This window comes from Suncus etruscus, chromosome 17 (genome assembly GCF_024139225.1).
Source record: "Suncus etruscus isolate mSunEtr1 chromosome 17, mSunEtr1.pri.cur, whole genome shotgun sequence".
In the NCBI taxonomy this organism is placed as follows: domain Eukaryota; kingdom Metazoa; phylum Chordata; class Mammalia; order Eulipotyphla; family Soricidae; genus Suncus; species Suncus etruscus.
The window spans coordinates 64,503,108-64,575,196 of NC_064864.1; the positions used below are offsets into that span (position 1 = coordinate 64,503,108).

Genomic DNA, 72,089 nt, shown 5'->3' on the forward strand with positions numbered 1-72,089 from the left:
GGTGTTTCCTCAAGGGGATAAGGTGATTTTCTAGGAAAAGGTATATATATCCCTATCCAGCTGTGGTGTGTGCATGGAATTCTATAAAAATAAATTAACATGGGGCTGAAACAGTAGGAACAGCATTTGCTTTGCACGCAGCTGACCTAGGTTCGATCCCCAGCATCTCATATTATCTCTCGAGCCTGCCAGGAGTGATTTCTGAGTACAGAGCCAAGAGTTACCTCTAAGTGCCTCCATGTATGGCCAAAACAAACAAACAAACAAAAATAAATTAACATATGCTTTTAAGAATAATAAAATTAATATCAGGCTTACATAAATCAGGTTCTTGAAGGTTTTCAGTACAAGTAAATGTTGCTGCGTAGGAATACTTCTGAGACTTTGGCAAAGCCAGATTTAGTTCTCTGGAAACCTACCAAAGATTGACTTATAGGAAAACTTCAAGTGGCCAACTGACGTTCTCTGGATGCTTTCAGCTTGTGAAAGAGAGGTCACATTAATTCCTGCAATCAGAAGCAGCAACAAGTATGTGTCCCAAATTAGGTTGCCTCAACAGAGACATAGCACAGAGGCTGATCATCTGGAAAGCATTGGCCATTGCCCTCTCCATTGGCCACGCTTAAAAATTCCATAAATATTGATCTTCAATGTCAAATTCCCAAGCTTCAAGATATATTTCTTGCAGTTCAAAAATTTCAGCTATGATTCCTCTAAAAACTCTCCTTATCAAAGTTCTTAGTTTTCCTTAGAAAAAACTAATGAGACTATTATTTTGCAGTGTACCATTTCTAAAGTTTAACAAACAAATGAACAAAACTGAAGGCATTTTGTTTTCCACAGTAATGCCTTTTTAACCAAAAAAGTAAATTGAAGAAAAAACCAGCTCTAATGAGATGGTAGTTCAGAGTCCACACTCTGAGTGGTTGGCAACAATGGCCAAATTGATAGGCTTTATATTTGCCAACAAGTACTGCATTATCACAGAATAATTTTGCTTATGAATCTTTAATAAAACCAGGCTTCTAAAGTAAGTCCTCAGGAATTTTCTAGAATGTCCCATTTTAAAATTGTTTATAATAGAAACAATATGTAATATATTTTTGCAGTATTATAATATATTATAACTCTATATATTATAATGGGGGGTTATTTTTTGGTGTTCAGTTGGGTGGGTCACTGAGATTGACACATATTCTTTTGTGTTTTGTTGTTTGGGCCATACCCAGCTGTGTATGCTCATGCCTAGATTTGTGCTTAGTAATGACTCCTGGCAGTACTCAGGGGCCCATATGGGGAATCAAGGAGAGAACCTGAGCCAGCTGCATTCAAAGAAAGTGCCTTCAAAGAACAAGAACAACCAGTGCTGGATGCTGGCATGAATGTGGGGAGAAAGGGAATGCCATCTAGTCCAGACTTTATAAAAAGCAATAGGGATATTCCTCAAAAAACCTGAAATTTGAGCTCTGATATGATCCAGCAATACACTTCTAAAGATATACCTAGGAACACAAAACACATTACAAAAATGCACTCCTATGCTCATCACAGCACTATTTACAATAGCCAGAATCTGAAAACAGCCCAGGTACCTGACAACAAATGAATGGTTAAAGAAACTATAGTACACCTACACAATGGAATACTATGCAGTCATTAAGAAAAATTAAATTAGATATAGATAGACATGGAGATTAGTGTGCTAAGTGAAATGAGTCAGATAGAGAGAAATAAACATAGAATAATTTCACTACTTTGTGGGATACAAGAAAAATAAAAGACAATGGTAATAATATATACAGAGACATTAGGGATGAATATCAGGAAGACCAATCCATGGTAAGAAACTTGCCATAAAGAGTGGAGAGTTCAGTTAGAGTAGAGAAGGATCTACTATGAAAATGATAGTGAGGGGCCGGGTAGGTGGCGCTGGAGGTAAGGTGTCTGCCTTGCAAGCGCTAGCCAAGGAAGGACCGCGGTTCGATCCCCCGGCGTCCCATATGGTCCCCCCAAGCCAGGGGCGATTTCTGAGCACATAGCCAGGAGTAACCCCTGAGCGTCAAACGGGTGTGGCCCAAAAACCAAAAAAAAAAAAAAAAAAAAAAAAAAGAAAATGATAGTGAGAACTAATCACTCTGAACAAGAATTGGGTGCTTAAATGGGATAAAGTGATGTTCATGGCACCCCTTCATTAATAGTGTAAACTACAGTGTCAAAAAAAAGAAAGAGAAGGGCTGGAGTGGTGGCGCAAGTGGTAGGGCGCTTGCCTTCCATGCACTAACCTACGATGGAATGTGGTTCGATCCCTGGCGTCCCATATGGTCCTCCAAGCCAGGAGTGATTTCTGAGTGCATAGCCAGGAGTAACCCCTGAGCATCACCAACTGTGCCTCCCCCTCGCCCCCCTAAAAAAGAAAAAGAAAGAGAGAAAAAGAAGTAAAATGCCTGCCCCAGAGAAAGGCAGGGGAGTCTGGATGTGTGAACTGAGGACATTGGTGGTGGGAAATGTGAAGTGGTAAAGGTTGTTGCGTAATGTATGACTGTAACTCAATCATGAACAACTTTATCTATGGAAAAATAAAAAACTGTATTATGAACAACCTTGTAACCACAATGTTTAAATAAAAAAGGCAATTGCTTTAACCCTTGTATTATCTTTCTGGCCTAGGCTCACATTCTTCTACAGTATTGTGTATCCACATGCACCAATGAACCACAGGATGTGCAGAGGAAGAGCTCATGACAAACTCTGATTATTTTGAGACTGAACAGGTATCCTTTCTCTGATGGCCAGGAGCTAAGACAGTGCAAGATAAAAGCAGCTTTCCCTCTGGGGTGTAATCTCTAGAACCATGATCCTCCTTAAGGCCACAGGGACTAAGAGCATATCCTAAAGCTCCAAGTCAATGCTATTCCATCAGAAAAAAAAGGTCAAGAGTCAGTGATGCTAAGACCAGGTTACTGATGCACAGAAGGGCAGAAGGTCCCCAGCAATGGTGGTGGAGGCAGAGGGAGTGAGAGGAAGTGTGCAGATTTCCCAGCAATCTCTGAGCCTGGACACCAAGTGGGCTTGACAAAGGTGATTAAATGAGGACGCCTTAGGTTCTTATCACACTGTAATTGGCTTGACTTACTGTGCCCTTTACTGCCAGCATATGGCAGCCATGCCCACTTAGGGCTCTCAGCCATGCCCACCCTTTCTCAAACCTCATGTGGTTCATGCCTTTTGTTCTGTGGATCCCACACTCCTGTTTTGGTTCCCTTATCTCTTGTTTGAGGTGGGCTCCCAGTTCTCTTCTGAGAATTCTCTGTGCTTCTCCTCTATTGGGTCACAGACCTTCTCATCAAAGTCATTCATGGAATCAAAAACCTTTGTAGCACTCATCCAAGCATGCCTTCTATTCATGGAGCAATACATTCTCAGCTCCAAGATGGAAGTGCCCTAAGTCAGAGAAGGTTATGCTCTTCCATTTTTAATAGTTTGTTTTTTAAATCCCTTTTAGGCAAACAACAAAACTAAATGGGAAATACAGAGATTTCCTGTGCATTTTCTACTCCTACCAATGCAAAGCTTTCTTAATGAGCAATATTCCTTCCCAGAAGAATCCTTTATTTATTTATTTATTTGTTTATTTATTTATTTATTTATTTTTAAACAAGAGTGAACCTATATTGTCACATTACAATCCAAGTCTTTTTTTATAGTTTAAATTAAGGTTCACTCGGTCTATAGACAAATGTGTTGACCTAGATCTATTGTTAGTATGTTCTACAGAGTGGTGTCATGGTTCTAAAATTAATATGGGCCCCTTCTTATGCATAACTCCCAGGCCTTGCCAACATTGATCTTGTTACTTTTCATTGTTTAGCTTGACCAGAATATTATAAATTTGAACCACAATATAGGTAGCCTTTTCACTTAGTAATATGCATTTTTCCCACTTAATTATAGATCTTTAAAATCCCTCCATATCTTTTCAGGGCTCTGCAGCTCATTTCCCGTTAAGGTGAAGTCATATTCCCTGGCCTCAATGAACAAGTGTTGATTTATTCATTCACTTCCTGAAGGACATTGGTGGTTTCCAAGTTTCGCTGATTATAACTAAAGCTGTTACACACATCCATGCCTGGGTTTTTATCTGAGCACACATTTTCAGCTCCATTGGGTAAATACCCAGGAGTACAATTACTATAACATATGAAGAATATGCTTGACTTTGTAAGGAAGGACTCATCCAACTTTCTCCAAAATTGCTGACTTTGTGTGCATTCTGACTAGCAGTGAATGTTCGTTCCGTGGCTTCCCATTCTTGCAGCATTCACCATTGTCAGTGTTTGATATTTTGGTCGTCCTCATTGAAAGTATAGTGGTATCTCATTTTCATGCACATTTCCCTAATGCCATAAAATCTTTTTATGTATTTCTTTGTTATTTGTGTATCATTGTTGAGATGTCTGTTAAAGCCTTTAATCTATTTTTAATCTAACTGCTCTGCCTTCTTACCATTGATTTTTGAGGTTTCTTTACCCATTTTGACATCTTTTTCAGAAATACCTTTTGTAAGTATTTCCCCCAACTTGAGGGTTATCTTTTAATTCTCTTGAAAATATCTTGTTCCAAGAAAAAGTTATTAATTTAAAAAAATTAAGGACATTATTGTAATAATCCCCAGAGACAATAGAGATGAAAGCTAGAAGGTCTGGCTCACTATATGAAACTCACCATAAAGAGTAGTGGTGCAGTTAGGGAAATAACTACACTAACAACTATCATGACAATCTTAATGAGTTAGAGAAATAAAATGTTTGTCTCAGATACAGGCAAGGGTTGGGAAAGAGGGAGGGGGGTATTAGTGGTGGAAATGTTGCACTGGTGAAGGGGGTGTGTTCTGTTTATGACTGAAACCCAACTACAATTATGCTTGTAAACATGATGCTTAAATAAAGATTTTATATATATATATATATATATATATATATATATAAAGTTCTGAATTTTAAAGAAGTCCATCTCTTCCATTATTTCTTTTATTGAGTAGGTCTCATTTTGTAACTGAAAAAGACATCATTATATTCCAGGTCATCCAGGCTTGTTTCCATGTTATCTTCTAAGAGTATGATAGTGTTTATATCTGTGGTACATTATGAGTTAATATTTATAAAGAGTATAAGATCTGTATATATCTAGATTGACTTCTTGGCATCTACCTGTTTGGTTTCTCCACTACCATCTGTGGAAAAAACTATCTTGATTCCATTGCATTATCTTTGCTCCTCTGCCAAGGACCAGTCAACTATATTTATATAGATCTATTTCATGTGCTATATTAAATTCCATGTATTTGTCTTTCTTTCACCCATACTACACTCTTTGGGTTATTGTAGTTTGAAATCTAGTAACAATGGTGCTCAATTTCGTTCACTTTCAATGTTATATGGGATATTCTGGAATTGTCATATCTCTGTGTCAAACTTAAGAATCATTATATGAATATCTATAAGATAATTGGCTGGAATTATACAGTGTCTGACATAGACTACAAATAATACAGAACGTATATTAAATAAATAAATAACAAATTTATTGTCATTTTGCTAAATCTAGACACCAAATTCCTCTGGCTTCAATTTTATTGCTTCTCTCAATCAGTATTCATTCATTGACAAATTCAATAGCCCCAGATAAATAGTAAAAGGCTTACTTCATTTAAATATCTATTATCTTTTAGCTCTTAAACTAATAGTCTGGATTGGTGGCACCTGTGTATTAGATGGAAACATAGCATATGCTTCTGCTTCTACTGCCATTATTTGCACTAGGTGGAGGGCCTCTTACAGTGACATATCTCATAGGTCTCACAGAAAATAAGGTGCTTAAATTCTGTGTGGATATGAGACTTGCACTGGCCTTTTCTCATCACCAGCTGCCCCACTTCATCAACAGATACAACAACAGTTAGTTGAGCAACATCAACATCAACAGTTAGTTACCGGGACTCACAGAGTTTTGGACCTTGGACTTTGCCCATTGCCATTGTCCTAGATTCATCTAGGACAAGTTTCTTGACTGTTCCCCACTTGCACTCACTCCTGTGTAAAAGAAGGTTGATAATGAATGTCTACTTGACAGAGTTGGATAATAGGGAGAAGCAAGGACTTTGCCACATAGTCAGAAGATGCTGCTGTGTGTCAGACACTGAGGTAGTGCACTAGTGTAGAATTACCAGTTTTCCAGCAGGTTACTGTCGTAGTCTACAAGGTTGCCAGGCTTCTGCAATAACTGCAAGTCTGCCTACTGGTTGGCTGCTGCTTGGCTGCATGTGTCCAAGGCTGTCAGGGCCACAGGGGCCCAGATGTTGGGTGGAGCCTTGTGCCCAACCAGGGATGCCAACTTAGCGACTGCCCACCCAGGACTGAGAAGCAGGGTTGGGGTGGGGGACCAACTAACCTTTTTTATTCCCTCTTGGAGCCTGAGGCCCGCTGCCACTGCCTAGGGGTTTCAGAGAGAGAGGGAGATGGAAATTAACTGGCCAGAGGTGGCCAGGAGAAGCCCATAGTCCTGGGTTCAATAGAGATAGAGGGAGAGATACAAAGCTGGCAGCTTCTCGCTGATGCTTTATCTCCAGCTCCCTGAAAACCAGCAGGCACTGGTCTGGTCACTATCCTGGGCTCCCCTCCAACTGTTCAAGTTTTCCTTTTAGCATGATGGGGGTGTGTCCTAGGGGGACATGTCCAGGAGGCATGTCCATGTTCAACTGTTATTACAGTGGGGATAGCCAAGGAGTGTGTCAAAGTCCAACTGCCATTACATAAACAGACACTAGCAATCAGATCCACATTTGCCAAGGCTAGCGGGCATCATTGTAGGCCCATCTGTGTCTGAATGTGCCAGTCACTTAACAGCTAGGGCACCTGAAAATAGCTTTGCCCAGTGTTTCTTCTATTAGAAGCATATCTTTCTAATTCATTATGAAGCTATATTTAGAACACGGGATGGAGCCTGAAAGGAATGAAAAGTATCTGAAAGAAACTACCTGAAGTAGTTTTCTATAGTATTAGTAATGGCAGTGGTCACAGGAACAGCCATATAACAATGGTAGTAATGGGAACAGTAATGCAAACTGCTATTTTCTGTTCATCTCATTGTTTCTCATAATACATTCCTGGTAGAAGTTATTATTGCTCCAGTCACAGAGTTACCTTGTAACAAATAAAGAACACATCTAGTGAACTGTATAACTAGGGAACAGGAGAATCAAGATTAAAGCCTCATTAGAATTCTATTACCCAACCAGCTGCCCACTCTCATTTCCTTTATGTTGGGTGTATGTGGGCAGTGAGGGGTTAGTTTCATGTATTATGTAGTTCAAGTGTTTTATCCACAGTTTAAAGCTTCCACGTTCTCTGAGTTCTTCCTAGACAAGGAGTTTACTCTGAGCCCAATAGCAAACCCTCTGGAATTTAGCAAAATATTTGCTGTGCACAGTAGGCTCTGAGGAACTCAGATTTTATATTTTGGCTCGGTACCTCCTCAGTCTCTTGCAAAAGTCATCAATGCAGCTCTTAAACTTGAAATGTAGACAGGTTTCTGAATAAATTCATTTTCTCCTCCCAGGGACTTTTCATCTTTCTGTCCCAGATAAATAGGTGTACCTTCCATGACTGTCTGCTTTTTGCTGTCTGCCAAGCCCATCTGAGACAGGTCTTCATTTCACCACCTCTGACAACCACTCTTTGCTGATAGAGAAACCTGCTTTAGGACAAGATTCAGCTTGAGATAGATCATTGCAGATCACAGATTATCTCAACTAAATCCACGCAAAAAAAAAAATTCTGGTCTTGGGGGAGGGGTAGGAAGAAAAAAATTCTGGTCTTAAGTTGTGCAGTGTTCAGAGTATATTCTTGTGATACCAGTGTTATAACTATCGCTGTCTGGACACTGAGGCCAAGCAAAAAAATGCTTGTGGGTAGAGATTTCAATCAACTCCATCGGCAACATCCCACCCAAGAGTGATCCATCTAACCTTTGCAAAGCCTTCATTGATTTGGAAACTTCAAATGCCTTCTTATTGTTAGATCACACTGGCAATTCTCTGTGGCATTACCCTTCCTGTTTAAAAAATAAATTAAAGAAATCTAAGAAGGCAGATAATGTTTAATGGGAAAGGGCAGCCGTGGGCTAACGGTTGCATAGCAACCCTTAGACACTGTTTTGCAGCTTCGCTCTAGAGAAGCCAAAATGGTGGCTCTAATCTTTGTACAGCCCATAGACCAGGGGTCTCAAATTCAATTTACCTGGGGGCCGCAGGAGGCAAAGTCGGGGTGAGGCAGGGCCGCATAAGGGATTTCACCAAAAAAAAAAGTCCTCAAACGTCATTATTAACAGTTTTAATTATTTCTTCTGAACATGAATAGAACATTAAGTGAAGATCATGAACAGTTCTTCTGAACATGGCATCTTTTGCCTATTTCTTGCTGCCAGAGACTTGACAGCGCTTCTTCTCACAAATCTGAACCACATTTGGCTTTAGAGAGGAAGCAGTTGAGAGCCTCAGTATGGCTTGAAAATGATCATCATTAAGTCTAGACCTGTACTTTGACTTATTGAAGTTCAATGTGGAGAATAACTTTTCACACAAATATGTGCTCCCAAAAAGGTACATGGTGCACTTGAACATTCAGGAAAGCTCAGGGAAGCTGGGGGGCAATTTTCTCAAAAATTGCCCATGCTGTCTGCTTTTCTACTAATCTTCCTGAACTTGGCTTTGAGATCAGAGTTGCATTGCAGGTCAATGAGCTCCATTTGAAGCACAGGAGGGGCATCTTGCACATCAAAGGAAAAGGGGTCCACAAAAATTTGGAAAGTGGCTCTGTGCTTTTTGAAGTCTGCAAATCTGTGATCAAATTCCTTCTCAAGCTTAAAAATAGCATCAACATATTTCTCACCACTGAATGGTATGCCTGCATCCACAAGTTCCTTGCATGCTGGGAAATGGCAAAGGTTTGTCTGAGAGAGCTGGAATTTCCATCACACAAGTTTTGTGGAGAATGCTCTCATGTTGTCATAGGCAGCACTGATAAGCTGCCCTGGGTCTTGTAACATCTTGTTTAGTACATTCAGCTTATGTGTGATATCAACAATAAAAGCTAAGTCCATGAGCCATTTGTGATCACTCATCTCAGAAACAGCATTCCCATCCTTCTCCATGAAGGCTTTCACTTCTCTCAACTCAAAAAATCTTTTCAGGACATTTCCCCTGCTGAGCCAATGTACTTAGGTGAAATAGAGCACATCTCCATATTCTGACTCCATTTCCTCTAAAAAAGCACGGAACCTCCCGTGCTTTAAGCCCCCGGATCTGATTTGGTTGATGCATTTCACAACAACAGACATCACATTGTCACACGGCAGGCATTTACTGCAAAGGGCCTGCTGATGGATAATGCAGTGAAGAGCAATGGCCTTCTCTACACCCTCCTCCTCAAGTTTTTTTTTGAACAAATGCCACCAGTCCATTTTTCCTCTCTGTCATCAATGGGGCTCCATCGGTTATTATTCCAACAAACCTCTTCCATGGCAAACCTGCTTCTCAATGGCATCACACAGATGCTGAAATATCTCATTAGTGGTGGTCTGGTCATGCATTGGAATTATTGTGAGCAGCTCTTCTGTCAATTCAAAATTGCAGTCAACACCACGGACATAAATTGTGAGCTGCACAGTGTCTTTTATATCTGTGCCCTTGTCAAGAGCAACTGAGTATGCATCAAAACATTTGGCTTTCTCACACAGTTGGTGATAAATGTCACTTGACGTGTCAGAAATGCGCTCTGCCACAGTGTTGGCAGAAAGGCTGATTTTGCTAAACTGACTGTTCTTTTCTGGACAGATAATACTTGCAGCCTGTAGCATGCATTTTTTTTTAACAAACTCTCCTTCTGTGAATGGTTTCCCTGTCTTAGCAATCAGCTCACTAACCATGTAACTAGCTTCAACTGATGCAACATTCTCTTTGGTTGCTTTCTTGAAGAAATCTTGTTGCCTCATTAGACATGCTTAAGACTGGCAACCCACTTGGCTCTCTCATTTCCTTGATATTTTGCACATTCCTCAGCATGTTTAGTTGAATAATGGCATTTCAAGTTGTATTCCTTGTGCACTGCAACTTTCTCTGAGCAAATAAGACATGTGGGGATGCCCCTGTGCTCAACAAAGAAATACTGCATCTCCCACTTTTCCTGAAATTGTCTTTGCTCGTCATCAATCTTACTCTTCACTGCAGGCTTTGATGAAGTCATGATAAAGGTATGATAAAATCTAATTCTGTAATAAACTTCTCCCTTCTCTCCCTTAGGCCTCTGATAATGCAAGGAACAGCGGGCAGGAGCAGCTAGACGCAAAGTATTTGCGATTATTTGCTTACCGAATATTCGCAATAGAAATTGCATTAGTAAGAAAATAAATCACAAAATATCGCATTAAACATTTGCATACCCCGAATGGAACTGCTCGGGGTATGTAAATGTTTAATGCGATTTTTTTTCTTACTAATGCGATTTTTATTGTGATTATTCGGTAAGCGAATAATCGCAAATATTGCGATATTTGAAGGTCAGTCGCAGGCCACAAAATGTTGTATGGAGGGCCGCAAACAGCCCACAGGCCACGAGTTTAAGACCCTTGCTATAAACAGTGTGTGTGAGTGAAAGTTCCCTCTGGGCCCAACTCATTTCCTCCTTTGGCAGCAACTCATTCCTTTTTAGTTTTCCAATGGAGGAGGAAACTCATTGGCTAGTTCTTGAATAGACTACCTCTACTTTCATCTTCCCCAAAAATCTATGGCTGGAAATCTTAAGTTCATCCTTCAATCAATTTTACTGAAATGTTTTTCTATATCCTCCCACTTCCTGTAACCTATTTTAAGTCCTCAGGTCAATAAATACAAGTCCCTGTTAAGTATACATTGACATAAAAGAAGGTATGGAGCATGAATCTTAGAACGTCTTTTTTTGTCTTTTCCTTTTTGCTGTCCCCACAAGGGACTTCACTGCTCAGTTTCCAAGGGCCAAGAGAAGAGGCCAACTCTTTGATCACTCAGTATTCTACAAGTAGAGAAAGAATGGAAGGAGCAAAGAAATAACAGTACAGGAAGTATGTTTAGAATTTTCAGGGGCCACCGGTACCATGGAGAATGACTCAGGGGCTGGACAGCCTGGTATGCTGGAGTCCAGAGTTGGTCTTATGCCAGAAAACTTCAGGGGTGAGGCCTCCGTGTAATTAGGCCAAGGCTTTTTTTCCATTTTCCCCATATTTTGCTGGACCTATGCAAACAATGGCAATTGCCACTCTCACATTGTTACTACTGTATTTTTTTAAACACTTATCCTTTAAGAAAGAAACAAAAATAGCTTACTAAACTTTAAAAAATAATAACTGTAGTAAAATGCCTGTCACAAATACAGGCAGGGGATGGAAAGGAAGGAGGGGGGCACTGGTGGTGGGAATATTGCACTGGTGAAGGGGGGTGTTCTGTTTATGTCTGAATCTCAACTACAATCATGTATGTAATCAAGGTGCTTAAATAAAAAAATTATATTGAAAAAAGAAGTTTCACAAATATAACTGCTAATGAATTCTCAAAAAAAAAAAAAAGAAAAGAAATTTCAGGGGCATAAGCATGCATCATCAGTGACACTAAAGAAGCCCATTTTTACAATGTTATCCATTTGCTACCTAGAAGTCACAGGTTTATTAGAAGGGCATCACTGACCAGAGGAATGAGCTTGTCGTTCTGCTAGAATTGTTTGTGACTCTCTAAGGATGATTTCAGACAACTTGATAGCATGTGATTTCTTAGCCTTTGTAGGGGAGGGGGCTGGTCCAAATAAGCAGGGTTCCCTAGCTCAGGGCTTCTTACATACTTTCCATTCACAACCCCTTTTTTGCCTGAGAATTTTGTATGTGAACTCAGGTAAATAGTTTATAAATTAGGTGTATAAATCAAGCTTTGCTGAAATTAAAAAAGAAATAAAAACACTAATAATTAATTTAACTAAATAATTTTGAAAAGGCACCCACTTTTAGTGATACAACCACACACTATGAACCACACAATTTATGAAGGTAGGTTCTTAGGGGATGGGTTTAGAAGTTCCAATAACCACTGAGACTTTAAAAGCCAAAATATAACAAAAGGTAAGAAAATGAAAAACTTTGTCAAGAATCCTTTGGTTCTAGAAAATTACGCTAAGGACAATTCAGAGCAGAAATGTTTCCAAAGAAAAGGAAAAGGGGGAACGTTGTTAACTAACAGGTAATTTTATTCATTCACTCAGCCAAAGTGTTTTTATGGAATGTATACTTTTCAACCTTTATTCTAGGAACTTAGTCATGACAAATGATCCATGAGATCATAGTGTTGTAGCCTGCAGAACTTAAAAAAAAACCTGACTGAACATAAATCTGTGCCTGGCATATTATGCACATTAATAAAATTTTCACGTACTACCATATATGAAACTATGACATTATCCTATCAAACTTAAGCTTGTATATGAACTGAATGTTTTTTTTTGTTTCTAAAGCCAGCCCTTATTCACCTCTTCTTAAGGAGCTTAGTTTAGGAGAGATTCTGAAAGCAGGATCCATTTACTTGGGGTTTAGGTAGTTGCTAGGAAGGCAGCTTCTACTAGGAGTTGAGCAGAGAATTTATGTCTGACCTCCCTACAGATTCAGAAACAGGGTAAGAGGTGCTTTGGTCAAAAATAAGTACAGAATGAACACAGCAATACCAGCTCACATGTGCCAGGCCTTGTGTTCAATTTGGGAGAAAAACAAGTTCTGGGTTCACAACAATGGTACAAGGAAAGTATGGCCAACACCACTTCCTAAGAATAATTTGAGAGTCAGGAAATTCCCTTGAGTCCAGAGATCAAGCCTAAGTCTTCCAATATCCCATGTCATTGTGAAGCCTAGAGCAGAAGGAACTTCATTTTATCGAATCAATATTGTTTCCATTTAAGGCTAACAAGGCTACGTTTCCATTTAAGGGCTAAGTTTCTAGCCCAACAATAATGATGCAGATCCCAAGGCCCTATAAACCACAATATACTGCCCTAGACATCTAACCATAAAAAGACATGATAAAACATACTAGACAACAGCCAATCAACTTAAAGGGCAAGACTTCCTGCTTCTAGCCTTATATAACCTTGTGATCCCCTGGGCAGGGTATGGGAGGTGATTCTGACTGGTCAGTTTGTAGCTTGTTGATGAAATAAAGCTTTGCTTTGTTTCATTTCAATTGTGTGGTCTCGTCCTTCGTCTCTGGACCATAACAGTCATCTTCATGTAAATATTTAATTTTCTTGGGTCATGGGGAAACTGGAAGGCTGGAGCCAGCATGAAATTTCTATTTCTTCTAGAAAACTGTAACTTAATAGGGACAACAATGAGAGTTTTGAGTTTACACTTCTCTGAACCCAGACAAGAAACCTAATGAATTTGCAATTTCATCCTGTTTGTTAGCCTCTTGGCTTGTGCTGTTTGGTGGATACTGGTAGATGTACAAGTTGGGGCCATATACAAGGGACTTAGGACTCAGGAGAAGCAAGAAACACTATTTCAGAAATTTTGCATGATCCCTGCTTTGTGATCCCAAGTGCCAACCTACACACTAAGGGGCTTTCATGGAACGGGGAGTCTAAGCTTAAGGGTTCTTTTATAATTGTCCAAGTTGTCACTGCAGCAGACCTGTATTTACCACACAGGAGGTGCCATTGCTCTTTGTCCTGGAAGGACTCACTCCCTCAGTCTTCCAAAGCTGTTGACAGATGAAGACCCTTCCAAAGACAGCCTGCCACAAAAAGGCATCAGGGCCTTGCCTGCAAAATGTGCTGAAACACAAGAGACCCTAGAGAACAGTGTCATGACAAAGACATTCATTGCTATGTGTGGGCATCTAGACTCTCTTGTAGCCACTAATTCCTTTAATTTGTATAACTGTCAGATAGGAACCAGTACTATTTATTTCCTTCTTCCAAAAACATCTAAGCCAAGCAGAGCCAAGTCACTCACTGGAGGCAGAGCAGGGATCTGAAATCAAGGTGGCTGTGGGGGTCTACTGTTAAGTGCCCTCCTCACTTTTGAACCTTTGTTGGCTTCAGCAACATTCTTGGAGACTCTTTTAACTAGGAGCATTGGGGTCCTCACCCTAAGTATGTATCCACAGCTCCTGGAAGACAAGGGAGGTGATTCCCATGCCTGGAAGGCCCAAGACTGAGCAATTTCTTGTCCACATTCCAAGGTGCTGTCAGGGACCTACTGAGAACAGTAGTGATAGTGGGCAGCTGGCTGCCAGCCAAATAGGATACAAGCACTGTCCAGCCTCAGAGCTGCCTGCTTGGCCAGAGTCCTAACCTCAGTGCTCCTAAGAGTACTTAGAGCTTCAAAAGTCCCATCAACTTTATGAGGAGACTGAGGACAAGACACGAAGGGGAAGTTGGGGAGACAGCCAAGAAATGAAGTTCATCCTTTGCATGCTGGATCTCCAACATTGAATCCCCAACATTTCAAGCACCTGAGCCCTGTGCCTGGAGTAGTCCCCAAGCACTGCTGGGTATGACCCCTCCCCACCAAAAGGAAATTCTTTTTCCCAGACTATGACCTGCTTTTAATCTTGGAAAATGCTTTCATCTCATGCTATTTGGGGCAGGACTCCTAAACAGTGTTCAGGAGGTCCAAGGAGTTACTTCTTCCAGTGATAACTTGCTAACCTTTGTGGCTGATTCAATGCTTAGGCCTCTAGGGCCATGCTGGGTCACTAGGGCCATACTCACAGGTGCCTGGGGAGTAGCTGGTGCCAGCTGATGGGATTCAGGCTTCAGACTCACTGAGGATATGATCTCCAGCAATCTCAGTGACCTTCCAGCCATGGGAGAGCCACTCCGGGTCACAGATCCGGAGGGCAGATCACCCAATAATGAGGCACTTTTAGTCTCTTGGAGCCATTTCTGGTAAAATATGAAGTTACTAGCAATTCCCCTTACCCCCAAGGCACATGACTTCTCTGAGGAGATTGTTAAGGAAGCCTGAGCCAGAGAGTGGGGCTTTCACGCACATGGACTTTGAATCTTTTCTCTCTGAGCAAAGTTGGCGAGAAAACATAATAGTGGTTCCAATGGAGCTCTGTGACTCTGAATTTCTCTTTTCCTGATTTTGTGTGTGTGTGTGTTTATTTTTCTATTTTTTTTTTGTTTGTTTGTTTCTTGAACCACACTCAGCAGTGCTCAGGGCTTACTCCTGGCTCTTCACTCAGGGATCAATCCTGGCAGTGCTCAGTGCTCAGGGGACCATATGGGATGCTGGGATTGAATCCAGGTCAGCCATGTGCAAGGTAAGTGCCCTAACCACTTTTTGGTTAAAGGCAATGGTTGGCAGAGTAGCGCCAGCTCTTGGGGTATATGAATTTTGTATTCATGGAGTCATTCCCTTTGTATTATCCAGTTCCCTCCCTAGTATCTGTGATTAGGACTGTGCAAGTTTTCTTACTTGCTTTTAGAAACATTCTAGCCTTCTCATGTAAGAAGGTGGGGGTGAAGAAGGACCGGGAGGGGTGATTGGCATGTGGCCCTGACTTCAAAGACAACATCTGTCTACATTAAACACAAAATTTGTTAGTCGCAGGACTCCTGGCCCTCCCAGTCCCCCAGAGAGGGACCTAGTTTACATTCTTAGTAAATGAGTTGTCTTCTTGCAGATGGAGCAAGATTCACTGGACTAGAGAGAGTGAGGGCCTGACTGGGATTCTAATTCTGCCCCGTAAGCAGCTGGACAATGTGTTCTCAGCCTTCCTTCTAGCTTCTCAGGCACCTTTTCTACTAAACAAGTATCATCTTGACTTCTAGAGGAAAAGCCCCAGAGCACTGTATTAGTCATACAATGGGAGCACTTTAGATTCACCTTCTAGATAAATGTATTATTATAATATGAGGAATTCCGGTCTCTTTGAGATTAAGAGCATATTTAACACTTCATTCTGCATAAAAGAAAAAAATTTTATAACAGTATTAATGATTTCAATCATCATGAATATTTGTTGAGGGGAAGGGGAGAACAGTAGGTAGTGCTTCTCTTTATTGGTTTTGTGGTTCAGGAATAGAACAGGGACCTCAAATATTAAGACCTATTGTCTACCCCTGAGCACACCTTCCTTAATCTAGTGTTGATGATTCAAAAGGATATCAAATGTAATGGCAAGAACTGCCCTCGTAACTCTTACTTGCCTATTATCCTGTTTACACATATATTATCCACCCAACATCCATCCGACATTCATCCACCATCCATCCATCACCCAACCACCACCCACCCACCCACCATTCACCCATCATCATCATCCATCCTTCATACACCATCCAGCCTTCATGATCTATCCATCATCCAGAATCCATCCATTCGTCATCCATCTGTCCATCCATCACCCTTCATCTCACATTTACTAGCATGCAATCCTTTTCCAGAATGAATATATCAACACCTGAGAACTTGAAAACAAAAGTTAGAACCACAAGTCTTACATCAGTCATTCTGGGGTGGATCAAATCCATCTACTACAAAGAGTCAGAGGATGATTCTATGCCCTGGAGAAGCAGAGGGAGCTATCAGGGAAAACCTGGGACAATGAAGATTTATGATTAGCCTCAAAAAAAAAACGACAGCAGCTGAACATGGGGACTCAGCACAAACATAAAGGTGAGGGCAGAGGTTCTTTCCACATAAGTCTCTGTGCCGAATTGTTGGGCGATTGATTGCATAGACATTGTGGTTAGACTTGCTTGCCAGTGTTATGACTAAATAAGTGGAGTGTTAACAAACGTGGTCGGGGGATAAAAGCCCAAGTTGTTAAACAGATGAAGCATCTTTGAGATAAACAATGATGAGCAGGATTTACTGCCTGCCCAGTGTCCTTGATGTGCAGGTGACCTGCTGTCAAGGCCGCAGTGGTGAAAACAGGAAGATCTTCCCACGGTTGTCTGTGTCTCGTGATGGGAAAAAACACCATGGAGCTTATTTGGTAGGAATAGTCATACTGTCTTCTCTGCATGGCAGCATGGAGCCCACAGTCAACAGTCCTATTGACCCTTTGCCAGGGACCCAACACCATACAGTGCCCACTCTGGTGTATTCAGAATTGTTAACTTCAGATTCAAATTTGCAAGCTGCTCACTAGTGGCTTCATACGGTCTCCGGGACCATTACTGGGGAGGTATATTGTATATTGTCTGCAGCAAAGGGTTCACTCTTGCTCACTCTGTCCCCTCTTCCTGGGCTTCCTCCCTACATCTTTACCTTCCTTCCAGGCTTTTCCAGAAGTACTACCTTCCTAACTCACTTTGCCCAGGCATCAGGCCTTGCTCCTGAGAAAGCTGAACTTAGATTCCCATCTAGGGGGGCTCATGGGAGATTTCCTGCACCCAGACTCCCTCTCTGAGCCCTTCGAGAGCCTTCCTCTCATCCTGGTCACATGCCATTGTGGATATTCCATCTTCTCTCTTTTGGGGTGGGGGGTAGGTCACACTTGGCGGCGCTCAGGGGTTACACGTGGCTCTGCTCTCAGAAACTACTCCTGTTGGGCTCAGGGGACCATATGGGATGCCAGGAATCTAACTGGGGTCTGTCCTGTGTTGGTCACCTCCAAGGCAAACATCCTACTGCTGTGCTCTCTCTCCAGCCCCTCTATCCTCTCAAATGTCTTTTCTCCAGAGTTTGAAGAGATGCGGGGTGGCATTTTCCAACCTCTTCAGAAACCATCTTTCCTTCTGACTTCCAAGCCTCTATGAACACTGGTCCATGTGGTAGCTCCGGAAGAAAATCCACGAGGACCTTTATCACAGTGTGTCCTGATCCTACCTAGCCAGTTACCTGTGCCAGAAGAGCTGCCTGATAGAAGTGAGGAATACCACTGAGTCACTAAATAGGCCCAATGCTCTCCTCTTTCTCATGCCTTCATCACTCCACATCCACCAGGCTTCCTCTGGTCCAGTCAGCTGGGCAAGTGGATGTGAAGTAGCCCTGCAGACAGATGTTACCTCTCAGTGCTCAACTTGACAAATCTACGGAGGCTGCTGAGATCACCTCAACTCCAACCCCTCTTGGGACTCTACATGGTTTCTGCTTGCTTAGGAAGGTCGGGCCCACTCATTTCCCAGAGACAAATTCTCCAGTGTGTCCCAAAGTTGTAGCAGTAGGTTTCAACCACCCTCTCTTAGGGTCACCCACCATTCTGTTCTCACAACTGTCCCACTGGGACCCATGTGTCACCCTACTTACCACTCTGGACTTAAACTCCAAGTAGGTTCTTAACCAGAGGCACCCGAACTTGGGGTTCAACCCCATTCCTACGAGAGCCAGACTGAGTACATGGTTCTAAAATGGCCTCCTCAGATATTGCTCTGACCCTCACCACCCAGGGGCTATCACTGCCCAGATGCTGATGGGTGGCAGGGGTAGGTGAGACTTGGGCTATAGCCAGCAATGCTCCAGGAGTCTTGGCTCTGCTCTGGAATCTCTCTTAGTGATGCTTGGGGTACTCTCTGCAATGCCAGGACTCAGACCAAGACTGGTGATGTGTAAAGCAAGTGCCTTCGTCACATATTATCTCCAGCTGTGTTGATCAGCTCTGGGTCTGAGCAGACACACCCGCAGTCACTCCCAAAGAGCAGCTCAGGCACATCACTTAAGGCCTGGGACTCGGAGAACACTTCCAGAAAATATGGCTGAGGCCCAGAGGTGGATGTGGCTGGTGGTTCCCTCCCTGAAATGCCTCTTCCTCCGGGTAGGCTCCAGACTGTAGGCAGGGAGGACTGAGGCTACTGAAGACAGCGGGCAGAGCACTGGTCTTTGTCTAGCAGGGGTCTCAAACTCAATTTGCCTGGGGGCCGCAGGAGGCAAAGTCAGGGTGATCCTTGAGTACAAAGTCAGTAGTAAGCCTTGAACATTGGGGGGGTGTGACCCAAACAACTAAAACAAAACAAAACAAAAAGATTCCTCTAGGGCAGGGCCACAAAATGTTGTACGGAGGGCCGTTTGTGGCCTGCGGGCTGCGAGTTTGAGACCCCTGGTAGTGGACTGAGCAGGAACACAAGTTACACCGGAAATAGGTTGTTGCCTAGATCAGAGTCCCTAAGAAGGGGTACCCTCATGAGCAGGAAATGCACTTGGTTTTAAGTGATGGCATGCGTGTGTGTGTGTTTCTGTGAGCGTGCGTCAGCAGCTGGGGTTAACATAACCCTGACACAGACAGACACAGTACACCTCCATGCAGAGACCAGTGCTAAGTTTCAAATGACCCAATCAGCTGCACTCATTCCAGGGTCTCCTTTGACCATTTTCAACTCTGGGGGAGCCTTAGAACTGGGAGGAAAACTGGCGACCAGTCCCATCCCGGGTGGGAAGCAACAGGCACTCCCAGCGACTCTAATAGGGCACAGTCCAGAGAGAATTTTCCAGTCTGGGTTCTTGAATGATCACCAGAAGAGACTTTCTTTGTTCTGAATATTACAACTAACTAACTCTCAGTCACCCCTTGGTTTCCATCCTCTTCACTCAGATTAGCCCCCCTTCTACACATGGCATCCGGGGCAGATTTCTGACAGGAAGCAGGCGGGAATGCAGGGAAACTCTTCCCCCTTTCTCCGTTCCCAGACATGCCCAGAGCCTCCTGCTTTTCCCCTTTCCCCCGAGCTGCCCGCACTGTTCCTATCCATCAAGCAGTTGGGTTGACGGCCGAGGCACATTCAGCCTGAAGCTGCAATGATAGATTCATTTCTTGACCTGCTGCCAGAGCTTACAGATGAATATGAAACAGACATCAATAATTACAGCTTGTACTTTAGCTGTGGGTTTCCAAACCTTGAAGTTCAATGAACAAGTAATAACTGGACGAACACACCCTTCAGAAATTAGAGGTGGGAAAAGATTACCTCATTCCATGCCTGTCACCGAGCAGGCCCCCTGAAGCAATAGAGAAAGGAGGGGAGCGGGTAGGGGCTGTAGGGGAGTTGTGGACTGGGGCGCCAGGAGGTGCCAGCCAGTGGGCCCAGCTGTGTGGGGAGCCAAGACTGTTTGAGGCACTGCCCCCCCTTTCCCTTTGCTTATTCTGGGCATCCTACAGAAACAGGGCCTAGATGGGAGGGAGACATTTCCAAGTTCCTTTTCTTAACAAAGGTCCATCTCACTTGGAAAAACATGGGCTCTTCCTACTGGAAACCAAAGTGGGTTTACTAATAAAAAGAAAATTATCCTTTGGCATGGTCCTCTCTTCTAGCACAATTCAGACACAATGTACCTTAGGGTACGGCTGGTCACTATTCCCAGATCCAAATGGCAAAGGCCACAATGATGGTAGGAGGCCACACGGCCAGGGATGCTAGGTTTGACGAAATCCTAGCAGAGCGACACACGAGGCACCTGGGAGGAGGCGAGGCTGCCAGTCAACCCCAAAGGATGAGTTCTGTGTCCCAGGGTGCATCTGCCACACACCCCTGAGTGAAGAAGCCCTTTCCTGGCCAGTCTTGTGCAGTTTCTGCTCTAGAGGCCACAAACTTGAAGAGAGGCTGCGGGTCTGCTGTTTCATCCTAATCTAGAGAAGTCCCCAAACTGGAAAACGATCAACAAGGCTAGTCAGAGGCAAAGGTGATGATCAACGATGGAATCATCTTTTTGATCATTTACCAATATTTACCCCAGGGTAACTCCCTTTTCAGAAAGTCTCTGGCACAATCAAATGAGAAAGTTTTGGAAGGATAAATGATAAATGAATTTCTTCAAATGCCTGGAGTTGCCCTACCTTTATGGTGCCACAGACACTTCACAATACTTTCAGATCCATTACAATGTTAGAGGTGCCGATGACACAAATATCAACCTATAGTTGATTCTGAGGGAAAAATTTTTTTTCATTACATGTTTGTTTCATGGAAGTGAGGGCTAAGACTTTGGTAGAGTGTAAATTTTCAGCCAGTTGGCTGAAGGAAAATATTGGCTTGAAAAAAACATTAAATTGACAAGCAAAGATTTTTTATTTTGCTCCGCCAGATACTAAAAATAAAAGGAACCTCTGCCAATGTGGAAAAACTTGAATTGGTCCAGTTTGTCCTGCAGTTGCCTACTCATTTTCAATAAGTTAATTTTCCAAAATGGAGCCTGACATAACATTACCTTGTTTCCCCAAATTTTATCTCTTAAAAATAACAGGAGCCAGGGAGATAGTACAATGATTATATGCCAGATACAAACAATAAAAATAAAATAACTGAATAAAATGAAATAACATGTTTATTTAGCAGGACACCTATTTACCCAATGGTGCTCAGGGCCTTTCTGGCTCTCATACTCAGGGATCATTGGGGAAAGGTATTGCTCTGAGGACTGTAGTGGTACCAGGATTCAAATCCAGGTCAGTGAGACATGCAGGCAAGCATCTTCCCTGTCTATCTTTCCAACTCTGGGTATTTGAAAGTGGACATTCATATTAGGAATCAAATCTAGGCTTTTTGAGGTAGTACAGAAAATAAGCATTTGCCTTGCATACAGCTAACCTGGATTTGATCCCTGCCACCCCATATGGTCCCCTGAGCACCACTAGGAGTGACAAAACACAAGACAAGAAGTAACCCCTAAACATTACGTGCCACCTCCCAAAAACAATAAAAGAATTAAATCTATGGGGCTGGCATGATAGCGCAGCGATAGGTGTTTGCCTTGCACGCGTCAGATTCAGAACGGACCTGGTTCGATACCCAGCGTCCCATATGGTCCCCCTAGCCAGGAGTAATTTCTGAGCACATAGCCAGGAGTAACCCTGAGAGTCACTGGGTGTAGCCCAAAAACTAAAAAAAAAAAAAAAAAAAAAAAAAAAAATTAAATCTAAACTTGTGTTCTCAAAAGAAGACATAGTTATTAAAATATTTTAAAATTAATGTTTTAGACAAAAATATCAGAAAAACAAGTAGATTGAAAAAAAAAGTTTTGTTTTAGTATTTTTGGGCCACACTGATGGTGCTCAGGACTTACTTTTGATTCTGTACTCAGGGATCATTCCTGTTTGGGTTTGGGGGACCATTTGTGGTATTGGTGATAGAACCCGGGTCAGCTGCAAAACAGGCAAGCACCCTAAATGCTATCCAGCCCAAATCAGATTTAAAATGTGAGATCCTAAGCAACAGTAGTCAAAATACAGATCACATTTTATTCCCGCCACTGGCCTGCCCACCCCTTGTTCCCTCAAAAATAAGTACGTTTAAAACACAGAGCCTGAAATTTATGATCAGTTGCAGAAACCTGTTTAACTACTGATTTATGGTTCTGGCCCAGGTATTTAATTCTGTCATCAGAACTAATTATAGCAAACCTGAGATTATACATTCAAACTCTCCTTTTGGTGAAAGAAATAGAATGCTCTGCTGAAAACTAGAAACATCCTGAGGCTCCCCAACAAATAAGTTCCCCCCAACTCCCTTCTCCAAACCAATGCTCTGCCACTCCAAATTACCGTCTGAAGTGAGCTATTTCAGCCTCAAGTCCTTAAACAGTAAATCACTCTCATGTTAATGTCAATGCCTGTGTCTCAAACAGATTTGCTGCAGTTAGCAATGACCGATTGTTTACATTACAGGTCTAATACTCATGTGAAGCTTCAGGAACTGAAGCTATTACCACTCCACAAAGAATCTTTATTCTGCAGGTAGAGAAGACAATGACCACACATTTTGGGCAACACAGACATTCCAAGAATGACTGTTTCACTGCTGTGCTGAAGAAAGGGTCTAATTTGAATTAAAGCTGACAAAATATTCAAATAGTCACTGCAGGGTTCCTGCTCATCTTTCCAACTCTGCCTCCCACCTCCCATGTCTGTTGTACCATAATATTTACATACACAGCGAATCAGGTGATGTGCCCCATTGTCGTAGTCCCCACTATGGCTGCCTCTGCTATCACGTGGCGTGGCTGCACCCATCACTCAGTTAACACAGTCCTCGGGCAATGGAATGTTCAGGAGCAGGCTGGGCCTTGGCTGGCTCTGCTGGCAGGATTGGGCCCAAGGGGGTCCCCAGACATGCCAGACACAGAGATGACAACTCTGGCAAAGGTAGGGGCAGAGCAGGTGGTGAAACACACCTGTAGGGGTCACTCAAAGCTCCCAGGAAAAAGATGCTGGAAAAGAAGAGTAAGCAGAGGCAATAGATACGATGTTCAGATAAGGCCCACCATTGAGTCTCACAGAGAGCAGGGAGTCCTCCAACAATGATGGAAAGGAAGGTTCCTATATAGCAGGAGTTTGAAAGGAGATGATGGAGGCTACAATCTATACCAATATCTACATAACATACTAAAAGGCGGGAGCTCACTCCTCAAGAATGTTCCTGATAGTTAGTCCAGAAATCTTTCCATGATGCAGTCTGAAGATTAAAAACAAAAAAGCACTAATTATGTCCCCATCATTTAGTAAGATTTTGTTACTACCATATATTTGGAAATGACAACAAAGCTAGAATTAGGCCTCAGCTTCTATGTTCCTAATACTATTTAGCCAAAGAAGGTTTCTCTTGGACAGTCAAAAGCCAGGAAAGGAGGTGACAGGAAAACCATACTCAGCAGCAAGCACTGAGCAGAAAAGCACCCAAAGAGCAAAATCCCAGTTGGGCTCCCAGACACTTCCAATTTCCTCAGAGTCCTTCTAATGAGGCCGATGTAATGCACTTACTTAACAGGAACTACCTGCACGACACCCATCTTTGCTTTCTCCTTGCTAAGTAATTCAATTTCTCAAGCAAGAGTTTGGAAAAAGAGTAAAACAAATAAACTATGTTTCTAAGATATTCAGAGTTACACTATTTTAAATCATATCTGCGTAATACAACATCATGCTCCCGTAAAAATCATAATTTAAAAAATAATATGGCTGAAAAGAAGAATTAGGGACTGTACACGGATTACAGTGCCTGTCCTGAATGTGGCTATTCCAGGATCAAGCCCCAGTACCACACATGCTCTGGAGAAAGCCCTGGTGTAAGACCCAAGAGTAAGACCCAAGAGTAAGTCCTGAGTACTGTCAGGCATTGCTCCCACCAAGAAAAGAGAAGGCATTCCAAGAAGAATTAATTTAAGTCATTCTCCACATAGTCAATGGTACTTATAATATTTTATTTAAATAAAGGTCCACAAAAATAATTGCTTTACTTGATGACTAAAATACAACACTACTACCTCCAGTAAAGAATCAAAAATTACTTTTATAACATGAAGATAATAAAAATCATTTGCAAAAGCAATAATCAATTGAAAATTTCTTGCACTAATCCATTATAAACAAATGCCACTCAAAAAATCAAGATTTTCAGATTGAATGCAGTTACACTAAGTACAGATAAGAAAGCAAAAGAAGTTCATGGGCTATGCAATACCAGATGGATGAAAAGTAAAATTGATTTTATACTGGAGGACTATGTAAATAAATAAATACATTCTTATCTTCTGCCCATGTATATATGCTTCAATTTCTTGCATAAGAAACAGAATGTGCTGTTCATTCACTTCAATAGAATGAACTCTTTAGGAAAGGACTGAAGCAATTTGATAATAAACTCTCACATTTTATGCTTATTTTCACCTCTTTCTATCGATTTCCAGATATATTTAGCACAGCAGGAGCATCTTTGCAGTGAACTGAGCAACAGTCCAGTAAACTCAAGCCTCGCACGGCTGAATGCTGGCAAGTCACATGTACCCCATGTTGCTTTTGGTCTCCCATCTCTTCTTTGCCTCAAACCTACAAAGAGAACACAAAGAAACGCATTTCTAAAAGAAGCAAGTGATAAAAGTTACATATCGCTAAGTGCCAGTGTAACATGCCAAAATAAAACACTTAAGAATTTTTTCATGTATTTTACCAGTTATAAGATAAAAATCAAACAAAATAAAGAAACACCTCCAGACTTACAATCTTGTGCATATTATGTAAAGATAAAGGAATAAAGTGAATAACAACAATGAGACAAACTAGATCCACACCAAAGCCTACTATTCCTATAAAATTAGGGGGGGGGGATCACTGCTAAAATCCTTAAATAAACTTACCCCCATGCAAGTTTCTTCTTTTTTCGAGCAGCCTGTGAATTTTCGGCTTCTTTTTTGGCTTTCATAAACTTATGGCAGGCAACTGCTTTTGCAAATTTTACACCAAGCTAAGAATTATGAAGAAAAAGAAAATAAGAAACATAAGTATCTGGAAACCTATGAAAGAAAACCCACACATATACAACATGAAAACTCTGTGCTCAGACCCCTCTGAACAACGAAGGAAAACCACACCATGGCAGCGCCCTCCATGTCTCTAACCTCCTGGAAAGGAGAGGCACCAGGCTCTGGGGGACAAATGCTGTATGACCAAAGCCCCTCGAGGGCCCATGGGGCGGTGATGAGGATCTACAAGCTATTTCACATTTCAGTAGGCCAAACAGGAATTACCCCCGATAAGACTGCAGACTGACAAAGACATCAAGTCTCTTCGCTCTGGGCTAGAATTACAGCAACTCAGTATGGTCACACCAGTTATCATGTGCTGATCTGAAGCCCTGATTGGCAGCCACAGATGTGATTAATAAAACATGGAGAAACTAATTACTACTTCACAAATGCACTGTGTATGATGGGCCACAGCTCTGAACTCCAGAAAAAAGAATAAAAGGATGAGAAGGGGTGCAAGGCTGACCATGCCAAAGTGGCCCCTCTGATTTTGCTGGTCCTGTCCTGGTCCAAGAAAGGCCAGCCCAAAGGCAGGGTTTAGCCCAAAGGCGGGGCTTGGCCTGAAGTCTTCTCTAACTCAGCCCACAACAGTCTTGGCTACTATACCCTCAACACTTCAGCTCTGATTGCAGTTGTCTAAGGCCACCACCCCTAACACCCAGCATCCCAGCCAACAGCTGCCTCCCTGTCAGTAAACCCAGGGCCATTTTCTAGTTGTAGAGTAATCGGATGTAAAATGGCCATCTCTGTGGATGGTCTCAATGATAGGCTAAGAATCCACATTAAACAGCAGAGGCAATAGAGCTCTTTCTCCTGCATCTGTCCTTTTCTATACTGACGCTCCTGAAGCAAGTCAGTCCACAACAAATACTGGAAAAACCACAAAGAACAATTGTACTCTCAAGCCATGTATTCAAGCTGAAATTTGAAGGCTTAGGGGTTTTTTTGTTTGTTTGTTTTGTTTTTTTGGGGGGGTTGATAGAAGATAGTTTGAGGAGAAACAGTGGTTTAGGACAGGGACATCTGGCAGAGGTAGCATTTCTCTTTACTGACCCCCCCAAATAGCCATCAAGAACTGACTAGGACTTATAATTGAGAGTAAAAGCAGATCTGGCTTTTCAGCCTGGGCAGAATCTATATAAAGAATGGGGCAGAATCTATATAAAGAATGGAAACATAAGGAGTCAGCTGACAATGAAACCAAGGTCCACACCAACAGGAAAATTGCCAAAGGTAAAAGGGTTGGTGGATGAAACTGGGGCATCCATGAAGCAAGCCAAGAGTGACTTTCCCGACCTTTCAAAAACAGCACAGGCAGTAGCTGCCCGAATACTTGATTATAAGTGCCACATTCACTCCAAGTGACTTAGGAAAGCACAGTGCAGGCCTTTGCCAGGTACTGCTGGCTCAGGTGCTGGCTAGGAAGCACAAGACCATTCTAGACAGAGGCTCCAAGAAGGGGATACCAGGTCCACTTGTTTCAAAACTCCTCTTCAGCCTCTGCCTTTTAGTTCCTTATCACAGATTAAGTGGAAAAGAAAAAGGCCTGAGGAGGAGTAGCAGCATCTACTGAGAAAGCAGCACTTCGAAGATTCTCTGGCATAACTGGAATTGTGTTGTAGTGGTTTGATTTTTGGGGGTGAGGGGGTATGGAATTAATAGGCCATACCTAGAGCTCAGGACTTACTTTTGCTCTGTGCTCAAGGATCCCTCCTGGCAGTGCTCAGGGATAGAACCAGGATCAGCTGCATGCAAGGTAAGTGCCTTATCCCTAAGCAAAAGCTCACAACTGGGAGGTGAACTTGGTCAAAATTACAACAAAACCCATGATCTCACTGGGCTGAGCTCTGATTTACTGCATCAATGGATGGGAAGGCCCCAGCATCTCAACCTGTGACCTGCAAGCTAACTGTGGCAAAGGAAGGGACTGACTACTTAGGTTCCAAGTCTGATCAGTACTATTCATATGGTGCCACCCATAGAAAAGATGTGGAAACAGGATATGCATGATCTATATGATCTGAGGGGAGCAGTAGAAGCAACCAAATAACTACAGCTCAGTTGTGGGGGAGTTGGGGGGAGGTGTAGACCACATCTCTCCACACTCAGTCCTGCTCTGTGCCCTGCTTCCAAACCCACATTAGCCTGTATTCTCTATGCAAAGGCAAGCTAGAGCTACCACAGTTTTACCAGGTTGTGCCTTCCTACTCAGTAGGTTGACCTATTTAACTTGGGTCTACACTCCAAGGATGAACTCTCTTTGCCTTGTATTCTTAATCAGGGGACAAAGTTATTTTCAAAAACTACTATAAGTAAAAACAAGGCTTATAATGTTAACAATGAAGTTTCTCCCACATATTTTCTGAATTTGGAGAGAGAAGCTCAGAGAACATCTCTGTGATCTGAATATGCAAAGATTCTACTGAAATGGGATACAACAGGGTCACACACTCTCTTTTGAAAGTGTACATTGTTTTCTATCACCAAGACCAACATCACATGAAGAGACCAACATCATGGTGAAGATTCACAGCTTATATTCCTTAAGACATAATACAAACTTGTTTAAAACAACATACTATGAGAGAGAGAGAGAGAGAGAGAGAGAGAGAGAGAGAGAGAGAGATCAATGGGATGAAGTACCTGCAGGAGTCAAGGCAGATATCTCATACTGCATAGTCTCCAGAGCTCTGCCAAGAGTAACCTCTAAGCACTAAACCAGGAGGAGCCTCAGAGCATGCCAGGTGTGCAGCCCCCAACCAGTATTAATAATAATAAAATAATAATTAGTCACTATAATGCACTCATAGGAATTTATAAGAAGACCATTATTTCATGTGCTAAGCTAAGCATAATTAAACGCTAGGCATAGAGGCAAATTTTCAAGCACACCAGTTTATGTAAAAAAAAAAAAAGGTGTGTTTTATCACTGTATTTTTACCTTGGGGGAGGAAAAAGAGAATGTTGTTCAAACGAGAATTCAGTAACTCAGCCTGGTCTACATATTTTTCAGACAATTTTTTTTACTTGTAATAATGGTAAAAAGTCATAATCAGTTTTGTGTTTCACGTGCTTATAATGAATGTGTTTCACTAATTCCTGTGGAGAAAAAGAAAAGAACAGAAATGGTTGGACATAAAGAAAAGTAAGACCCACTTTGGAAGAGATAGTTAGGAAGCAACACAGCAATATTTTCCCAGATAAGATGACTACCTCGAGTTCCAGAAGATAAAAAAATGTCATACAATGTTTCGGCCTTACAAACAAATAATACAGGCCAACAAGAATCCCTCTCCCGCTTCCATAAAAGGAAAAATGCATCTTCATGCCCAATGTAAACACCACAAAAGCTTGTTCAATGGTTTTTCTATTTAAAAAACTGTTTCAGGGTCATCAGATAACTCGAGCCACACAATGCAGGAGGAATTTTTCTTAAAACGAATAAAAAATATACATACAGAATTTTTTCGTCTGTGTAGGCCAAGTATCAGCATTTTCCATATAGAACATCCAATATTTTGCTGCATTTTAATTAAGGTGTCTAAACATTATCACAAAGAACTGCAAATTGGTCAGAGCAAGCGGTAAGGAAAATTAAGCTCTAAAGGCTTTTTATCACCATATTTCAGGAACCAAGGGTGTAAAATGTTCTAATTTGGGATATATTAAAAGCCATAAAAGGTCTTTCAAAAAGATTAATGGTACTTTGCTTGGATTTAAGATAAGGGCTTTAGCTGGTTGGAAAAGCAGGGTCCTGGCTGTACCCTTGAGGCATTCATCTTTACAGCCACTTGGAAGATTTGTAAAAGCGTCTGCATAACCTCAAGCAAATGCTCGGCGACATTTTTTTAATTCCTTTCAATTTTACAGGTTTAGCATGTGTAAATCATATTGGGTTGTAAAAGAGATATAATGGCACACCTTGTAACCGAGGAACCATCAGAAAAGACAAACTGTCAAATAAAGTTCGCATTTCTTGCAAAATCCTGGCCACTCCAAAGTTTGCTGGGAATCACTGGAAGCATCTGATTCCAACAACGGCTTCATCTAGCACAGCTGTGAATTTTAGATCCATTTCATAAAAGACTGTACTCATCTCAAAATTACTAGCTTGCCACCGATTTATGAAGTCTTCCTCCCTTTCGAGTACTTTCGAGGCCCTTCACTTAAAAATACCAATTATCATACTTTAACTTTTTTAATGGAATAATAGGCCTCTATGAAAAATATTTATGCCATTCGCTTTTGTTCTTTAATTAAATGAAAACAGATGTTTTCTGAAGTAAAGCGGAACCATTACTGGAGTACTTAAAGTGTTAAGGTCTTTAATTTTTCTATCAGTTCGGTCGACAATTCCTGATTGTCTTTACTCGAGCTCAACATTAATGTCAAGCAAGTTACCTAGGAGACGAAAGAGATCAAAGAGACAACCCCCCTTCCACTGTCTGATTAATCAAGCCTGCAAACAGCTTATTTCTTTTCGCCTGCATGCAAGTATGAAAATGAGATTCTGGGAGCCGAACACGGGGCAGATTTGTCCATTCTTATCAGAACAAAGCCAGCGGCAGCTTATTTCATGGATCATTGGCACTGTCATCAGTGCGACACACAACGCTGACAGCTCCTCATTTTGAGGCTTGAACAAAATTAGCAAAAAGTCGGCACAAATTAGCCTCTCATCTTTTTGGTAATATGACATTATTCATTTACTTTTTTATCCCATTTTTCATTTTTCCCTTGTCAGCTATCCCTTTCTAGTGTCGGCTGCCCAGCATCACAAAATGCCTTTAAAAAAAAAAATAAAGAAAGAAAAGAAAAAAAAGAAACAAGAAACAGCCCAAGTTGAAAGAACATGAGAAGTTCAAAAAGCCAATAAGAAAAAGCATTTCCAAAGATGGAGCTGCTCCATTTTTTTAAAAAATAATTCCCCAAGCTTTGCACAAATATTGATGAGCAGGTCAACCAAAGAGTTTTAAGAAATTGGTAAAACATTCCAAGAAAGACTGTGCTACACTCAACCACAACTGAATGTGCCTTGTACTATGGAAGATGTAGGCTGTGGGTCCTTCTCTCCCAGGTCAGACCTGAGAAGGAGAAGTTTGACCCACAGCCAATAATACTGTAGCTGGTCATTTAAACTCTGACACTCAATAACTTGAAGTCTTTTCTGTCATTGGCACTAACCTACTGTAATCTCAAAACACTCAGGTGTGGGGCTGCATGTTTATATGCCACAAATATCGACACATATACAATGGTACAAATACTTACCAATTATGTCTTCTCATACCCACCGCTTCCTAACAGTTAAGGTCAACAGTTAAGGATTTATGACCCATAAATCCTATTTTTAAAACATAATCACATAAGTGAGTCACCTTGCAACTCATTTAAAGATATGTATTTGGATCTTGAGATATGAGAAAATATACAAAGATTCAGATTATCATAAAAAAACAGTAATTAACATTAACCACTTTGGTGTCATAGTGAAATAGTTTGGGTTATATAACAACTATTTTAAGAATAACTTAAGACTTCCAATTATATGTAGATTATAGTGTTCCAAAGAAGGGAGAAAAGATATTATACTGTTGAAATTATGCTTGGAAATAGATATTTATATTCCAGCAACTTATTCCATTCATATGGGGGGAAAAAGCATTAAAAATTTAACCATAAGCTGTTAGATGCTTTACACAATCCTCCTAAGAAAGACAGTTTTTTTAAAAAAAAGAACTGTAGTACTGTTTTCAGCAATTTCTTTATCTCTGTTCTTCTAAGTAAGAAAGCTTATTAACAAGCTTTGAACTTAAAATCACATTTACAATAATGTGCCATCAACAGTTTTATAAGCTAATTAGAAAAAGATTAATTAATGACTGGCTGCTAATAAAATGGCAATCATGAAGAAAGAAACCGAGGGTGCTAAGCTTCAACTACCACCAATTAAGAGCTAATTACAAACAAATTATATATGTGTTTTGCTGTGGGCTTTAATTTACTAAAATGGTTTTAATTAAAAGAGAAAACATGCTGATTAATTGAACTGCAGAAAAAAAATCTACAGTATAAACTGTGCTTTGTCTGTCTCTTTAATTAGACTTGTAACATCTGAAATCGTTTTTTAAGGTTTGTTAAAAGCACAGATAAACATAATTAAAAGAGAGCAGAGGAGCCCTCTTCTAGGTGACTGGCCAGGCCAACGTGAAAGATGCCAGGAAACGCCCGACCTCCTGCTAGCATCTGAGCTGGCCCACCTGGTACCAGATAAGCCACTTTTACCTCAGCATCAGCTTCAGATGCTCCTGAATCCAGGCTATCCAGAGTTTCATGGGAGCAAACACCTCTCACAACTGGATATAAAGGAACATGGCAAGATCGTCCCTTCCCTGGCTAGTCGGAGCTATTTTTCATACAAATCCGTTCTCTATATGAAATAACTGAATTATTTCTGAGAACGAGGCCTCCAAGAACTGAAGTGGTTATTTAAAAGTGCCCCATAATATGGGCACACTCCTAAAGAACACCCAAAAAGCATTGAAGTAAATAAACCACTGAGAAATCAGCAGGTTAATGAATAAGTTCATTCTAGATGATTTTAACAGATACTCTGCACTCTCCCCCCACAGGTATGTCTCCCTAAGCTGCCAACCAGCAAATGCTGCTTCAGGGAAGGTCGTTCTCTGCTTGCCCTTTCTAAGAAGGCTCATCAGTAGTTCATCAGTGAAAAATATCATAAAAGAAATGGCCCAAAATTCTTCTGTCTGACTGGAAAGAGAATACATTAGAGAAGTGAAAGAGTAAGAGGGTGAGGGCAGAATAGTAAATTTTCAAACATATCAAACTATGCCAAAGAATTTATTGACATCAGATGACTTTGCATGAGACAGTATATTCTGCATATATCCCTCCTGGTATGAATGAAAACAACAACAGCAAAAATCAGTCTCTTTTTAATAAAAATGAAACCATGTGGGGCCAGAGAGATAGTGGCACTGGTAAGGCAATTTCTTTCCATGTGGCTGATCCAAGTTGGATCACTGACACATGTGCCCCCAATATGGTCCCGCCAACTAGGACTGATCTCTGAGCAGAGCCAGAAGTAAGCCCTAAGCACACTGCTATGTGTGGCCCAAAGCTCAATAAGAAGTCAAAGCTTATACTATAGCTATTTAAAAAAAAAATTGGGGTGCAGGGGTTGGGTCACATCTGGCAGCGCTCAGGGGTTACTTCTAACACTACGCTCAGAAATCACTCCTGGCAAGCTCGGGGAACCATAACGGATGCTGGGATTTGAACCACACTGTCCTTCTGCATGCAAGGCAAACTCCTTACCTCCATGCTATCTCTCCGGGCCCAGCTATTTAAATTCTTAATATAAACAAATCAATTTTAATGCATTTCTAACACTGATTACCTAATCTCCTGTGGCTAGAGATTAGTAATTAATACAAAATATTTGCCATCATTTGTAGAGTAAGATCATAGGGGCCAATGATAATTCTTAAAATAACTGACTGGAATATGCATTTACCTTCATAACTGAACCATCTTCTTACCTTGGGAACAGGGTTGTTAAGATAACTCCACCCCAAGAGAGTATTTACAAAAACAGGAAGAAAATGCTGTGTTATTTGGGATAGTGAATAAAGCACAGGATCATCTTTGCTGCTCTAAATCTTTCAATAAAGCTGCTTGCAGGTATGATTCCATCATGTACCTAAAATACCAGAGCTCTGACTTTGGCACTGATGGAAAATGACTCATCAAGTTTGGCAGAATCTCTAATTTCCAAAAGTTAAGATAATATTTTCATTATGAACTACATGTATGATAATTCTTGATGGGTAATACTTTCAAGAACTATTATTTGGGGAGCATGTTTAGGAGAACAGGTAGTTCAAACTCATTCCATCAAGACTGCAGCATGTGCAACATGAACCTAGTGAGATGAGGCATAAAGGGCAATTTGTAGTCAGCATCTTAAAATCACCCCACACACCATATTTCCAACCCCAGGTGAACGTGTCTGAAACAAGGTAGCTACAAAGAATTTAATAAACCAAGCCAGTCTGGAGAGAATCATGGAGTTGGTTTGTTTCCTGCATGCCAACCCAAACTGAAACCTCTCTTTATTCTAGCAGTACAAATTCACTGGGAGGAGGAAGGTCTAGTGAGAGACAAAAGTACCTATCCAGCTGGACTTTGACAGGTCAAAAGGGTTGATGAAAAGAGAGAGGAAGCTGGGGAATGAACACCTTTGTTTGGGTAAAAGTAGGGTGTAAATAACAAGCTAACTTAACAAGCTAGGGTGTAAACTAGCAAATTTCCTCTAGGGAAATTTACAGCCTAACCTTGAACTAGTGGAAGAACTATAAGCAACAAACCTAGAACTATATAACTCCAGCGTATTTTTGCAAAAGGACAACTTTTTAGAAGATCAGACTGTCTTGTCAAAGGTATGTCTTCTTCAATGAGACTGCCTTCCTATTTTCTATGAAAATATCCTAAAACCAACAAATAATATACTCAGATTTAGAGCTTAGTTAAAAAAAAAAGAGATCCACTCTCCAACTTTAGAATTGTAAACAGGTAGTTTCCTACTGTCCATATTTAACTAGTAAATAATGAACTGTTAAGATTTCAATATAATCTACTTGGTTTGGGAAAGTAGTTTGTTTAATACATTTAAAAAATTGAATTTTAATTCACCAGAGAATGTAGTATTTGTGTCTAAAATTAGCACTGTTAAAGTACAATTTTTGTAATATTTGTGATAGTTTGGTTATATCCAAATATATAACTGGCTCAGAATCATTAAAAGCTAACATCATTGCCTTTAACTTTCAAAGACTTTTAAAATACAAACCATTTTATCATATTATAAATAACAAAGTTTTCAGGCCTCAGTAAAGATTATAATCGAAGTATCTCATATATAAAGCTCTCTTATAATTTTGAAAGCATTAATCAATGTATCTGACAAATTATAAAAGGACTTTATGACACCTTATCTAGGTTACACAAAATGGTTCGAATGTCACCATGACATATTGATGTTTTTAAGGAATTAAATTTAGTTGGTGCTGCCAAAGCCCATTCTATTTGAATCACTTACAGATGTGATCTTGAAAGACATAAACCAGACAAAACTCAAATCTTCCCCACCCAAGTATAAGTGAAGTCACCCAGAGCGATGTATCTAGTTCTATAAGGGCTACTCATGGGCAGCAGAAATCTTGCGCTCTAACTAGATTGGTTTCTATTTATTACAGGAAGATGTCTAGAGAGAAAATTCCCATTCTAAAACCTAAGATTATCTCTAAAATAAGAGTTTCATGATCCCTCCTCAGTGAAACTGGGATTTAGCCTTATTTCAAAATGCTTTCGATTGCCTTTTACACACAGGTATGACAAGGCCTGCAACAAACAGAAGAGAAGGAGCCAGGCACACCCAGAACCCAGGTCTGCACTCTCCAGGAACAGAATCAGCTTCCAGGCTGGTTTGGAGAATTAGGCGTTGTTGCTCTAATTACTGTGAGGGTGGAGACTCAGAAATGCTATTTCTTTAAAGGTCTCTTTAAAGGTTTCTTCGTTCAGCGGGAACAATCGGATCAGTCTGACACAAACAAAAATCTCTTTTCACTCTATAACTGTCCTCCAAAACGGCTCATCCATCACGATAGGCTGGCCCCCACCCTGGGTCAAACACTGGCCCGCACAGCACAACCAAAGGAGATAGGTGATGGGGGATTCATACATGTGACCCTGAAGTGGCTCCTGAACAGATCAGATGCCATAATCAATAGGCGAGACTCCAAGCCCAACAATAGAGGTGTTCCCTGCACACAATTAAAGCACCTTCCAGGGAGGAGTTTCACTCTAGAAACTATTGAAGGAAGGAAGACCCAATCTCAGAGATGATTCAACTCTTGGCATCACTTTTTTTTTTTTTTTTTTCAAAAATACTGTGGCTGCCCTATTGTTTGCTCAGGATTAAAAATGTTAAACATCAAACATTACTTTCACTTCTTATGATTGGAAAAGGGCTGTAAGAAGTCTGGGATCTGTGCCTCTGAGCAAAGGCTTTAGCAGCAAGCCCCAATTCCCACTTCTCAGAGTACACTTGATTTTCAAGAGACAATGGACAATGGACCACGCATGCCTGGATCTAAGTCATCATGGGGTTCTCTCCAACTCAGGGCTCCTCACTGCTCCAAATCCCTTCCTTCAGATCCATGGTGATTGGCACCAAAGGGATAAATAGGAAAAATTAAATCTCCAACTAAACTGTTTATTCAAGAATTCCATCTTGATTACTTTAGCGATTCTTCACGGTGCTTAATTAACATGGCATCACTATCTTTCCAATGTCTGTGTCTGAACAAAAAACACTTTCCAGATGTTTTCCACTTATACAAGGAAAAGGCTGAACCCAAAGTAGTGGATTTTATTCTTTTAATCATTATTTTTACCTCACATTAAATTATAGATTTATGTCATGAGAACAATGTATTATTAATTCACAAGGAAGCACAATAGTTGAAGAAAGTGCCTACAAGTGCTGAAAAGATCATGGATTCCAAAAGCAATCTCAACTGGCACAAAGTGTGACAGGAAATAGCCACCCTAAAAATAAATGGAAATTTGCTTAGTATTAGGCAATTCCTGTTTCTAAAATAGCAGTCTGATAAAACCAAACACCAAACCAGAAATTAGTATCCTCAATGGCAACATTTCCAAGGCCTTCAAGGCATCACTCACATGCTACAGCTGAGGCATAGGAGCTCTAGAGAGAGCAGCAGCTATGCAGGCAAAATTCTCTTTATAGGCAGGGGGACACTGGTACTAGAGACCACATCCACCCCCCAATCCCATCCTTCAGGTGCTGCCTCTGGCATTAAATCTAGGTTTTGAGACATTCATTTTGAAATACGTAAATTTTGGAGAAATTACATCCAATTCTCAGTAGACTGGGCTTACTCAGAGACTTACCAGGGATACAGAAGAGTATCTCATGGAAGCCAAATTTTAGATTTGTCTGGACAGATCAAGACAAAAAGTGCTAAGTTTTTTATAGATCTAAAGTTAGGGCTGGCATGATAGCACAGCGGTAGGGCATTTGCCTTGCACACTGCCAATCCGGACAGACCTGGGTTCGATCCCCAGCATCCCATAGGGTTCCCAAGCCTACCAGGAGCGATTTCTGAGCACAGAGCCAGAAAAAAACTCTTGAGTGCTACCAGGTATGGCCCAAAACCCAAAAATAAATAAATAAACAAATAAAGATCTAAAGTCAGTTGACAACCATCAGAATAAAATAGCTCAAGTAGGATATAGAGAGAAATGGAATATTAATGGTGTTAAATTGGGGCCAGAGCAGTGGCGCAGCAGTAGGGCATTTGCCTTACACATGGCTGACCCAAGACAGACTGCGGTTCAATCCCCCGGCGTCCCATATGGTATCCCCAAGCCAGGAGCGATTTCTGAGAGCATAGACAGGAGTAACACCAAAACAAAACAAACAAAAACAATTATCCCACATCTTACCATGAGATGCTTTTAAGTTACATAAAAAGCTGCATTACAGAAAAATATTTGAGATACCACTGAAGTAACATCACCAATAAAGGGAACAAATACATATCATGTGACTCTTGCACTAAGAAGATTAGAGCATAATTCCTGCCAGAAATGTCTCAATCTAACATCTGAGACAATACGGCACTGAGGGAATAGCAGTCCACAAAATAACCAAAATGATTGCAGTGGCCATTCCAGAGTTAGAGAATGAAAAGAAAAGAAAAGAAAAGAAAAGAGGGAGGGAGGGAGGGAGGGAGGGAGGGAGGGAGGGAGGGAGGGAGGGAGGGAGGGAGGGAGGGAGGGAGGGAGGGAGGGAGGGAGGGAGGGAGGAAGGAAGGAAGGAAGGAAGGAAGGAAGGAAGGAAGGAAGGAAGGAAGGAAGGAAGGAAGGAAGGAAGGAAGGAAGGAAGGAAGGAAGGAAGGAAGGAAGGAAGGAAGGAAGGAAGGAAGGAAGGAAGGAAGGAAGGAAGGAAACATATTGTCCCAGGCCAAGAAAAATAAATTTTCTTTTGCTATAAAGGAAATGAGTAGGGTCTGATGAATCTAAAGATAGAGTATGAATTAGAAAAGTAAAGCAAATGTCTGTTTCCACTTCAGGTACCCACGGAGGATGAAAGCAGTAGAATACTTTTATACCTTTTGCAGCTGAGCTGTCTGAGAGTCTGAATGATTTCGAATGAACATTTTTTCCTAATGTGCTTAACACTGAACATTCCAGAATGACTAATTTGACCTCCAAGGAGCAGTCAGTACTTCTCCATGTGCAAAGTTCAGGACCAGTGTGGAGCTCTAAGATGCAGAAAGACAGAAAGGAGAGTACCCAGCTGTCAAGTCCACAAAGCAATCCTGTAGAGTGGAACCTCTGTTAGTTACCTTTTCATTTTCAGTAGGCTAAGGGCTGAGGAAACCTACTGACCAGGGGTCTCCAGAGACTGAGTCACACAGCCACCTATCATTTGGAAAAGGTCAAAATGACAAGAAAGACTGAAGAAGCATGGAACTGGGATATGGTTTGTTGAGTGATCACTGAAAGGGCAGTGAAGAAACACAAGTCCACCCCTGTGATGCCTTTTCTTTTTTTTCCCCCAGGGGAGAGCGCGAACTCAGTCCCCCACTACCACAAATTATGCAGTTGAGTTTCCCACATTTGGGGAAATCACAGGGGTCAGCACATCAGGAGTGCAATGGATAAGCCTCACCCTGGGAAAACCACCTTCGTGACCATGGTGTCTCCCTTGCCAGGTAAGTATGTAGCGCCTTTTCTAAAAAGAATTTATCTTTGATGTTACAGGGACTATCGAGTCCATGTAAGAGACCAGCACAGCACCCACAAGACAGCAAGCAGCCACGAAGGCTCAGAATGTTCTAGAAATACAAGAAAGGCATGCAACATATGGCATGGCACGGAAATGGTACAGTCAAGAACCTGTCTCTGAAAAGTTCTGGATATTCAAAGCAAGCTACCGGACATTCCAAACCTCCCACTCAAATATGGCTCAGAACAGTGATTGGTATTGTGCCCTGGGTCTTTCAGTTACAACTCAAACTGCAAGCCACACCCCATGACACTGACCATAATAACCTACTGTCCCCATCCCTGTACAGGACTAGCAACCCACTTTCAGCTCATTCATGTCCCTCCACAACATTTGTTGACAATTCCTGGTTTACTCTCTAAATTTGAAGTTCTGCCATACCACTAGGATAGTTCATTATATTACGTATTATTTGAAAGCTGGCCAAGAAACGTAATTTTGGCATCAAACAGCACTGCTATGGAAAAATCTTAATGGACGAAAAACTTGAAAAATTCTACAACTTATTAACAAAATAGTAGGTGCAATGTTTGTTAAGAATAGAATTTTAAAGATGATCTTTAGTATATTGCTGATTTGCAAAGATAGGGCACAAAGAGCTAAAAAACATAAATCACCACAGTACCAACAACCAGCAGTAAAATCTGACTATCTGTGCAGCACCATACACTATCAAATTTATTTTAGTAAAAATGTAATACCTATAGCTTTAATAGTCACCAGAGACAATGCCACGGATTCGAACTAGAGTCACACTGACTACTATAGCCACATTCTAGTAAGCATCTTAGCTCCTGTGCTATCTCTGGACCAAAAGCAGACCTTAAAATCTTTTTTTTTTTTTTTTACTTTTTTTTTTTTTTTTTTTTTTTTTTTGGTTTTTGGGTCACACCCAGCGGTGCTCAGGGGTTACTCCTGGCTGTCTGCTCAGAAATAGCTCCTGACAGGCACGGGGGACCATATGGGACACCGGGATTCGAACCAACCACCTTTGGTCCTGGATCGGCTGCTTGCAAGGCAAACGCCACTGTGCTATCTCTCCGGGCCCAGACCTTAAAATCTTAAGCTGTTTTTCTTGAAAATCAGAAACAATACAAAGTTGCTCATTATTATCGACCAAAGTAATTAGACTATGAAATGAGAAGACTGAGTAAAATTATGGAGGGAAAAGTGATAGTACAGTGGGGCAGGACACTTGCTTTACAAGTAGTTCAATCCCCAGTACCTCGAGGTCCCCCAAGTTCTGTCAGTAGTGATATCTGAGAGCAGAGCCAGAATTAAGTTCTGAGCACCATGCTAATGTTGACAGCAAGGTTACAGTAGCTAAAATACAGAGCAAATACAGTGCCTGTTGATAGATGATTATTAGATAAAGATGTGGTATAATTTATATACTGGAATACTATTCAGTTAGAAAAAAAAGATGACCAACTTTTGCTTTTTGCAACAAAATACAAGTCCAAGAGAATTCTGTGAACTGAAATAAATGAGAAAAAAATACAAGTATGGTCTAATTACACCCATGTATGCAATACATGGTAAAAAATTGATAGACACAACCAAAAGTACAAACCAGTGAGCGCTGATGATAGAATTAAGGTTGCCCTGAAGACAAAGGAGATAAATGTGTGTGAGAGAGTGGGGGGAGAGGGGGAATTGAGGAAGAAAACAGAAAAGATTTTTAAAAAAGACCATTTTTAATCCCTAAATTTCTTTTTTAGACATTTTTTTCTCTGTAAAAATATAAACTTCACCAGAAACTTATGGTCATCAATCAAAACTCGAAAATAAACTAATAACCACCAATGGTAAATTCCTGAAAGCTGATGATGGACAAAAGAGGATTTCTAAAAGCAATTTCATCACTAGCCTCAGTTTAAAAATCCACCCAACCACTAAGAACAGTGTGAAGAGCCAAAAGGTTCCAGAGAGAACCTATGAGGCTCTCTATGGAACAGGGGTAGGTTGTGTAAGAAAGAGTGAAAGACAGTGCTAAAAATGAAAGGCAGGTCAGCACAGGGGCTAAGGCACTTGCTTCGTAGGCAGCCAACTCTGGTTTGATACTTGGTGTCACACAGTCCCCCCAACAAGAGTGATTCCCGGAGCACAGAACCAGAAGTCTGAGCTTTGCTTTCCCAACACCCACTTCCCTAATAAATAAAAATAAAAGGCTGATAGAGCATTTCCCATCAAAGTATTTTTAAAATATATGAAACAACAAAAAACACACATCAACATGAGTTGAGAGAGAAGATGGATTCCCAATAGTCAGTGTCCTCCCAGAAGTGCACATCAAAATTTTCTGGACGCTCTGAATTCCCAAAAGTCAGTATCCCCCCAGAAGTATAAGCCAGAATTTTCTGGAAGCCTTGTATACCTGGAAAAATAATCTTTAATACATTTTTAAGATACATATTGTTACGTATATGTTAGATACGGTTAGATACTAGTTTTAAAAAAAATGGCTGGAAAGTCTGTAGGCCTGAGAGAAATATGTAGAATATATAGAATAGACAGAAAGAATGCTCTTGGGGGTGTCAGGGGTTTAAAACAAAGGTAGGAAGAGAACACTGGAACACTTAAATATATTCAAAAGAATTAAACTGAGTCAGAAAAGCAAGAGGGAACACAAAGCCAGCCTTTAACTTAAGCCTGAAAAAGTTCTCCAACTAGGAAAACCGAGGGCTGAAGATCAATACTAGATTATTGCCAGCATAAGCATTAAATGAGAATGATTTTAACTAGTGAAGACAAACATAAAGCCTTCCATTCTGAAATAAAGGGCACAGTAAAAGAAAAGAAAATAGACAAAGGAAATTCTTAGATTAAACAGCTGGCTATTACACTTCTACATGACCAGGAAAGGAAAACAAAATGTGCCTTTTAGAAAATGTATTGATTTTAGAAAATGTGGAAACAGATGTACTCACCTCTCGAGTAGCAAGCTGGTTGCTGAGCTCCTCGGCTTTCTCAATGTCCCACTCATCCACAGCCTGGTCTATGCGCTTTTCGAGACCCGACTGGAAAGAAAACAAACTTGCAATTTAAAAGCAAGCAAGAAAGGCAAGCAAACATTGGCTAGTCAAGAACCACCTCAGAACACCCCATATGGATTTCATAATTGAGATGATTCAACTGTCAAAGTGATCCCACGGGTGGGGCCACTCCCATGGACTCACAAGAAAAATGCGTTAAATTTCATTCAAGGTCATATAACTTTTTAACTAAGTAAAAGACAAGATCCATGTAGCTCCCAGGCTACATGTTCCCCTGCTGATCATTATAACGTTCTGATAGTAACAGGTGGAAATGGTAGCATTCTTGGTGAGAACTGGATCCTAGGATTAAGGTACTTTAAAAAAAAATAGCATTTAATCCTTCCCTGGAGAGTTCCAAATAACTGCCCTTGTTTTAGAGGTTCCAAAGGTAAAGAGGTCCAAACTTGTCTCCTTGACCAAAACCACCACCTGGTCTACCTTTCCAGCCCCTGTTTTCCAGGGGTTCTTCCCCCATTACTCAATCCTGTAAGTCTTTCCTTCCACAGTACCCCCTGAAGTCTTTGACCCTAGATACTAAAGTAGATACTGAACACGGGAAGAACACACGTAAGAATCTTTGTTTTTATAGAGAAATGTTTGTCTCCTTGACCAAAACCACCACCTGGTCTACCTTTCCAGCCCCTGTTTTCCAGGGGTTCTTCCCCCATTACTCAATCCTGTAAGTCTTTCCTTCCACAGTACCCCCTGAAGTCTTTGACCCTAGATACTAAAGTAGATGCTGAACACGGGAAGAACACACGTAAGAATCTTTGTTTTTATAGAGAAATGTTATTACTAGCTAAAAATACAAGAAACTGTAATTAAAATTCTCCTAAGATTCCAACAGGCTCAGTCGAAATCATAAAGTTAAAGAAAGAATAGAGACCGAGTTTTAGCTGGTAGCAATAGTTACTATAGAAGTGACTGTTGTTTGTTTGTTTGTTTGTTTTGGGGCCATACCCGGCAACACTCAGGAGTTACTCTAGGCTCTGTGTCAGAAATCACTCCTGTCAGGTTTAGGGGACCACACGGGATGCCAGGGATTTAATCTGGGATAAGCATGTGCAAGGCAAATGCCCTACCCACTGTACTATCACTCTGGCCCCATAGAAAAGAGATTTTTTTTTTTAAGTGTTCTAGTATGTGCCTCTGACAAGAATGTTTTACTCAACAATGGCTTCAATCATGAAGCCTTTAACTATCACAATAGATAGGGCACTTGCATTGCACATGGCTGACTCAGGTTCAATTCCCCAAAGTCTTGCCAGGAGTGATTTCCTGAGCACAAAGTCAAGAGAAAGCCCGAAACTATTGGGTGTGGAAAGAAGAGGAAGAAGAGGAGGGAGAAAGGGAGGGAGGAAAAGAAGAGAAAAAAAGGAAAGGAAGAGGAGGAAGGGAGGACAGGAGAAAGGGAGGGGGAAGAAGGGAGGAAGTGAGGGAGGGAGAGAAAGCTGCACACTGAATTATATTCAGTTGAAAAACACTATGTGGAAGACCAACACATGTGCTCAAAGACCCATAATAGATACTACCCGGAAGACCCATCAGCATAGCTGTGCAATCCAGGGTTCTCTCTAGACCAACACCCGGATCTTCACTGATCCCTTCGTTTGAAGGATGACACTCTGGCAAAATCTTATTTTCTCCAACTCTTATCGATGCTCTTTCTCTCTTTGGTCCACCACTCATGATTCGCCTTTTCAAATCCAAATCAAAGCCAGGTGCTCACAAGCTGAGACAGAAGCAGCAACATGAGCACTTCCTCAGAACTTGCTCTAAAAGCACATTCCCTGAAGAGAAAGCCTGAAGGGTTCCACCACCCAAGGGCAGTAACTGTGCTAGAGAAACACTAAACCACCTGCTGTTCTTTCCAACAGCTCTGCTTTGGGGTTCTCAACCATTTAGTCCATTTATTTCTTTACTTCAATGTACAGTTGTCCATGTAGTATAAAAAAACAAATCATTAAAGCCACGAGTTTCACTAAATAGGGTTTTTTTCAATGCTCAGGGCTTACTCTTGCTTTGTATTCAGAGAACCATAAGCAGTACCAGGGATTGAACTGGGATTGCAAGGCAAGCACCTTACCACCCTGTACTCTCCTTTCTAGCCCATTATGGTTGCTTATCAAACTCAGTTACAAGAGTTCTCAAATATGACCTTACAAATTTGCATTCCCCTAAGTAGTTATAGTTAGCACATTCCTTGAAGCTGTATATGTCTATTTTTCCAGATACCCTCAACCTTACTCCCTTCCTTTTCAGTAGATGAAGCCCCTTCCATTTCATAGCAAGCCAAAGACAGAGGGAGAGGGAGCAAAGAAGACCAACATGGTACCTGTCCTTTCCAGTCTTCAACCTTAATCCATCATTTACCCATATCCATTGTTAATCCAGAAATCACCTCTATTCCCACCTATGCCACCCCTAAATTCATCTGCTCACATGTGAAAACCCTGCTCTTGAATTTTTGTCTCCCCTCATTTTCTTCTCTTTCTCTTTACCCAACAAATCAGTCCCATCTGCACCAGAGGCCAGAAGTGTTCCCACATGATACTTCTTATGCTAGTACATACTTCATCTAACCCTCAACAATCAGTCCCCCTAGGTAATCTTCACCTCCATACTCTATTCCTTCGTCTCAATCATTCTTTGGAAAATGCTCCCTCTTTAGTCGACACATTACTTACACCGCTTGATTTTCCATGATCTCAACTACATCCAAATTCTGAAAACTCTCTCCCCTAAGAGGTCTGAAATCTCCATTTGTTGCCCTTGAATTACCAGAGTCCTGGAGGTCCTGTCTTTGGCCCCTTTGCTTCTTACTGTTCACTCTCCCCAGGACAGTCTCAGTCTCTCAGGCTTCAGTCACTTATAAACAGCTGCTTTGTATTTATAAACAAGCCCAAATATCTGACCTCAACCTGATAAGAGATCCACATCTTCAAACACTTACTAGTTTTCTCTTAGTAAGGCTTACAAAGTCAAATTTTCCATGTTTTATTGCCTAAAAGTGGGCTTATCTCTTCTTGCCCTGATTCTCCCTGAAAGCAAGCCCACACTTAGTGACCTGGACTGAATCCTCAGTTATCTTCAATCCTTTGTTCTTTCTTTACTTCTATTTTAATGGAATCTCTTTCTCTCTCTGGTGTTTTCTCAGGACATCACGCTCTTGTTTGGAACACACATATATGTATGTGTGTATACACACACACACACATACACACACCCCTCCAAATTGGTCTTCTACACACACACACACACCCCTCCAAATTGGTCTTCTACACACACACACACACACACACACACACACACACACACACCTCCAAATGGTCTTCTATCTTTCTAAAGCAGACACAATGTCATTCATGTGAAAACACAATCACATTCTACGTCTTTTGAACAGCAGTTAAATCCCTTAATGAAACTATCTTGGCCCCTCTTGGGTCCTATGCTAACAGTGTGTGCCAGCTTGATGACTCTCCCCATCTCCACTCATTCCTCACTCCTCTCAGAAACAGCCCCTAATTTCATCTGGATCAAGCTAATATTCATAGTGCAGCAATTCAACACAGTTTCTGTGTGGAGGAGGCCAGGCAATCTGAAAACATGTACTCCATAAACATGGCTCTGAGAGGTTCCCCTAAGAATCTTACAATAATAATCATGGGTGTCCTAGGATCCCCATAGGATAAAAAGGTCACAGTTGCATAAACTTACATTACTTGAAGGAATGAAAAATTTTAGCTCCGTTCTGGACTCCTAGAACTTAACACAGTATCTGTGCCTGTAGCTTATTATTTATTTTATAAGAGAAATAAAATGTTTTATTTATGAGATGCCATTAACTGGTCTCTCTTTCCATTAGACATCTCCTTAAATGCAACAGAAATTTATGGAAACAAAACATTTCAAGATCAAACTTCAATCTTTCCTGTGCCATGAAGACTGGGGGTACACGAATACCTCAGAAGGTTCATCCCGGTGACCTCCAACTGTTCCTGCTTATTCCAGAGGAGCTCTGCTCTCCCCCAACCCACAATTAACTAGATTTTCTGGAACTGTTCAAGATTTGCTGCTGAATTTCTTGCTCCTGCACCTAAAGTTAACAAGTCAAAACCAGAAGCTGTCCTGTATAGACCCCAATGCCCAAAGGCCTTCTCATCGTCAACATGTGCAGCAACTTGCACACTTAATTTCCTTGAGCTATCAGAGCCTTGGCTTCTAAGAGAGCACCACCAGGGGTAAAAATCAGTCACTTTTCCTTTTTCTAAAAACGTAAGCTGCTAAGTATAATTTTCACTTAAAAATAAATCCCAATTACAATCTATCTCTTACATCAACCTACTCCCATTCATCAGCCATCAGAGAAGCCTCTAAGGAAGACAGACTCATGTAACAGAAAGGAGCAAAGGACACAGAGTCAAGAAATGTGGGCACAGCCCTGGCTGAATAGGGTACTTAAATCATAAACCTAAATTTTCTTTAAGAGAATAAGCAACTTGTGAACTCTAATGTTTCAGCTCCCTTTTTAGTTCAGAATTTTTATCCCCCATCCTTTTCAACAAAGTCCTCTAACTTTATCTTCTTTTAATCTCTCCATTTTTCATTCCTTGGGAGGTGAGAGGGGGGTTATTTAAGTAAAATTTAGTAGGTTCACTTGATGATAAAAAATTTCTGGCCTTGTATGTATAGTCAAATATTCTGATATGGCACAAACATTTCAAACATATTCAAGATGCTTCTGTTAGTGAAAAACGATCCCTCCACAAAGCAGTGCAATCACCCTGTGAACATCCATTATTAGCGTTGCTGATGAGGTCAACTGGGTTGAAATTCCAACTCCTGTCCTGACAAGCCAGGCAAACCTAGTGAGCCCCTAAAACTCTTACAGGTCAGGACTTTCACTTGTAAAGTGAAAAAAGAAAGCCACATCCTGTACAAGATTACAGCAAGGGCCAAAGGAAGTAAATATTGAACACCTAGCAACAAACACGTCGAGCATATAGTAGGCCTTCAATAAATAAGTTGAGCTTGTTGCATAAAAATACCAGGCCATCATTCAACAAAGAGAAGGGTTAGATCTACAGCACCACAAGCCTCATCATAGCTCTTCACAAGATCAGGTCTAGCCAGGAGACAACAGAGTTCACATTGGAATGATATAAAGTCACATGGCACAGTATCTGAGTATTAAGCATTCCCTAAGATGTGAGTTGGATCTCAGAGCAGCCTTTTCTAGTACTCTCTAGAAGACCCTCCCAGCTCCCAGCGAGGCTCAGGCACATGCCATCACCACACCCATCAGGGACTGAGGTGCTCTGAAGATGTCTTCTCACAAGAAAGAGAATTTAACTTCAGAGAGATTCTGAGACAAACAAACTGGGGGGCAGTAATTTGGTCCCAGGAGGAAAAATCATGTGAGATCAGGTCTCATATATTCCCAGAGGAACCAAGACACCCTTCAAGAGCACGCTGCTCATGTCAGTATGGCAGTGCCAGGCAAGGAAGCAGTGTGGGGAACTCCCACAGGGATTCCTGAGGGGGCACTGCCCCACACTAGTCACAGCTCTTCTGTCAAAACTGCATCACCATGTCTGTTGGCTGAAATTCTGTTTGTTTCATCAGCCAATCAATTTATGAAATTAATTACCCAGAGTTTGCTTTTCTATGATTATACCTCAATAGCTGAACAAGAAATTAGGCAACAGCTCCATTAAGAAATGGGTGACAAGCATTAAGAATTACTGTTTTAACCTTTTCATATACATCAAACCTATTAAAATTAAAGACAGAGGGGAAAACCTGTCTTGGACAATTTTTACTTCAGAAAAGCCTGAAGTTGGGACAAATGACTGGGGTCAGAGTCCTATTTTTCACTTGCTCAGAGTGTTTTGTTAAGACTTCATCTACCTGATCTATTCACCCCATGGGGATCCCACAGGATACAGAGAGAGTACTTTATAATTGATACCAGGAGACTATACAGCCCCCCTACAATTTCCTCTCTCCCTCTCCCCAACCTCCACTACCCACACACCTCTGCTCTCAACTTACCCATGGAGGCAGGAAGTCTTTGTTCTGTATTGGTGTCCCTGGCTGGTAAAAGCATTCAGCTAAAAAAAATGTGTATCTATATATTTATACTAAATCACACAACAATTCACACTAAAAAAAAAAAAAAAACCTACCAAAGACACTGTCTAATTAATCTAAAAATGATTAAGAGTGCCTCTTATTCATTAGACACACATAAAATGACTTTAAGCATGATTGCTGGTGAATCAAATAGATTCAATTAAAGAAGACAAAGACATTTATAAAGAAATAACTGGAATGCATCCTAAAGAAATTTCCCTTATGTTTCAAAATAAAGCTCTGATCAGTGACTTATTAGTCAGTCTCAAACTGCTGCAGGAACCGTGATTATACTGGCAGGTAAAATAAAAGACACTTAAAATTCACTCAGGCTACTTGGAACATGGCACCGAGCAGACACATCTATCTACTTTGTCAGGAAGCAGGAGGGTGATCCAGTCAATAGCTGGGTCTCAGTTAGGGAAACAGGATGGTCAAAGTGACCTTGGCCTACTGCTTCCAGCATGACCTGCTCCTGGATGCTTCTACCTCACATGGCCCCTTCTTTCCTTTCAATGCCCCCAAATGACAAGAGACCTGAGCAAGGCAAGAACACTTAGAAAACGCCTGCCAATCCCTGCACTGGTGAGGTGCAGAGAGGAAAAGTAATGTCACTAAGTCTGGGATTTGCTTCCTTGCACCCCACTGAGGCTCAGCTCAAGTCAAGCATTTCTGCTTGAGTGCTATGAAGGAGGCTTCTCATCCTAGGAACTGGTACAGACAGGAATCCTTGTCTCCCATTTACCAGTATTCAGAGACAAGATGACAAGGACTCATGCTGATCCTGGAGTCAAAAGGCTCCCATGAGCAATTTTGTCTGATTATAGGCAGAGAATCACAAGTTTTTGACACGATGAGTCAGGAAATGGAGATAGTGTCTCATACACGTGACCCATGAACAAAGTCCCTGAAGAGATCATAAACCTGGCCTCACTCCCAACCCCTCAGTGCTCACCTTTCACACTCCAGGAGTCTGTCAACATTCTCAACATAAATCTGGAAGCTACTCTTTCATTCAGGCCTCCACTCACTGTGAGCATCACCTCTGGACTGATGACTGGCAGGCATGACTCTAAAGCCTGAAGTGTCCTCTGAATTCCTGCCTCCTGTCAATCTACCTCATGTACCATCCTCACCAAGGGAACTTCAGCCAAGTCCCATTCAAAACCTTTGTCCCTGTCAAGCTTTCCTGTCTTCCTAATAAGCATCACTATTTGCATCAGAGCCCACAACAGAATCTTGAGTAGTTCTCTCCTTCCTCAGGCCCTCGCCACCACTTCTCCCCATACACAAGCAATCTAGAGGCAAATAAATGCTCCCACAGAATTCCTCAAATCCTTCCATTTCTCTCCATTTTCAGTCACCCCATTCTTGGTCAAACCCCAATCTCCTGTCCAGAAATTCTTTACTGTTCTTTTCTCACTAGCTTTTGCCACCTTCCCATCCATTCTTCATCTAAGAACCAGGGAAATCTTAAATCCTGGTACTCCCCTGAGTTAAAAGCCTGGAAAGATTCTCATGTGCAATGTGTCTAAATCCAATGTTGTACCATAGTCCTTAAGTTCCCACCAGGCTGCTCTCTGCCTGCCTCTCTTTACACCCTCAGGTCTCAGGGAAATGCCACCTTCAAAGAAGAATGACACCTAAACCAGCCTAACTTAGAGTGGGACTCCCACTTTAATTTTTCCACTAAGGCCCATTCTCTTTCTTTCTACCAAGTTGAAACTGTATTTGTAACCATCAACTTCCTGGTGTACTGAGCATCTATTCTGACACACTGGAGACCTTTTCACTTTTCTTTTTTTTTTTTGGTTTTTGGGCCACACCCAGTAATGCTCAGGGGTTACTCCTGGCTAGGTGCTCAGAAGTCGCTCCTGGCTTGGGGGACCATATGGAATGCCAGGGATCGAACCATGGTCCATCCTAGGCTAGCGCTGGCAAGGCACCTCTAGCGCCACCACGCCGGCCCCACCTTTTCACTTTTCCAAGGAATGAGAAAGATCTCCTAGGAAGGCTCATCAAAGACATTTCTGAACATTTCAAAACGGCAAACGGAAGATGTACCCAGAAAATAACTTACCTTCTCAACCTTTTTCTGTTTAACAGGAGGGTCAAACCTCTCATTGATTCCAAAATACTGAGTAAGCTCTGTCCACTGGGCCTCCTTGGGGGGCTGGTTGCTGCAGGAAAACAGGAATACAAAGACCAGATGTGCTTGTTTGGATTTTGACTCTAAATTGGTGACTGCAATTTACAACTAATGCTTAGGATGACCAGTTATCAGAGTTAGGTCATTGCAGCTACTCTCACAAATTTTGCATGACCTAGAACTGGAAAATATTTGCTTTCAATCTCACCTACCTCTGAAATTCTGCTTCATTCTTTGATTTACCTAAGGGGAAAAAATATTCACAAAGCATCAATATCTAAATATTTACTATTTCAAAATCAAGTCCATTCAAAATTTTAAAACTCCACGAACATTTAACTCTAGTGCTACTGCTACTTTCACTTGACATGCATTTAAAACAAAGCACCTTTTCTGGATCGTTTTCTTCTCTTCTCTCTGAGTCCTGAACTTGCGGTTTTCTGTTCAGAATGTTTTTTATGCAATTCTTGAAATTTCTATATAAAAGCAGAAAAAACAATACTTGGAATAAAACATTAAAAAGCCCACAAAAAGTGAAAATAATAGTCTAGCATATATAAGATGAATTCAAGCAGCAGAGTTCTTCTTGAGGTACCTCTTCTCTCGGATAAGTCAAAACTTTTTATCTTCATTTACTTCTAAATAAACCATCTCTGAAAGTGAGTGAAATTCAAGAACCCATCCATATAGATAACTAAGAGATAACATCAAGCTAGAAATTCCGTGTTTAACTTTTTTGGCAAAGTAACTATACCTACTTTCACTTTTCTCTTTTAATGAAAACCAAATGAAAGTCAAAGTCCAAACAACCAAATGATTAACCACAGACACAAAAAGAAGTAAATTGAGTCAATCCAGAATTTGAACAAGTCTCTCTCTCTCTCTTCCTCCCTCCCTCCCCCTCCCTCCCTCTCTCTTCCTCCCTCCCTCTCCCTCCCTCCCTCCCCCCCCCTCTCTCTCTCCCATTTTTTATTTAATCTCCCACCCTCCCGCCTCCCTCAGCAGAGAAAACCTACCTTCCACATATCTACAGGAATCCCAGAGGGACACTCTTCATATGCATTTACATTTGACTCTGAAGTTTGAGGCCCATCTGTCAGGCAATCTGAAGTTTCAGGTTCTCTACTGGTCCCAGTATCTTCTTTATCTTCCTGTAAATTAGGTCCAGAATTCTCTACTGTGGCTTCATCTTCAGAATCTAACTCAGCATCACTTTCGTTTAAGCCAGGAGGTAGCAGCCCGCTCCACATCTTTTCTTCTATAGAAGAAAAGATGAATTTAGACAAAATAAGGCAGGTGATGAATTTTAAAATCATTAAGAGAAACCCTAGAAGAAACCAGAGAGATAACGCAGTGGTAGGGCATTTGCCTTGCACGCAACTGGTTCAAACAAATTGTGGTTCAAATCCCAGCATCCCACATGGTTCCCCCTGACTGCCAGGAGTGACTTCTGAGCACAGAGCCAGGAGTAACCCCTGAGTGCTGCCAGGTAAAAGAAACCCTACAAGTCTAGTCATTATAGCCATGGTTTGGGTACAATCCATTTTTCAAAAATTTAAGGGGTATATATTAAACTCATTGAAATAAAAATATGTGCTTATATTGAGTTAAAAATGTTTCAAGTAGATTAAACAAGTTTGTTATGACACACCTATAGATTAAATACCTAAAAGAAATGGTGCCATTGTTAATTCCAAAAATATTAGCAGAAGCATATATTGTTCAATAATGTTAAGAATATGACAATATACAATGCAGGAAATCTAAGAATCATAATTCATGGGCCAAAATGATAGAACAGCAGTCAGGGCTCTTGTCTGGCATGTAGTATAGCACACCAGGAGTGATTCCTCAGCACATAGCTAGGAGTAAGGCCAAAGAACCAGAAATTATTCACAAGAAAATTTTTAAGCCACATGAGTAGCTTGAGAAAATGATAGTGATTAAAAAAAAAAAAAAAAAAAGATGTCCCATTTTTTAAATTTTATACCACTTGCTAAAATGCAAAATGAAGAGTGATCTTAAAATTCAGCCAAAACAACCAACTTATTTGAATAATAATAGAGTATATGAGAAACTAATGTTCAAGTTCAGGATAACATTTAGTATTAAGGGCCAAAGAGATAGTACAGCAGGCAAGACAGAAGCCTTGCATAAGGCCAACTTTCCTCGCACCCTATATGTTACCCCAAGTACAATCAGGAGTAAGCACAGATGGGTATGACCCCCACAAAACAAAACCAAAAAAAAAAAATACATTATCACTTAATATAGTCCCTGGATAGAGTACTATTATCTACTGCTAAGTTTAGTAAAAATTCGCTTTAGAAATGAAAGCTGTAATCATCTGCTAAGATGTTAAGTGAATACTTTCTCCACATGTCTGCACAACAAGCTTTTATTTTAATATATCTACTAAGCCCCAAACAGTTCATTCAAAACTGTTAGACTATTGTTTACTGTCAATCTAAAGGAACAGAACTTTCTGATGTTCCTACTATGACTAGTACTAAGGCCATCACTATCCCCAAAGATAAAGGGATCATGAGATCCTGCTTCTCTGAATAATGGATTCCTGAGACCTTTCTTGGACCTCTTTCCAGATCCGAAGAAAGAAATCTGGCATTTTGCAGTTTGGTTCCAACCTCATGAGCTATTACCTCTCTGAACAGCCTCACCCAAACTCAAATCATTAAGGGGATAAGCTCCTAACCCTCTACATTCCATCTGCACATCTCCATCTGCACAACCCTGACTAGCACATACGAAGGCAAAGAACTCATTTTAGAACTTCTTTGACACTCGATGTTCATCTAGTCATTAAATGAAACAGAAAAGGAAAGACACTGAGGTTTTTTTGTGTGTGTGAGTGTTCCTTCAGAAGCCCATGGGCTGAATGTTTGGCACTTCAGTGACCAGCTAAGTTAATCTGTTTTGAAGTTTCTGGTGTTTAAAGAGCATTTACTTAGCAACTGATACAAATCATTTACTTTCTAATTTTCAGAGCCTCACATGAAGTTTCTACTGCAGAATGGTGTCTGACTTTCAGAATGGATATTTATTCTGATTTTGAACAAAACCAGAAGCCTTATGAAGAGGTTCAATCAAGACTTCATTCACATAGGTCCCTCCAAAGCACTGAACCTGTTCTTCAATTTCATATGTGTATTTCTGTGTGTTAAGGGAAGACCTCAAACCACATAGGGCAGGGCCCCTCCTCAAACTTGGCCTGAGGATTTTGAAAGCTGGAATAGAGGCACCTTAAGACATTTTTGTTAGTGCCCAGAATATCATATAAAATATGCCAATACTGAGGAACATTTGCTATGCTATTATTAGAATATGCCTATGTGCCGAGGAAAAGGGATAAGGTGATAATTAGCTCCAACACAGCTTTGCCACTGGCCTCTAAAATACATTTCAGGACTTCAGGTTAGTAACAAATTTCATATTTCACTTTCTTAGCATAATTGGAGTTCTGGGTTTGAAATCAATTGCTTTTCTCTCTGCAACTACAACAGTTTGATTGTTTGTTTAAAAAAAAAAAATAACACCTTCACCCTAGCCACAGAATCTCTGACATGCCCACAGTGTTGTTGTTTTTTAAAGTTTCTTCCCCCGTCCATAAAATCTCTGACATGCCTACAGTGTACAGAGCATGTTTCAAGGCTTGCAAGAGACAACAGGCAAAAGCAGCCAGTTTCACGAAGCCCTTCAAAAGCAAGTAGCTCCTGGTTCAGCTACAAGTGCAGGACAGACACATGGTCTAAGCAAATGCTACTACACAGGACTAGTCAAGCTTAGGCTTCCAGGAAGTGCTTTATTGCAGTTTCCCATTTCTTCTTCCTTTTTTTTTTTTTTTTTTTGGTTTTTGGGCCACACCTGGCGGTGCTCAGGTGTTACTCCTGGCTGTCTGCTCAGAAATAGCTCCTGGCAGGCACGGGGGACCATATGGGACACCGAGATTCGAGCCAACCACCTTTGGTCCTGGATTAGCTGCTTGCAAGGCAAACACTGCTGTGCTATCTCTCCGGGCCCACAGTTTCCCATTTCTGACTGGCTTCTCGGACTTCCTCATTTGTAGCTCTGGTTGATGTGACACTGAGAACTGGATTTCCTTATGTGGCACTGAAATTTTTAAAACCCTGCCATTATCAATACTAATTACAGTGGTCAAAATAACATTAAAAAATAAAAAAAACCTATATTCCCTCGTAGGATCACTTTCTGTGCATGACACAGAAAAAGAGTAAAATTAACTTGTAAATAAAAATAAACTCTAAACACCAGATCTGTGAAGGGGATGTTTCTCAACTCAATTCTTGAACTGAATTCCCAACTCTTCCAAGTGATTGCCACTCTCCAATGGAAAAAGAAACAAAATAATAATAATAATAATAATAATAATAATAATAATAATAAACCATTCATCAGTGGTCATAGAGAAAGGACTATGTCACCAAGAACAGCGAAGCTCGGCTGTCCGAGGCTGAGATGAAGTGCAGCTGCTGCTGCCTGGACACTGACTGCCCTTGGACTCGAGGGTGCTGGGCAAATCCATCTGTCAAAGCAAAATTGCCGACAGAGGCAGGAGCTGGGCTCAGAAGACTCAACATGCCAGGACTTCTGGGTGTCTTCGACTGGTATGTTGGGGGTTCTGGGCAGGACAGCTAGCCATAGGCGCCCTGGGCTGACCACTTAGTCCAGGGGACTGAGATCCTCCCCACGCTAGACTGGTCTTCATGGCCACGCCTGGTAAATCGGGCCCTGGGGGGATGTGGGGGAGAGAAATTCCTCCCCTATGCATACTGGACCCCATTTAGGAGTTTTTTTCTTACTAGTATTCATTTTCAAACCCCCACCCACACGACATATATACTTTTTAACAACATCCAAAAATATTTTTAATTCTTGACTATTTCTATTTTTAAATATTAAAAATATTTTTAATTCTTGACTATTTCAGGGTTTCAAAAATTTCAGTGCCACATAAGGAAATCCAGTTCTCAGTGTCACATCAACCAGAGCTACAAATGAGGAAGTCCGAGAAGCCAGTCAGAATTCCCTTGATTTGGAGGATAATATTCAAATAGGTCTCTAAAATCAGTGTATGTGTAGATGTATATAGTGGTCCTCTTTGACTGCCAAGCCTAATCCATAAACAATTCATCTATACAATGTATATAGCCCTTCTGATATATTTCATCTCCCCCACACCAGAGCCCCTTCTACTCCCTCATCTCCCAATCCGGATTCCTTATCTTCCCCTCAATTAACCCTCATTACCCTCAGTTCTTTAATTTGTTAGGCACCAAGACCGACCTCCTGCCCCAACAGATTCTGTCCTTTCGCACACCCCTACAAAGCTCATCATTACTCCTTAACTCTCTCACCCCCAACCATTAGTACCCCACATTTACCCTTTTAACTTCAGTACTACACAGTCCTAATCACAAAGTCGTGCATTGGATTTAACAACCCCCAACTATTTCAAAAGACATAAAATGGACACATATGTCTTTTGAATATTTTATATGTATTTTCTTTAACAGCTATACCTCTTTCTAAATAATCTTTTACCGTGAAGATTCTACCCACTTTTTATCTTGTCTTCTCTTTGTGAGCTGTTCAATAAGGAATTTTGGTGGAAGAGTCCCTCAGTTTAATGCTTATGATTGAACCATGTCATGGGGATTGTTGGACTTGTTCTTATGGCCCATTGTTCCTTGTTTGCATAGGCACATTAAAATGGAAAAATACTATACATACAAATAAGTTCTTATCTAATAGAGATTGGAACACACAAATCTTGTAGTGCAATGGGACCTTACACCCTGAACATTGATGTAATGACCAGGCACAGGCCTCAGAAGAATGGGCATCTTCCATTCACCCCTGAACCAGGGAAGCTATCTATGAAACATCCAAGGCTTTTTGTAACAACACCTGGAAGCAATCCTCTACCACGGAAGACACTACCACTGCTCTGACATCGACCTGCTCAAAAGAGACTTCCCTTGACACTAAGAAGACTTGACAACAACAACGGACAGGGCGCTCTGCATTGCCCTTTAATTGTGAGGTGAAACGAGAAGACACTCCGCACCATCCTGACTGCAATATAGGGATATGCAGATTCCAGGATCTTTAATACAGAAACATGATACCAACAACAGAGACTGTGTGAAAAAAAAAAGTGTAATGGCACTACAGACAATGACTTGGATTGGACAAACTAGTTTGCCTGGAGCCTAGAGTTGGTCTTATGCCAGGAAACTTCAGGGATAGGGTCTCCTTGTATTTAGGCCAATGCTTTTCCTTTCCATGTCCCTCATATTTTGGTGGGCCTATGCAAACAATAATTGCCACTCTAACACCATTTTTACTGTGCTCCTTTGACTCTAATCCTTAAGAAAAGTAACCCACTTAAACTTTTGAGGTTAACTTAAACTAATATGCATGTGCATGGAAATGTAAAAAAGTACTTTGCCTTCAATGTTTAAGGAGTTACATAAGTTTTATGGCTTTAGATTGCTTTGTGTGCTGCTAAGAAATATTATGTACTACAACCTGGGGACTTGAGAGACAAAGTAATTGTACATGGGTTCTGTTTTATTTTTCTTAATGTTCTTTGGCTGAAAGTTCAAAGTTAAGATATCAGCAATGGGACTACTGAGAATTCTGTTTATGGGTGATTGTCCTTCCACTGTAACTTTACCTTGTCCTCTTTCTTTGCATTTTTGTTCTCATAATTAAAAATTAAAAATTAAAAAAGTGTCAATCCCACACTCCTCATTGGTTCTGGGGTCCTGTTTTGTGTGCTGGGAAGGCTGAGCCTCTATATTTGTGCTTAGTATCTCTCGCCAAATCCCCTCAAGAGTGCATTCCTTTATTTTTAGAGGTAACCATTCCAAAAGGACCTTTTAACAGTAACAAGTTACTCAGCCATTCTGCAGGGATGCTCTTCTTGTATATTGTAACCAGATCAATACAACAACCCATGCGCTAGATTCTTAATTTCACTGTTCAGCATGCAAATCTTATTCATTTTTAGTCCCTAAGGAATTAAGCCTTTCTCCTTTCCTAGAGCCTTTCCCTTTGGAATTATGATTTGTCTTTCCACAATTATTCTCTGCCCTCCCTACCAAAAAAGTCAGTGTATAGTACACAGTACCCATCTCCAATTCTGAGCTCAAATGATCTAGTAAAAACTAGGAACATTATTACTCTATCACCTCCTCTCAAAAGGGAGATTTCTTCTGCCCTTGAAAATCATCCTCAGCACAACTGGGCTGTTACTCCACAGAAAAGCATGACACTGTCCAGCAGTTTCTCCTCTAAGGTTTCTATAATTTTATAAAGATAGTTATAAAGATGACAGTTTCAATATTCAAAAAATAAAACTCCAACATTTTCTTTTTCCTCAAACAATATCCACTTCTGAATGGATGAGGAAATCCAAAGAGACATATTTCATCAGAATTTGTTCAGCAGAAGCTGACTAGACATGGACAGATCTGATTTTATACATATTCTTTTAATTTAAAAAAGGGCTCTCTATAGTGGCACCATCTTTCAAATTACAGCATCACAGAGGTATTTAATTATAATAAAAAGGACTCCGAAATGTGAAAAGATTGGCAACCAATGGTAAGACAAGAAAAACTGTTTTGAAAATCACAAGAGGAGTTTCCCATCCCAAACAGCACTGATCTGGGTTGGCACTGTACAGTTGGAAATTGAAGGGTTTAATTAGATGACCTCGAAGATAGCCTATAGTTATAAAATGTTCCTTTCAAGATCTTAATAGTGAATGTGCCCAAATGCCTATCATTTCCTTCTTTGCTATAATGTTGCATTTCCTCAATCAGACCTAAGACTGAGTAAAACCACAAAATATAGTCTATGAGGGTTCTCTCCTCAATCTAGCCACACAGTCATGATGAATAGTTTTCAGGAAGACTTTGCATTTCCGAAAGGACACCTAAAAAGAAAGCCTAGAGCAAAAGAAAGCAAGCTCAGTTATGAAAGAAACAAAACCAGAAAGAAAAAAAAAAAAAAGTAAAAGAGATCATGACTGTAGACAGCATATGTGAGAGGCTCTGATTTTTCCATTCATTCTTTAAAACCCTCCGCTAGGAATAAGTATTGAATCCCCTTTTACAGAGCAAATAACTAACCACTAACATTCTGACGTGATTATTTTTACAAAATTAGGGCACTGCGGGTTCAAACTATAAACTCCTAGACGTCTTACTGATATATTTTTTGATACACGAAGAATGACATCAGCCCGTAATGTGATTAAAATTAAAATAAAATTGTTAACAATTGGATTAGAAATATTGACTTCACTTTTAAATGCAAAAAGCTAGGTCAGATACTGTATTAAACCCATCCATCATCATTAGGTTCTGTACTACATCCATCCATCCATCATAATCATCATAAGTCACATAAGTCACCCATAAGTCATTATTGGACAATAATGTCACATTTTTCTGGAAGACTGGGTTAACTGGCCAACACCAAAGAGAGATTATCCTAGCATTATACTGGGTAAACGTCTCTCATTTCTAACATGCTGCAATTTCTATACCATTTTTCTCAAACGAGATGCCCAATTTCCCAACCAGGTCTTCCATTAGAAACTGAGCCCTGGCTGATAGGAATTGAATCCCAACTTGTACGAATATCATAAACCGCCGATCTCATGATCCTATTCAACTTTTCTCTTTTTTTACACAATCAAGTTTCTGAGACTTGGCATAAGTTACTCCATGAGAAAACTTCCAAGCGAGGATTCCTGTCAGCTACATAACAAAAAAAAAAAAAAAAAAAAGACCCAGGAGACATTGAGGAATGTCAAGGATTCAATGTCAATGTCCCCTAAGTCTCATAAAATAAAATAAAATAAAAAATTAAAAAGGCTGGGAGTACACCACTGAATCAGGGTCGCTATGCCTCTGTATTTATTTAGGTCATAAACCCGACCCCCAAGACCACCTCGATTACGGGAAAGGGGGTGCTGCTGATGAAAGATGAAAGAGGCTGTTTCTCTATGAAAGCGTGTCTGTCTGCAAAAGAAAGGGACAACACAACCAACACCCGTCAAGAGCGACTCACAACTCACCTCCCCAAGCCCAGCACGTCCAGGCTCCGTTTGCAGAGGGAAGGCCAGGCGCCCCGGGTCGGGGGCTAGACACTTGCAGGTTCAATTAAGACCTTTCCAGTTGGGGGGGGGGGGGGGGCACCAGCTGAGCTCCCCAGACCCCCGAGCCCCCCCACTAACTCCACTCCAAAGGCCGGGGATCCCTTTCCAGGACCCAGACCTCACTCAGCGCCGCCGGCTCGGGCGCAGGAAGGACGCGCGGCCTACACACCAGACGCTCCCCGGCGGCATCTCGCTCCCCGGGTACCGCGAAGGGGCAGCCGCCGCCGTAGCTCAGCGGGGTGGGAGCGGAGCGGAGAGAGCATCTCCCAGAGAAGCGCCGCTTCTGACGGACTGAGCGCGGCCGACGATCCAAGCCCCCCGACTTCCCCGTACCCGGTCGCAAAGCAGCACTAACTATAGAATTGGCGCCGGCCGGAAGGCGGCCCCGCGATTATTTATTTCTCCTCACCGATCGGATACCGGCTGCCCGGCCGCCATCTTAAGACCCGCCAACATCGCGCTTTCTCATTGGCTCCCGCCTCTCCGCCAATGGGATGCGGCCGTTCTGGCTGGCGGGTTGCTAGGCAACCGGCTGCGTTCCTAGGCAGGTCTAGGGACCAAGGAAGTCTGAGGGCCAAGGGGCAGTCTTGCTGCTTGCTGCTTTCTCCCATCTTTTTTTTTCTCCCCGTACTGGTTTCTCCAATCTCCCAGAAGTTTTCCAAAGGCTTTCTTTGTGCTTTCTCTTCCCCAGCAACGAAAGCTGCTGGTGTAGGCCTGGAACTGAGTTCGTTGCCCACCGATGGAGACTCTCATGGCTTGCCAACCCTCTCTAGGCCCTGCTCCCAAATTTGCCATTCGCTCACCTTTTCCCCTAATTCTCCTTTTCGATTGATTATCCATCCTCCCACTCCTGCCTTTCGCAGGTATTCTGTCAGCCTCTCGGAGAGGCTCACATGGGGCCCACTCCTTTCTCTCTTGCTGCTTCTAGAACCTTGGCTTGGTTCCTCCCAACTTCATTGACAGCTTCACTGACCTACTCCTTTCCTGCGCTAAACATTAGCTTATAGAGCTAATTTCTCCTCACACCTGCTGGTTTCTGGGCCTAGGGGAAGCACAGAGACTGAGCTGCAGGAAAAAAAACAGAACAAACCACGAAAAAGCACCACGAACAGAAGCATTAAGTGGAAAAAAATAATGGTTACATCTAAATACCCAAACTAAAGTCAACAACAATAGAATCAAGAGACCTAAACTAAAACAAGCTAAACATAAAATAGACCTGATACACTAGTAGTCCAGGGGGCTAAGGGTAGAGGAAGGGGGTGCATGAATGCATGCCGGAACTATGATGGAGGGAGGTCAACACTGGTGGTAGGAATAGCCCTACTTCACTGTCACTATATGCCTGATATTCAACTGTGAAAGACTTGTAATTCACAATGGTCTCAATAAAAATTAATTTTAAAAAAAGCACCATGAAAAAGAATAATGCACCTGTGAAGAGAGTGAGGCTCGTTTCTAAATGCCTTCATTTGCTGAAAGTGCCCAACAAGAAGATTAAAAGTACTTTCCCACTCTGGGGTTAGAGACTTTAAAAACTGGACAGGACACTTGCCTTGCACACAGAGGGCCTCGGTTCCACCCCACCTCACCTTATATAGTCCCCCTGAGCCTCACCAGGAGCGATCCGGGAAGACAAAGCCAAGAATAAACATGAGCACTGCTAAGCATACCCCCCTCCTAAGAACACACACACACACACACACACACACACACACACACACATTTTCTAGCATGTGACTTATATAAGAATATGCATAAGCATAAATCCTTATACACAACAACTGTGTTGTATACATTATATTTTATACATCAGAGACATACAGACTAGCTGGCCCACAGTAATTTTCAGTATTAACTATGGCTAACATTATCACTAGCACCTTTCTTATATGCATTCTAAAAAAAAAAAAAAAAAGACCCAAAATTTTTGCACTGCACTCAATAATCACAGTTTAGTATAAATATGTTTGAACTTACTGTCTACCACCAAACCCACAGAATCTTCCAGAATACATTTATGGAACTTAGTTCTCTCTCAGCTTGGAATCCTAGTAAAAAGCTGGGCTGGAGAGATAGCACAGCAGTAGAGCGTTTGCCTTGCACGAGGCCAACCCAGGACTGATGGTGGTTCAATTCTTGACATCCCAAGCCTGCCAGGAGCGATTTCTGAGCATCAAGCCAGGAGTAACCCCTGTGCACCGTTTGTGACCCACAAAAAATAAAAATAAAAAAAGAGTCTTAGTAAAGCGTGAAGTGACACATTTGGGCTACTAAACTTTCTCATGCTTACATGCACTGGTTCTAGAATAGAATTGGGCAAGAGATGTAGGGATCTGTATGAAACTCTTCTGACGAAATATGTCCAGTTTCTCAGTAGTGCTTTCTCTGAATCTGAATTCTTATTTTAAAAAAATTAAGCAGTAAAGGATAGGACGTGGATAAAAGGACTGGGTATCTGTTGCATTGAGTCTATTAATTAACTTTGTCTTCTTAGGTGACCACAACAAAATACATGAATTGGATGATTTAAGCAGCATAAATTTATCACAGTTCTGAGTGTTAGGTAAACATATTTCATTCTAAGGTCTCTTAAGCCATCAGGCCTTGTGCTGACATGATCTCTTTTTATGCTTCTTTTTGGAAAAGGAAGAACCAATAGGTCGCCTAGGGCTAGAGAAGAGTGAGAAAAAGTGCCAAGTAGCTGTCTAGTATCTCTTATGAAGACACTAATTCTACCTGATCAGGAAACTATTATGAATTCTCTGTACCTTAATTACTTCTTAGACTCCTTGCTCTGAACTCCTTGCTGGAGTTGAGTTCAATACACAAACTTTAGATTTGTTAGCATCACTCAGGCCATAGCAATTGCTGCCAGTAGAAGAGGGACCCAGACTAGGGAAAATGGGCCCAGAGACACAAGTGGAAAGAAGGAAGCAAAGTTGACCTATTTGAGAATGATCTGGGTTACTTCTACAAATATTCTGTTCAAGAATGCTCATCTATCACTACATATAGGTATGCAAAGGATAAGGATCTAATTATAAGTCATTCAAAAATTATAAATACTTGGGGCCAGAGCAGTGGCGCAGCAGTAGGGTTTTTGCCTTGCATGCAGCTGACCAAGAACGTACTTCGGTTCGATCCCCTGGCATTTCATATGATCCCCCAAGCCACAAATGATTTCTGAGTACACAGCCATTAGTAACTCCTGAGTATAATCAGGTGTGGCCCAAAAACAAACAAAAAATAATAAACACTAGATATTACATCAAATACTGGAAAATTGGAAATTAGAGTTGGAAAGTTTTATTCCAAAAACATGTATGTTAAAGTAGTTTAATATTTCTCAATTTAAAAATTATTTTAATTTATTTATTTATTTATTTTTGGATTTTGGGTCACACCCAGCAGTGCTCAAGGGTTATTCCTGGCTCTATGCTCAGAAATCGCTCCTGGCAGGCTCGGGGGACCATATGGGATGCAGGGACTCGAACCACTATCCTTCTGCATGAAAGGCAAATGCCCTACCTCCATGCTATCTCTCCGGCCCCCAATTTAATATTTCTTAACATTAATTTGAGAATTCCTAAATACCTGACTGTTTAGGGCATAATTGGATTCCTATTTTTAAAAAGCATCTCAGATTTCTTTTTATTTGAATGTGAACTTTATGCAGAATATTATAGTTTTGCTACTTTTCTAAGGAAAATGCCAGTCATTTGATTTATTTTAACCAATAAATTTACCTTCTTATAAATTTTTGTCCTGGAAGTCTGCTTAATCATGAATTTCTGAAATATATCCTTGTATTTGTGGTACTTTTATGTAAAGTAGAATTATTGAGTGTTTTTTTACTAAATCATAATAAGATATGTGATGCAACAATTATACTGAGCTTGAATTGTTTTATACCTGGTATTAATTTCAAACATAAGTTTCACTTAAATTATCTTTTTTTTTTTTTGGTTCTTGATCTGCACTTAGCGATGTTTAAGGATTACTCCTGGTTCTGCACTCAGGAATCACTCCTGGCAGTGCTCAGGGGACCATATGAGATGCTGGGCTCTGGGTCAACTCTGTGCTATACAAGTACCCTACTCGCTATACTACCTCAAATATTTTTAAAAGCATAAAGTAGTCTTTCATTGCCAAGAAATATTATAGTTTACACTTTTACTTTAGCAATTTTCGTGTAGAAATTATATGTCACTCACATGTTATAAAAGTTGAAATTGTGTGGGGCCAGAGTGATAGGAATGAAAATTTTCTAAAATGCAATGAATTTATTTAATTATTGAGAAAATGTTTCTCAATTGGTGGGCAGGAGAGAAAGTACAATAGGTAAGGCACTTTCTTGCCTAAGACTAAGCTGGGTTCATCTCTGATACCCATATGGTCCTCAGACCTGCCAGGAGTTAGCCCTGAACACAACTAGGTATGGTCCAAACTCTCCCCCACAAAAGGTGTTTCTTGACCATTTGATAAATATGCTGCTTGTTTAAAATAAAAAAGTTTTCATTTTACCCAATGAATTATTGTGACCCCCGATGGGGGACCCCTGACCCGCGGGGGTGTGAGAATGAGGATCACGAAGTAATTCGTGGGTCACGAGCGGGATCCGACCTGAAATGGAGGAAAGAGGCTGAGAAAGAAACGAGCTCAAGTTAAACGGGCTGATCAAGAGCTGAGGTTTATTGAAAGGGGGCTAGCTTTTATAGTTAAGCAAAATACGAAAGTAACAGTCAGTACTTTTCCATGGTGTCTATAGAAAAGTAGGGGGGTCGTACAGGACAGACTTTCCAGTTTTACAGCATACCCTTAGATCATACAGACATTCTTTCACAATGGTAGCTTAACAGGATGTGATCTATATCTTATCAACTCAGAAGGTTTATTGGAGCATCTTGTGGCTATTGCTAACTGAACTATGTGGCTGTTCTTTCCTTTAGGCCCATGGGGGAAATGCCACAGTACAGCCTGTCAGGTGTGCAGGCCTTTGGTTTCTCAGGCATCAGAGACTCCATTTGCTCTCTAAGTCTTATGGCTTCCAACAAATTATTCTTTACGTTGAAGAAAATTCTTAATGCTATATGTACATAAGAATAAAGACAGAGCCGGAGAGATAGCATGGAGGTAAGGCATTTGCCTTGCATGCAGAAGGATGATGGTTCAAATCCCAGCATCTCATATGGTCCCCCATGCCTGCCAGGAGCTATTTCTGAGCGTAGAGCCAGGAGTAATCCCTGAGCACTGCCGGGTATGACCCAAAAACCAAAAAAAAAAAGAAATAATAATAATAATAATAATAATAATAATAAAGACAAAAAATTCTGACTTACGCATTTTATTTTTATCCTTTATAACTAAGGAAAATGATTTATCTATCTGGAATTTGTTTTTTAATTTTCGAATTTAGTATTTATAGAGCATGTTAGTCTTCCAGGGTATAATAAAGGACTAATTCTGACAGAAGAGTTGACAGTTGAGGAAACAAAATTTCTGTAATATAGCACATTGCCAATGAAAATTTTTCTAAAAAAAAAAAATGAATCATACCTCATAATCTTAAATCCTTTCCAGAGGTTGTATATAAGAAGAAAGGAAGGATATGCAAGGAGAGGCTTATTGGACAGTTCTGTCTGCTAGGATTCATTGCATATCATTTTACATAAGCACATGAAATAGCTACTCCTATGTTCATTTTCAAAAGTTAAAACAATTTGCAATGTGTCGTACAGCTAGTAAGGAGCGGCCCTGGACTCTGCAGCTCACCCACTCTCCAGTGTCATCCACTTTCCCTCCTGAGATCAGGACCCCAATAATGCTTGACCAGTGCAGTCAACACATGCCATCACTACTAAGTGTGTATTTATGTGTGTATGTGTGTGTGTGTGTGTGTGTGTGTGTGTGTGTGTGTGTTGGAAGGATCAGGGATGTATATGGCTATAGCCCATGAAATGAGTCTCTTTTTCCCCCTCCTACTGGGTGAGTTATGGTGAGTTATAAGATTCCACAACACCAGGAGTTGCCTCTTCACTCATTTCTGGTTTGCTAAACAGAATCCTTGACTAGACTCCCTATTTCTGATACCTTTGTCTTCCATAAGGTTTTAAATTTTGATTGTCCTAGATTTCTATAACAAGATGCTGTGAGATTTTGACTAGAGATTTTGACTGGAAATGTACTGAATTTATAACTAAATTTGGAGAAAATTGGTGTCTCAGTTGAATCTTCTAGCCCATGAGCAGTTTCTCTCCCAATTGACTTACTGTAGATTTTCTTTAATTCTCTCGTGACTCTTTTGCAGTTTTGAGCATGTATGTTCACATGATTTTAAAATTTTTGTCTACATACACAATAATTTTGTTCATTATGATAAGCCATAATGGATTTAGTTTTAATTTCCATTTATTTACTGCTATTAAATAGCAATAAATGTGAGACCTAGGATTCAATTGCCAGAAACATGTGTAGTGTGTGCGTTCTTTGGATCATAAACTTCAAAACGAATGTGAATTTTGTTGTTTTCAACAGTTATATACATGTCAGTTATATTGAGCTGGTTTGTTAGTATTGTTTGTAATATCTAATTTTTTGCCAATTTCCTAGTTGATAACTGATAGAGGAATGTTGACATCTCCAACCATTATTGTGGAATAACATCTTTCATTTATACCCTTTGCGTCAAATCTTTGAAGTGTTTTTTGTGCATATATAACTTTCATAACTTCTTTATGAATTACCTCATGCTTATTATATGATAGCCATTGTTAGCTTTGATGATATTCCTTGTTAAAAACCTACTTTGTTTGATATTAATATAATAACTATACATTTTAATTGTACTTATTTGGCATATTTTCATTATTTTGCTTTCTTAAAATAGCTAAGCATTTACATTTGAAATGTATTTCTTATATAAAATACATTCTTGGGCTGTGCTTTTTAATTATTTGATTCTCTGTCTTGTAATCATTATCTAGAGAATTTACATTTAATAAATTATTCACCTGGTCAGATTTAAATTCAACACCTTTCAAGTTCATTTCTCTTTGTTCTATCTCTTCTTGGTTCCCTAATTTTGTGCTTTTATGGGGGAACCAGCCATTTCTTCTCATCTCTCCCTCATGAGTTTCCTCACTTTTTTGCCACTTATTTATTCTATAAATTGAGATAGATTTAATGAAAATATTCATTTTTGTCACCTACAAAGTATTTTTTTGAGTACAAAAGATTCTCTTCCCAGCTTTCTAAATCTTAGATATAAGTGGAACTCATTTTTATTTTTGAAGGATATTTTTGTAGGACATAAAATTCTAGGTTGATAAACTTTTCTCATTTTTGATAGATTTTCTTTAATCACTTTAAAACTATTTTCTATTTTTTAATCTTTGAGTTTCTCATAAAATTTTAATGTTTTTCAAGACATCATTCCATTGAATGATATGTGCCACTTTTCCCCTGAGTGGTTGCTTGATTTTCTCTTTATTTTTACTTTGATCAGTTTTATATAATGTTTAAACAGTTTATATTTGTATGTTTTACTTTGAGCTCCCTGAACTTCTTAACTTCGTGAATTGTAAAATGTACATCTTTGACAAGATTCAGGGGATTTTAAGACATTTCATTAAGTAGTTCTTCTTAGGGACCCCTAAACCAATATAAAAATGCTTAATCTTTCATTCATTTTTCAGATTAAACATTTTTATATTGGTTTAGGGGCCCCTAAGACACTGATAATTTATTACAATAGCTTTGTCTGTTCATCAGATAATCTTATTTGTATTTTCAACCTTCTAATTATTTATTTGTCTGTAGTATTGTTAAGCCATGCTTTTATGTATTTATTTATCAGTTTTATAATTTCTTTTTTTTTTTTTGTTTTTGGGCCACACCCGGTGATGCTCAGGGGTTACTCCTGGCTGTCTGCTCAGAAATAGCTCCTAGCAGGCACGGGGGACCATATGGGACACCGGGATTTGAACCAACCACCTCTGGTCCTAGATCGGCTGCTTGCAAGGCAAACGCCGCTGTGCTATCTCTCCGGGCCCCAGTTCTATAATTTCTATTTTATTCTTTTTTACAATTTTTCTCTTTTCTGAGGTTTTCCTTCATTTCATTCATCATTATATTTTTTCCAGTTTCTTCATCATTGCTCTCTTAAAAGTCTTACCATTTTATTGCAACCTCAAAGTCATATGGTCTCCATTGATTTTATTTTCTCTTGAAAATGGTTCCTGATTTTCTGTTCTATTACATGACAGCTATATTGTCACATATTTACCTGTCATATATATTGATGGATATAGGTTTTAACCTAAAATTTTTATTCATGTTGAGAACCCCAAAATTCGGTTATAATCTTCAAAAGAATAATTTTTCCACATTCAAGCCATAACTGGTTGTTCTTGTTCTTTTTGATAAGTGCTTGTCTCTGTGGTGTAAGATGATACATCATCATTTTTTTGACTTGCTTCTTCCTGATGATAAGTAATGCAGATAATTTGTTCATGTACTTTTGGTCATTTGTATTCTTTGAAGAAGTTTCTGTTCATCTATTCTCACTAATTTTTATAGAGTTGAATTTTTTTTCATGTAAGATATACCGGTGCTTTATCTATCTTTGATATTAACATCTTATTCAATGAGTAGTGGAAAAATAATTTCTCACAGTCTCTGGACTGTTTTTGTGTACTAGTCATTGTTTCCTTTGAGATACAGAAGCTTCTTAATTAAGTAATCCCTTTTGCTTCCACTTGATTGGTCAGTAGCATTTCATTGTAGAAGACACTTTTAGATTCAATGCCATGTAGAGTTCTGCCTACCTTTACCTTTATGTACCTTATGTTTTAAAATAATCTTAAGACATTTTTATAGACTGTAAACCCTATAGAGCTGGGTGTGTGTGGTATTCATTCCTGCTATACTTGTCCCTGTGATACAGACCTGTTGTTTCACTACTCAGGCCTAGATATAGTGCTGCTCAGTCCAGTAGTGCTTTGGATCACCAGGACCACGCATGTCAATGTTGGGTGGGTGGAGTCAGGAGGAACATGTGGTGCTAGGGATCAAAATCAGGCCTCACATTTTTTCATGCAAGGCCTACACTTCAGCCTCATAAACCATTTTAAGTAGTAATGGAATTTGAAAGATACTGAGAAAATAAATCTCCAAAGCAGTGCTCAGGACTTACTCCTAGCTCTTCACTCAGGATCACTCGTTGTGGGTGCCAGGGATCAAACCCATATTGGCCACATGCAAGGCAAGTGCCTCACAACTCTATTCTCACTTTGGCCCTGGTGATTATTTTTAATAAAAACTAAATTCAAGACACTTCATAATTTTTCAAATAATAGCATTTTTTCTACTTTTTTGTAATTTACTGAAATCTTAATAACACAATCTCATAGTTTGCCATATACTAAATCTTTTCTTGTAATAGCAACCCAGCCCCAAATACCTCTTTAGTGCTGGAATATTTTTATCAAATATAGTACAGATCATCCTCAGTTTATTATGGGATGCCATATACAGAAACCTAATGTATTAAAATATCAAAAGTTGAAGAAGCAACTAACATTCCAAATATTACAGCTTAGCCTAGTCTATCTTCAACATGCATAGAATACTTATGTTAGCGTACAAATGAGTAAAATCTTCTAACACAATTCCTGCTTTATACTGGAGCTGAGTTCTCCTGTAACTTTTTGAATATTGAAAGTTAAAAGGAGCCGGAGAGATAGCATGGAGGTATGGCATTTGCCTTGCATGCAGAAGGACAGTGGTTTGAATCCTGGCATTCCATATGGTCCCTGAGCCTGCTGGGGGCGATTTCTGAGCATAGAGCCAGGAGTAGCCCCTGAGTGCTGCCAGGTGTGACCCCAAAACCAAAAAAAAAAAGTGAAAAAAAATCAATGTTCTAATTCCAAAATCAAAGTGTGAATTCTACTGAGTATTTATTGCTTTCATGTCATGATAGAGTTAAAATAATGTGATGCCAAACCTTCATAAATCAGAACACTATCTGTATTTGTTTGTTTGGTATAGAGGGCTCACCAGTCTGGAATCACTTACTTTCAAAGCAAGCAAGCTGATATTCATATTCATTAAGTGACTGAACAAGGCAATTTAACATTTAGAATATTGTGCTGTTGACTTCAAAAATGCATATGTCTTTTGTCTTGGCATTTATTTCCATTAATAATAATAATTCATTAATGTGTGCCTGATAGGTGCAAAACACCTTGTTGAACATTTAACACCTGTGTTATCTTCATTTTCATGACAAGATGAGATGTCTTTAAAAAAATAAACAGAAAAAAATTATTGTACATTTCTACAGGTTGTAAGTCCAAGATCAGAAAGTTAGCACAGTCAAGTTTTGATGAGATGTACTGGCCACAGACTACTGACCAAGAAAATATTTTTTCCTTATTATCAACATTTTATGTAAAAAAATGAAAGCTCAAGTGGTAATGGATGCCCTTCTCCTCATCCCATGTGGGGTACACATGGCAGATCAGGAGCAGGACCACCTGATACCTGACCCTAACCCTGTGTGCTTTTTCTCTGCTGTATTCCTTCTTCCAGAAGGAGAGGCAAAAACCACTCCAATTGAACTGATTCCCTACTACATGTCAATGCTATGTCACTCTCCAACATATTCACTATTTTAATCTCCACAGTAATTGCATGAGTGAGATTTCTGTGTTATCATTTCATAGACAAGAAAACTACACACACACACACACACACACACACACACACACTCACGTATTGTTACATGAACCAGGAAAAGTCCCTAGGTCCTTCTTCAGAGCATTCAACAGACCCCCAGATTTCCAAAACTTTGAACTCAAACTCAGGGATTGGCTGAAAGGGTAGAGTACCACTTAGCAAAAACTTGATCTCGGCCACAAAGCCTGATAGTCACTGAATATGAATGCTTGATCTCTTCTTCTCCATCATTTGTCCTAGACAAAATGAAAATATTCTTGGCAATGAAAATGCAGGACAGTGTTATTAAATACTTTGCATTGTGTTGAAGAAAGCAGCTCATTTTAGAAGGAGGGTTGTCGTGGTGAGGGCCAGGAGGACTGGCAAGACCACAGGCTCCCAGGAAGCAGGGACAGGGCCAATGTAGAAGTGAGCAGAGAATGCACATCAACCACTCATGACACAGAATCCCATCCTGGCCACTTCCTAGGACTTCCTGGCTGGAATCTTACTGAAAACAGACTCCTACTGGAGATTCATATATGGAACTGAGGCAATTGCATGTTCAGATATTGATGACTCCCCTTCCCATTGTCTTCTGTTTGTTTGTTTTAGAATATACCAAACTTTACAAAAAAGTATATGTCAAAGGTTGCACATCTGGTTTTTCCAATCCTTGACTTAGGTCCATTGCAGGCTGCCCAACCTATCACCTATGTGATGCTTCAGATGTGAAGACAAACTCTTTAAAATGATTCCACTAGCTTAAACAGTAGGTTGTAGCCCTCAATGAAATAATAAAACTTAAAAAAACTTATTAAAAATAATTTAAGGTCTAAGGACACCACCAGTGATTTTCAGTCAAACTCCTGTGATTCAAATTCAGAGTCCGAAGGCATGTAATTGCTTAGGGTAAGCCATGCTCTAGGGTCTCAAGGGCAATACCCAGGAGTGCTCAGGGATGGAAGCAGATCCAGCACTTGCTAGGCATGAGCTCTACCTGTCAGTTAAACCAGCCTTCACCCTAAACTATCATGGCCATGTCGGCCTTCACCCTTACAAAGAACCACCTAGGTGGGAAGAACTTCTAGATAGGTCCTTTACTTTAGTTTCCCCATGGGGGTGGTCCTAACTTCCTAATAAATAATGTGGTCTCAGCTAGCCTCTTTCTCTTGCTTCACATGATGGCAAGATCCCCAGACCTGTGTTTTCTCTCTCTTCAACCTGGTTTGGATTATTTACTGTGGCGACCATGCTCCAGACCTGCTTCCCCCTTCCCTAGAGGGATTATAGTTTGTGGAGCCATTTACATCTACCCACTGTATTATCCACAGCTTTATGTTTTTGTTGTGTGTTTTTGGACTATACCTTTGTTTTTACCTGGTGATGCTTAGGGATCACTCCCAGGGGGGCACAGAGAAACCATATATATTGACTTGGAATTGAAATGGGGTGTACTGCATGCAAGGTAAGCACTTTACTGGCTGTGCCATCTCTCTGGCCTTCTCTGCATTTTTCTTAATTGTGATCTAAACTTTCTTAGTCCTAATAAGTTGTTTAGATCTTTAATCAGGGGACACTATAGAAAGTAGACTGTTATCAAATCTCCTATGCAAAATATTGCTTCCGATGAATAGTCTTCTCAAGTCAGTAAATAATATAAAAATACCACAATGAAATAAATATGAAGCCCTGAATTTTCTTCCTTCTTTTTCCCTTTCCTTTCTTTCTTCCTACTTTCCTTCCATCCTTCCTTCCTTCTTTCTTTTTTTCTTTCTTTTTCTTTCTTTCTTTCTTTCTTTCTTTCTTTCTTTCTTTCTTTCTTTCTTTCTTTCCTTCCTTCCTTCCTTCTTTCTTTTTTATTTCTTTCTTTCTTTCTTTCTTTCTTTCTTTCTTTCTTTCTTTCTTCTTTCTTTCTTTCTTTCTTTCTTTCTTTCTTTCTTTCTTTCTTTCTTTCTTTCTCTCTCTTTCTTTCTTTTCTCTTCATTCTTTTGTGCTTGAGCTACCTCGAGTGGTGCCCAGGGATTTAACCAGGCTCTGTACTTGGTAATCACTCATGTTAGGGCCATATTAAGTGCTGGGCTCAAACCCAGGTCTGTTGAGTATCAGACAAGTGTCCTATCCACTGTACTATCTCTCCAGCACCTAAATTTCTACCAAAAAGATTTATAAGATTCACTTTGGAAAATGATCTGTCTTTAAGGAGAAATAATTAAAAAAAAAGTGCCTTCAGTTCTAAAGTCCATCAGGACATTTATTAGCAGGAGTAAGCATGGAAAATACATTGTTCTAGGGGTTGGACTTGGGTCCTGGTTTTCTCCCTGCACTTTAGATGTTCTGTTGCATAAAGCAGGTCTAACATCACGTTCCCTGCTTGTGTCTGAGGATATTGTGAATACCAAGGACAGAGGCAGCCATGAATATGAAGTAGCATTCAGACATGCTGGGTATTAGGAAATTATGAAAGACTCTTTTAGGAGATGGTCTAGAGCTCTTCAGCCTTTCACATCTGAGGACCATCACCTGTATATTTCTTTATGGTGCAGCACTTGTAACTAATGCAGAAGAGTGATGGGCTTCAATTTGCACCTGCAGACTGGTAGAGCTGGACCAGTAGTTGAAAAC

At 40.5% G+C, this 72,089-nt stretch overlaps 1 protein-coding gene and 1 non-coding gene across 2 annotated transcripts; both read right to left on the minus strand.

Moving 5' to 3' along the window:
* Positions 1 to 24,196: 24,196 nt before the first annotated feature.
* Positions 24,197 to 59,189, minus strand: FAM204A (family with sequence similarity 204 member A). Its single transcript, XM_049764539.1, has 8 exons — positions 58,869 to 59,189; positions 50,548 to 50,789; positions 49,920 to 50,007; positions 49,744 to 49,774; positions 49,463 to 49,562; positions 41,140 to 41,229; positions 25,141 to 25,247; positions 24,197 to 24,832 (listed from the first exon to the last, which is right to left on the minus strand). Exons 2-8 carry the CDS (start codon positions 50,779 to 50,781, stop codon positions 24,781 to 24,783), a joined length of 702 nt encoding a protein of 233 aa, XP_049620496.1. The 5' UTR covers positions 50,782 to 50,789; positions 58,869 to 59,189; the 3' UTR covers positions 24,197 to 24,780.
* LOC125995496 (U1 spliceosomal RNA) lies at positions 37,980 to 38,143 on the minus strand. Its single transcript, XR_007491010.1, has one exon. It is a non-coding gene; the product is annotated as a U1 spliceosomal RNA (small nuclear RNA).
* Positions 59,190 to 72,089: the final 12,900 nt, after the last annotated feature.

What these genes read in the sequence shown, in the direction of transcription:
- FAM204A (XM_049764539.1), bottom strand. Translation starts at nt 50,781, where the DNA reads ATGTGGAGCGGGCTGCTACCTCCTGGCTTAAACGAAAGTGATGCTGAG. An exon ending in TTCCTGTAGATATGTGGAAG is followed by an intron (nt 50,008 to 50,547) that starts GTAGGTTTTCTC and finishes GCTTTTATATAG; the next exon opens with AAATTTCAAGAATTGCATAA. An exon ending in AAGAAAACGATCCAGAAAAG is followed by an intron (nt 49,775 to 49,919) that starts GTGCTTTGTTTT and finishes TTTTCCCCTTAG; the next exon opens with GTAAATCAAAGAATGAAGCA.